Raw genomic sequence first — 72089 nt, forward strand, 5'->3', positions numbered from 1 at the left:
CCAAACTTAGTAAATTCTTTCCCATTTGCAGCTGAAAGGATGAATTTTTTTTTTCTTGCAACTAAGAAAACATTTCCATTTACTAATGAAGTCGGTCTTTTTAAGAAAAGGAGGAATTTTCTGTGTCCACGTATGCTTCTTACAGGGCTCTGTGTAAATACGTGTACGTGTTGTATTTCACGCCGGTAATGAGGCCACACCTTTTTTAAGCCAATTCTCTTTGCGAAAAGACTGAAGCACTGATCACCCCAGGGCACTGTGACTTCAAAGGTGAAGCGCAATGGTTCTCCACGACTGGCGGGGCTGTGGAAACTGGTGGAGGGTTTTCAGAAGACGACTCTTGAGTTACGAGACACCACAATGGACAGACCACCCACGACGGAGCTGTGAGCTCAGTGATGGGCACACCTGCTGCCAGGGCTGCATCCCTGCCCGGTCCTTCCCTGCCTTGCGCATGCCTTGATGAAAGATCTGTATCATGACACCCTGGGTTGACACGCGGTCAAGGTAGATGACAGTAAACCTTGAGTGCTGCTCCAAACCACACGCTGGGCTCTGGCTTAACTGCGCTGTGCTAAGTGTGCGTGAGTCGTATCTCAGTCTTGGTCTCTGTGTACATCTGATGAACAAAGAGGTGTTGAGGCACAAAACATGATGTAAACGGGGCCTCAAAATCCTACCTTTTTTAACACCATGGAAATTATAGCATAGTTTTTAAAAGAAAAGACAAAATGAGGGAGTAAAAGCTGTAATGTAACTGGAGTGGGGTTCTTGACAGAAACAGAACTAGAAGGAGGGAGGGAGGAAGAGAGGGAGGAAGGGAGGGAGGGGAGGACAGAGAGAAGGAGGGAGGGATTATAAATAATTGGCTCATGTGATCATGGAGGCTGACAGTCCCAAGACCTTCAGATGAGTCAGCAAGCTGGAGCCCTAGGAGGCCCAGGTATAGTTATAGTTCAAGTCCAAAGATCAGAAACCTGGGAGAGTGGATGGTATAGTTTTATTCCAAAGGCCAGTACACTCAAGACCAGGAAGAGCCAATGTTTTAGTTCAAGTGCAAAGACAGGAAAAGCCAATGTCCCAGCTCAAAATACAGCAGACAGGAGAAGTTCTCTCTCAGGTGTTTTGTTGTATCCAGGCCTTCCCCTGATCAGACGAGGCCCACCCACGTTGGGGAGAGCAATCTGCTTTACGCAGTCCATGGATTTAAGTGTTACTCTTGTACAGAAACATTTTTGGTGAAACAACTAGAAGAATGTTTGACCTGACATTTAGGAACCCGTGAGCCAAACTGACACATACAATAAACCATCACAATAACCTTGTCACGATAACCAAATAACATTTTTTCCTTTTGTTTGTCTTCATACAAGTGCTAATATAACTTTGTTCATCCCTTTTTTGTGTGATGATCTTTTGCATCCATTGGGTTTAGAAGAAATAAATATTTCTTCTGCACTTCAACAAGCAGGCCTGAGACAGGCAGAAAGACTGTACTGAAAACTCATTTCCCCTCCAGCCAAAGCAAGCTCAAGGAACATTTATTTAATAAAACAGAGAATCAATAAAATTATAATTTTAAGAAGTCAGAGTCAATGCCAAGTTGTCCTGTAAAGAAATCTGATAGAAATCCATGCCCTTCCTTTTCTTGGTTAGGAAAAATAATATTAAAAGTAGAATTAATTCAATGATCGTCATCCTGGTGGGTGTAGCAGTCAGAATTGTGACTATGAAACATGCATCTGGCTTCTGTCCCTTTGAAACTGCATCTAGTAGACCCCTCTGCTCAAAGGGGGTTCCATCAACAAGCAGCATCAGCATCACTTGGGAGTTTGTTTAAAATGCAGCTTCTGGGCCAGCCAGTGTGGCTCAGTGGTTGAACACCAAGGGGTTGCTGGTTCGGTTTCAGGTCAGGGCACATGCCCTGGTTGTGGGCCCAATCCTCAATGGGGGGCATGCAGGAGGCGACCAATCAATGTTCTCTCTCATCGATGTTTCTCTCTCTCTCTCTCTCCCTCTCACTTCCTCTCCTCTAACATCAATAAAGAAAAAAAAATTTTTTGCATGCCCCCCACTGGGGATCAGGCCCACAGCTTGGGCATGTGCCCTGACCGAGACTCAAACTGGTGACCTCTTGGTCCATGGGTCAGTGCTCAACCACTGAGCCACACCGGCCGGGCAAGAAAAGAAAATTTTTTTAAAGGCAGATTCTGGTCCCTGCCCCAGGCCTAGTAAATCAGAACATCTAGGTGCGGGGCCTGAGGTCTGTGTTTAAGGAGCTCTCCCGGTGAGTTCCACGCGTGCTAAAATTTGAGCATCTTCACATTAAACAGTGCTTCGTCCGGATCACAGGATCACATATGCTACAGGTCAAACTTCAACTGGAGGGACTTGACACCATCACCCAGCGAGAACCTAAGTCATCAACCGCGTGGGCACACACTCCAATTCAACTGTGGATGATTTTGTGTTGACCTGTGTTAACTCATTCCCTCCAAATATTGAAGAATTCCATTCATTTTGACAAAGTTAGTGATACTACATAATACCAAGATAGCGTAATATTAAAATTTCATTTTAAATTTAATATTACAATATTTATTTGCTTTGCATTTATTCTACCGTCTTGACATAAATACACAGCTCTCAGAAAACACTGCACGAAGATTCTAGCCCATTTATAATCTTCATCAGCCCAGGTCCTCTCTGCAACAAGAACACTACGAGGCCAAACTCTGAAGTTGTGGCGTTTTCCCAGCCTGAGCTCCCGGTGTCTTCTTCGTGCTCACACCACACCGTGGAAATGTCCCTTCAGCACAGGCGCCGCCCGCACGTTGGCCTCTGCTGTCTGGGAAGTACCTCTCCAGGGGTGGCCTCCCCCACCAGCCTCGCTAACCGAGCCCTGCTCTCCAGAACTTTCCCCTCCTTCCAAATAACAGTACTATTCCCTCTCCGATTGTCAAGGCCTGATGCCAATGGCCTATCTGTTCCAAGTCTGTCTGATGCCGTGCCCTTTGGGTTCGTAATAATGACGACGAGCAGTAATTTAGCGCCGGGTCCGCTGACGCCCTGGCACACAGGCACTCGGAGCCGTAACACCAGAGTTCGAGACCTAGCTGCGGCCGCGTAGCCTAGGAGAGCTTTTGCCCTCAGAGAAGTCGTAATCGAATAAGGTAGACAGAAAGTTAAACAAAAATGCGGTAGACTGGCAAGCACCAGCAAAAAGCAGAACACACGGGGGGATCGAGAACAGGGGAGGCGCTCACACCCAGCTGGGGTTCTCAGAGGAGGCCCCCCGGTTCACAGGAAACTCGCCCATCTCCGAAGTCACACGTAAAACAGAATCGACGTGGAATCAAAAGAATCATCTAAATGAGCCAACAAAGCAGAAACAGACTCGTCGACACAGAGAGCAAACCAGCGGTGGCGGCAGCAAGAGGCCCGGGGACGCTGGGAAAGCTGAGGGCTGAGACGCACAGACTGGTGGCTACAGAACAGCCACGGAGACGTGAAGGACAGCACGGGGGGTACGGTCACTAGCACTGCAGCAACGAGGCAACATGCCAGTCAGGGCCTGGAAATCTCGGAAATACTTTGTAAAATACACGACTGTCTAACCACTACGCTACATACTTGAAAATAACACAAAATAAAATTGAATGTAAACGATAATCTTAAAACTTTAAAAACAAAAACAAAAAAACAAAACAGAATAGGCCCAGCCAGTGTGGCTCAGTGGTTGTGCGTTGACCCATGCACCAAGAGGTCACCAGTTCGAATCCTGGTCAGGGCACATGCCCAGGTTGTGAGCCCGATCCCCAGCGGGGGGCATGCAGGAGGCAGCCAATGGATGTTCTCTCTTATCATCAATGTTTCTGTCTCTCTCTCCCTCTTCCTTCCTCTCTCTCTAAAATCAATAAAGAAAAAAAACAACAGAATAGATGTACCCAAAACGTCTCCATCCACAAATGAGCATGCATCTGTGAGAACACATCATGTTGGTTTTTCCCTTGGCTCTGGGCAGCGAGGCTCATGCTACTGGAGTCGTCTGAGCTAGTCTGGCACTGCAAGGCGTGTGAGGGGTGCAAGCTTGTGTGCGGACGGGGACGAGTGTGCACGTAGGAGCACACGTGATTCTTGCCTCCAGCTAACTAGATAGCTTTTCTGTCTACCAGTAAATAAGGACATACCCCGTATTTCTAGCCGACCAAGCTGCACGCTGAAATAGTCCCTGCCCTCCAGGAGCTTAGAGCCCAGATGGTCATGGAGACATTAGAAAGTGTAAGAGTAAAGTCTGCACAGCTGCTGTATAAGTGCCTGCCTTCTAGTCTCCAGCGCCAGGGGCTCCTGTTGCAATGAGGAAGGTCATGGCCCTTCTCACACTGAGCTGCTTCCCATCGCCTCAGCACGGAGTCCTTGCTGCGCCCTGGAACCCCCGGCTACGCAGTGTCCCGTGCGGGGAGCACCGCCATCGCCCGGCGGGTGGCCTGCAGACACCTGGCCTCCCCCAGGAAGGCTGACTCAGGGGTCTACGCTGAGATGGGTTATGCTGTATTCGAGAAACCCACCTGAGTGATGCTCAGCAAACAAGTCATGGGAACTGCCCTGGGAACCCTGTAACCTAGAGGTAAATGAATAAAAACTCCGATTTTCTTATCCAGACAAATTAAAAACATAATTGATATGCTACAGTCACTTCAGAATGGCCCAAACATGCACAACTATTCACATTTTATACCTTCTTGTGCCTCCAAGAGAGATTAAGAGGCGAACTGTTCTGAACACAGAAGTTCATAGTCCTTAGATTTGAACTCTTTATAAGGAGCTGTTTTAGTATCTAACTTCAATACATACCCCAGGTTAACAAAAAAGGGTATTCATTTATCATTCAGCTCTTTAAAAATATTCATTGGCATCTTCTAGGCAGCATGAATAAATACCTAACTGCAAGAAATATGATAAATCAAAAGCTAAATACTGCCAACAATTTATGATAGGAATAAAATCAGCTTTAAAATCTGAGCAAAACCACAGATAAAACAGAGGTTTTTTTATTGTGACCTTCAAATCAACTCTTTGGTTTTCTTTTGCCATTTTTAAATAACAGACAACTTGAAAAAAATAACCGTATTTTCGCTAAATCTAATTTTTCTCTTTCACATAATATTGATTCAAAACCAATGTTATCAATAGTCACAAGTGAAAGAAAACAGACTTCCAAAGCCATAAACATCTCTGAATAAGATGCCCAGCTTGTGAGTAACATCAGCAAATGACTTTAGGAAAAGACATCCAGTTTTGAGACGGACCCAACGACATGAAATCAGAAGGACAGGAAGGATGAGCAGGAAAAGGAAAAATGTATTCTCCCAAATTCCACTGAGGTTTTTGTTTTTTTGTTTTTATCCTCACCCGAGGACATTTTTCCTTTTTTTTTGTTGTTGTTGTTTTGTTCAGATAGTGTGGGAGGGAGAGAGGGAAAAACATCGACGTGAAAGGGACACATCGAGTGGCTGCCACCCACACGACCCAACCAGGGCCAGAGACCAACTGCAACCGAGGCACATGCCCTTAGCGGGAACCGAACCCGGGTCTCTCCAGACCACAGGCCAACACTCTAACCGCTGAGTCAAACCGGCCAGGGCTGAGGTTTTTGTTTTTTAATTCAGCAAAGAGAAACTTTATGTAAAAGCTTTGCAAAGAAATAAATATTAAAACAGCTCAACAGTGTGACCAGCATTGAAAGACTTAAATATCGGAGATGGATGGATGGATGGATGGATGGATGGATGGATGGATGGGAGAGAGAGAGAGAGAGAGAGAGAGAGAAAGAACAATAATTGAATCATCCCTTCCCTCACTGAACTGTTACCGTGCAAATGCCCTGAGGCCTGATACAGAGACTGTGTTAGGGACACAGGTTAAACACGGGGTCATGTCTCTAAGACACTCACTGCTCAGGCTGCAAAGTAACAGACCTCTCTCTACAACTCGGCCTGACAGAGCAAGACATGTGCTGCACCAGCGCTATGAAGCTGGTTCAGGAACAGCGAGGAGGGTGTGATAAATTCCTCCCGGGGACGGTGATCAGGATGGCCTCACAGAGGCGGTGGGTGTTTGCAGACTTTGGGGCTTAGCAAGTCTCCGAGTGAAGGCATCGCTAGCACAGGACAGTCACCTGCTTAATCGGTGTGGTCCTCTGCATGGGTCTCATTATACACTCTTCCGGGTGAGCCCCTTGCGTACACATGTCTGGCTACCATCTATGTGCTCATGACTCCCAGAACTGCACCTTGACATCAAAACCTCCTGCCTGGGTTTTAGAACCGTGGCCAAATGCTGGACTATTTGCCTGCCTCCGACTGACTGTGCGAAGCTTGAGGGCTAGAATGCTTTGCGCACCTTACATCTCTTGTGCCTTCCACAAAACTTGTCACCTCAGAACCCAGCTGCTTGTGGATTCGCTTCATGAGCCAAATGCCATGCACGGAGCGCCGCAGATGCTGCCATTCACAGATGGAGAACTGAAAACGCAGAACACGTGTGACCCTTTGACAGCCTTCACTCCTCGGAAATAAGCTACCAGTAATAAAAAACCTGCCTTCTCAAGTTATACGACTATCCTATAAAGCAACTGGTGGACTTGGAAAATGTGGGTCAACCAGTTGTTTTTTCCTACACTGCACCAAATAACTGAACGGAGAGTTGTTTAGACCATTACTCGGGGGTAGGCAAAAGGAGGTGTACGGTTTTGAGTGTGAGAAACGCAGATTCTTGTATTATTATTTGTTAATTATTGTATTGTTTATGTGTAGTACAGTGTATTACAAACCTACTTTGGCCCATCCTGTGTTATCTGATACTTCCGAGGAGACCCGGTCCATACACAGCTGACCCGGAGTCGTGCGGGTTTGACCGGGTGTAGCGCTGGCAGAACCCGGAGCTTGACACGGACGCTCTAGCAATGTTTCTCCATGTGTCGCCCACAGTGCGCCTCCACCTAAGTCCCTGAGGGTCTGCTAAAATTTCAGAGTCTTACACCCCGCCCAAGATGTCCTGAACCAGCCCTCGAGGGCGTGACCTGGGTGTCTGCATTTGGAGAAGGTCCACCCCCGGCTAGTTATTCAAACTGAAGTCTGGGAGCCACTGGCCCACACTTGGGAGAGACCCACAGAAGGCGTAGGGAAGGGGTGGGGGAGTGGAGGAGTGAGGGAGTGGGTCAAGCGGGAAGAGAGGGCGGTTAGGGTACAGGGATGGCTGCTGTGACAAGGGGACCCAGTAGAGTAGTGGTCCAAACAAAGAGTGTATTCCTGTTTCACATAATGACCTGGGCACAGGCGTCCGGACCGGTTGGGGGTCAGCAAGAGTCAGGGACGCAGGATTCGTCTCCCTTGTTCCCTGTCATCCTCGGCATCTTTCTCCCATCTGCACGGTCGAAGGTGGTTTGTAACCTCGCCTCGTTTGCACCAAGGAGAGAAGGGGAGAGTGCTTCTTGCTAAAGGCACAGGACAGAAGGTGCGCTCGTCACCCCTGTTCATTCTAGAGCTCACTCCTGCAGCTTCAGCCAACTGCAAGAGAGACAGAGAAACGCAGTGGGGTGAGGAAGAAGCCCGTGCACCCCACTAAAAACGGGGGTTCTATAACAACTGAGAAAGGGGAAAACAGACCATGGGAATCCACTTACAGTGTTTGTCGTCAGGAAGAAAGAGGAAGGGGGGAAAGGGGAGAGGGGGAGGGGGAGAATGAAAAGAAACGAGTCAGTTGTCAGTTCTTCAAAACAGCCTCCGCCCCCAGCCCCCACTCCGATACTTCTACACTCATACCCGTCAGCCTTGGCCTCGGACATCGCCTCTGATTGGAAAGTAATCTGCTGCCAATGTTCCCAGTACCTCTGGGCTGCAGGCACCAGCTGTTTCTCCAAGTTCTCTGCTTTACATTAAAAGTCAAGGGCTGGAGGATGCATTTGGAACAGCGGTTTCCTCACGCGTGGGTAGAGGTGGCGCTGTTTGACCAGCCCTGCCGCAGCGCACTTGCTACGTGAGCAGGGCCCCTGGCAGGGGCGAGCCGTGCCCTGTGCTTGGTGAACTGAATTTCCACGTGAAGAATCACCCTTATGTTCCCAGTCTGGCTGCTGGAGAAAGTCGAAAACCTAAAGGGACAGGGAGGCTTACTGCTTTTCCCGCACCCGGGCTACCTTCTGCGGAGCAAGAACTGCCGTGGCCTCGCGCCCAGAATGCGGATCTGTGAAGAGCAACCCCCTCCGGCCTCGCGTGGGCCTAAGATGAACCGAGTGACAGTCATCCCACAGACCAGACATCAGGTCAGAGCTTATTGTTTTTGGACAACAGCCATCATGTGATTTACGGGGCAAAGAATAGGTACAATACAATCCTCAGAGTCCGTTACGAAGTTAGAGGGTATTTCTAAGCATGAAAATATGCAACATTTCAAAGGGAATGTCATAAAAAGAGGCATCAGACCAATAGATCACTGTCTCCATTCAACGGTAATCTCTAAAAATAACTTCAGCGTTCATTTCTCAAGAGGAGAGAAACTTTAGAAGTTGCATTCATGTTTTTAGGAGCCCATATGTAATCTAACTTTCCCCAAACTGAACTTGAAGATAATCTAGTTAGAATTACATCCCCCAAGGACATTTCAGTACAGATTCAGACTCACAAAGCAAAGTGACAGATAACATGGTTTCATTCCAAAGCACAGGCTTAAACACATGGCAACAACTCATCACTGCCCATGTTCCCCGTCTCTTCATTTACTCCCAGGAGCTGAGCAGCTTCTCGAAGAAAACGACATGCGGTCAGAAATTACAGGAGGCCCAGTTCTTAGGAGAAATGAGCCCTCCATCCGATAATTTGCTAAATGCTTACACTTTCTACTCATCACTTTTTCCTTCTTGGTTAGTGCATCACGCAAATTGTGACAAGAGATAAAGAAACGGAAACGCGACCAGAAAAAAACAAATAAATAAATAACAGACAAGATGACGACAAGAAAATAAGATACAAAATGTCTTTTAAAATAAGCTTAATGTTGCCCTGGCTGGTTTGGCTCAGCGGTTAGAGCCTCAGACCAAGAGTCACGGGTTTGATTCCCAGTCAAGGGCGTGTACCTGGGTTGCAGGTTTGATCCCAGCCCCGGATGGGGTCATGCAGGAGGCAACCAATTGATGTGTCTCTCTCACATCGGTGTTTCTCCCTCCCTTCCACTCTCTCTAAAAATCAAAGAAAAAAATATCCTTGAGTGAGGATTAACAAAATAATAAAATGAGCCTATTTTTTTTAATTCCTTTTATGGAAATGCTAGCAGAGAAATTGAAATACTCATATAGCCCCACAGACACTGGTTTTCAGATGGTGATGCCGTATCCCCCATCTCTGACACTGGTACCATGCCAGTGGCCACTGAGGAGGTCCGGGGGCGACTCCAGACGGACCTCTGGCTGAGGGTAGTCCACCTGCTGGCTCCCCTGGTCGGTTTGTACTCTGACAACCGCGTTTCGTTGGTCATCGCCAGGACCTGCAGCGGCGGCGGACACCAAGGAGCAGGTCCACATCATTACTTGTTGCTGTGCCCGCTGACACGAGGCCATGAAAACAGGAAACTGACAGCCGAGGCGACCTTCCCTGGGAAAGGCCAGAGGAGCGTAGGAACGTCCTCGTGTGCCCGGGAAACGGGCCGATCCCAATGCGTGCAAAGTGCCCAGACCGCGTGACCCGCAGCTGTGAAAATCAGGCAGGTGTAACGTGATACCACAGCAAGGATTTCAAACATGTCAGCTCCTTTTGGCGTGATTTAATACGTCTTACTGAAATCCATACGAACGTTTCCAGCTGTTGGCTCTCATTTCCCATGACGGCTCACGACACGGGGCTCCCCGAGTACTGAACGCTTCTGACTGTCTCAGAAAAGGGCTGGTTGGAATTTCTACTCTCTCTTCTTCTCTTCTTAACTCAGTGTTCCTAATTTTCGGGCTTCACCAGCCACGCGGGATGGGGAAAAAAGGCATTTACAATGCATGACTTCTAAAAACCTTTTATACCAATTTCAACATGTTAGGAAAATAACTGTATGATACTCCAAAAGGAACAGAAAGCAGAAGACTTCTTCAAAGATGCCTGTCTGCTCGTGCCCTGTGTACTTCCTGCCTTGGACAAGAATTTCCATTCTTCCCGTGAAACCAATTAGGTACTAAAGCTGGAAAGTCAAGCAGACACTGTGGGGTTTTCTGTTTTGTTTTGTTTTAAATCTTAACAATTGCAGCTTCTCCTTGAATGGGCAGAATACTGCAGTCTGATACAAACATGAAGTACATTTTAAGTCTAACTGATTCTCAGTGTATCTCTCTTCCACAGGTGTCTAAGAACATTGTACCAGAAACGAAACGTCTAAGGTAACTTTCAATACCAATACAGACGTTGTGTTTTAAGGGATTTCTCTCAAAACAGAAGAGGGAGAAAACCGGAATTCTTAGGGAAGAAGAGAGAACGCACAGACATGCTGACTCTGGGCTGTGTGAGCAGAAGGGTGGGCCTGGGAGCTATTCAGTGCAGCAGCTCACCACCCGGAACATTAGCTGCCTGACAACATTTCTCCTTCATGGCAAGTGACTCTTTCCAATGAGTAATTTATAGTTTTTCTGCCACTCCCTATACTCAAGGATCTACAGGATTCTTCTTAAAGGTACAAATCCAGCCCTGACCGGTTTGGCTCAGTGGTTAGAGCGTCGGCCTGGGGACCAATGACTCCCGGGTTCAATTCTGGTCAAGGTCACGTATCTTGTTTGCAATTCGTCCTGGCCCTGATCGGGTTGTGCGGGAGGCAACCCATCAATGGTCCCTCTCACATTGATGTTTCTCTCTCCCTCTCTCCCACTCTCTCTAAAGAGAAATGGAAAAATAGCCTCAGGTTAAGGATTAAAAAAAAAAAAAAAAGGTACAAATCCATGGTTTTTACTCAAGAGTTTTCTAGTGCAACTTTTCTTTTTCTAAATAGTGGCTTTTGCTTGCATACCACAAAGTGAATGTTCTCATGAACACAAAAGTCCCTTTCGTAACGGATCCCGAGGGCCACAAAGTCAGACAGACGTGTGCATCCACCTGCTCTGCTTCTCGCCTGCTGTTGTTCGGCATGTTGCTTAACTTCTCTGAGCCTCCTTGTCCCCACCTGTGAAGTATTATAACACATATTTCACAGGACTATCTATGAAATAGATGAAATAGGTTAAATGAAATAATATGCATAAAACAGCAAGATACTTCATAATAATAGTCTACTTATGATGACTACTTTATTAGTATCCATATCACTACTATCTAAATGAAACTTTATAATCATCCTATAGCATGCCTTATATGGGAAATACTGTTGGATATATAACTAAGAAGTTTTCTTGCTCATAAACTACATAAACTGGGTTTTTGTACTGTATACCATAGAAAAAGCTCCCTTAGTGTTTATAATGTCCAAGGATAAATAAGTACTAAAATATGTAATTTCTCAGATGCAATTTCCCCAGAGTTTCCTTTTTCTTTGATCCTCACCAGAAGACATTTTTCCATTTATCTTTAGACAGATTAGGAGGGAGGGAGAGAGAGAAACGTTAATGTGAGAGAGACACATCGACTGGTTGCCTCCCACACAACCCTGAACCGCAACCAAGGTACGTGCCCTTGGCTGGAGTTGAATCCGGGTCTCATTGGTCTGTAGGCCGACGCTCTAACCACTGAGCGACCGGCCAGGGCTTAAGTAGTATATAGAGAGAGAGACTCAAAGTCGGCAGGGACCACAAAACACAACGGAGACAGCGGTGTACATCCACACGCATCCTCACTGCGACAGTGCGGGACTGACCATGACCTTGGAGGAGGGGAGACCAGACTGGATACTCTTCTAGAAGTCACGTCTCTACCTTTCACCTTGGGTTGAAAGAATACACGCAAGCTTAAGAGGCTCAGCGAAGACTCCTCTACCTCAGGCACTGTGGCCCCCGCCCCACCCCCAAGAACGTGAGAAGAGACCTGGGCAGCAGACACAGGGTAGAACTACATTCACGAAGAGCATGTGAGAAAGGCAGCGCCAAACACTTGAAAAGGAAAAGACAGTCGCGTGCTTAGGCCATTACTCTCTGTTAAATAATGCGACGACAGGGTCTGGACTCATCTAAGATCACCGAGAAATGGCCATCGTCTCCTTCTGCGGTCCTCTCCCCGAGGCCCCACCGGCCAGACAGCGAGCGTGGTCCCTGGTTGCTCAGCGTTCTCAGTGGGTCTAACCCTGAGCGTTCCCGCATGTGTCTCATGTCTCCCCTTCTGCGTCCCGTTCCGGTGAACAGCTATGTCCTTTTGGGTGTCCCATGAAGACCGTCAACAAACATAAGCAAACCCTATGTATTCACCCACATTTTTAATTAAATTAAATCTGAATCACGTGTAACCTAGAAACCAGTCCACAATTTGTTTTCTGATTCAACATTGGTCGGCTGAATTAACCGCGTCCTTCTTATTAATTCAGCAGTGTTGAAACTCCCTGAAACTCATAATTGTGCCATCTGGGCGCGTCTTCAACTCTTCCTCATCCGCAGGGATGGCAGGTGGAGGTGGGGGGAAGGGAGCAGTCTGCTTCCTCGGCAGTCCCCAAGCTCAAAGAGGCTGTGACAGGGCCCGAGCGCTCCCTGCAGAGGCCCTTAGAATGGATCAAGGAGGGGAGAGGGCCCAGAGGGAAGCCACTGACCAGCCCTCGAACCACGCCATCTGCATCCCACGCTTTGCAGGCATAAGGATCGATTCATTCCATCTCAGCTCAGAAACTTTAACTGAGCAACGACAAGCACCCATCACTGCTTTGCTTTCAATGATGCAAAGTGGGAAACAAGACTAGCAGGTGCCTGACCTCAGGGAGCTTACATTCTAGAGTGATGGGCTTCTTGGTAGGGAGAACGGGAGTCTGAACAGCGAGCCTTACAGTCCGTGTACGGTATCTCTTGCAGTCCTTCTAAAAGTTCTTCATTGTCTGCAGTCTAACTCCTGAGCCAGATTTCATTCCCTCGGTGCAGAATGGCCCGGCCTCCCCGTCCGTCGGGGGCCAGAGGAGGCTCGCTGCTCCAGAATTACATGGCAAAACATGTGCAGCGATTTTCATCAGTTCTCTCAGCCAATTTTAAAGGTATTCATCACAAAGGATCCCAGTCTTGCTAAAACAGTCCTTCACATACAAGGAGTGCTTTGTGCCTAAGCCTCCCGGAAACTCAGCGAGCACCCAGACTCTGCGCCTGTTTTGTAAGTTAAAGCGAAAAAACGCAGCACCGAACGTCCTAGGGATATCTCCTCAGAAGAGAAATTCATCAGCAAGGTAATAATTCCCAGTAGCTGCACAAAGAAACCACAGTCTTCAGAAAAACCACATAACAGAGAACGGAATACTGGGAGCAGCCCACATAATTACTCATGATAGATAACTGTATTAAAAATTAAATATAAATTATTGTGGGCATTACAGTTTTGGCACAGGATGAAAAAAAAGCGCTTTATGTTACTTAAAAGTTTCAATAACTGCCTTAAATTTGGCTCCGTCAAAAGTAAGCCGATCCTGAGTAAATACACGTAAAGCATTTATATTTGAAGTATTGCTTTCGATACAATTGTAAGTTAAAAAAAAATCTCCTGAATTTTCTAGAGGTTGCTATGTGGCATTGATCTTTTTATAAAGATGAGTACAAAGAGGTGAATTTTAAACAGGGCCTTAAGGAAGATTAGTATATGGAACTCAACAAAACACAAAAATCAATTCCAGATGATTTTTTAATCTAAATATGAGAAGGGAAAAAAAATAAATTTTTTAAAAATGTAAGAGAGCGTCTTCATGACACTGGAGTAGGCAGAGTCCTTAAATAACACAAAATACACTAACCTTAAAAGAAAAAAGATGAATTAGATTACATTAAAATTACAAATTTCTTGTCATCACTATTAACAGAGTGAAAACACAACCCACAGGGTAGAAAAGATGCTTGTGATACAAACACCAACAAAGAACTGATACTCAGTGAGAAAAAGAAAGACAACTCAATTTTTAAAAATGAGCCAAAAGCCCTGGCCGGGTAGCTCAGTTGGTTAGAGCGCCATCCTGCGGCACCAAGGTTGTGACTTCAGTCCCGGACAAGGACACATACAAGAATCAACAAATGAATGTGTAAATAAATAGAACAGCAAATAGATGTCTCTCTCGCTCCCTCCCTCCCCTCCTTCCCCTCTCCATCCCTCCCTTCTTCTCTCCCTCTCTCTCAAAAAAATCCATTTTTAAAAAGCATTTATTTAAAAAAAAAAAAAATGAGCAAAAGACTTTAATAGACATTTCACATAAAAAGGTCATGGCTGCTGTTTAAAGGAGGAGGCTAATACCACATAGGGCCCTTCCTTGGTCTTTCGCACACGGCTGGTGGGAGTGTAAGTTGGTAAAAACACTTTGGAAAACTGCTCAGTAGTGTCTGCTAAGCAGATGTTTTCCAAGTGTAGGTCCTGGTCCAGCAGCATTACCTGGAACTTGCCAGAAGGGCAAATTCTTGGGCCCCACCCCAGACCCACTGAATCAGACACTGTCTAGGTGTGTCCAGGGATCTGAAGTTTAACAAGCCCTCGCGGTGATTCTGATGCATGTGCAATCTTGCAAACCACTGTGCTATGCAAAGCACAGGCACCCCTGCAGCAGAAGTTGCACTCTTAGACAGAGGTAACAGAAATGTGTACAAATAGTCATCGCAAAGCATCACAAGGATGTTCACAGCAGCACCACGTTGAATATCCCAAAACTGGAAACTAACTAAATGCCCGTCATCGATAGAGGGACAAACGCACTGTGATCTGGTCAGCTAGGAGAAATCCATGCGGCGATGGGGATGAGCAGCCTACACTCTCATGCAGCGGTGTAGGTGGACCTCACATCCGTGATGTGGAACAAGAGAGGCCAACACAGAGCAGTACGTTCTGGATAACCGCATTCAGGGAAAGCACAAAAACAGAAAGAAACGAACCTGCTGTTGAAAGTCAGGACAGTCATTATGCCTGGGGAGGCCGGTGGTGGAAATCGAACAGGGGCTTCAGGAGGGTGTGTGGATGCGATTGAGGTTCTTCTCGACTACCAGTCATTATATGAAAATTCACTGATCTTAAAATACTCATTGTAGATTTGTAATATAGATACTTGCCTACGCCTACACTCTACTTCAATAAAAAGTTCAGAAAAAACTCGATGAAAAAAAGTATTTTCAAGTTGCATAGGTAAGAATTACTTTAGGTTAAAAAAAAACAAAACTTGCATTAAAAATGTTTAGAACAATGAAGAACATCAAAAATGATACACCACCCTGGGAAGCTGTTGTCAAAGTGGCAGCGCAGTTGGGGAGGGAGCCTACAGGATCATACACCAAGAAGAGCTTCCCTACCACTGTATCTAGGTAGTAAAACTGTCCCTGGGGTCTGACTGGGCAGTAGAAGCTCACCCGTGGGCGTAGCTCACTGGTAAAGCTAAGCTTTAATAATTTAAATGTAAGTACATGTCTCTATATCCTCGAACTCCCCTGAAATTCTCAGTGGTTGTATCGCATCAATTTGATCACCAGTCAGGTTAAAGCCAACAAGCGAAGCGGAAATTGTCAAACTCTCGAACTAGCTGGTGTTTGCTTCGGATGGGAGTTTGTTCATTTTTCTGCCAGCAGTCACTGGATTGAAAAATGATGATGAATTCTGTCTCCTCTCCGTTAGCAGCCAAGCCTTGAACTCCCTTTGCAGTAGCTTCTGGGCTCTGGTTGAGATGTGAGTTCTGTCTGGTGTTCACCCCCAAGGATGTTGACCTTGGCCAGTTACATCACTCGGGTGACTCCATGTGAAAAGACACCTCCATTTGTTTTTCTTTTAGAAAACATTCTCTATTCTAGTTTTCACTCCTTGCAATGATGTTAGAAACTCAAAAAGTATAAAGGATTTTATATAAAAATGTCGCCCTCCTCATCCGGTACCCCAGTCATTCTGCATGCACCCATCCCTGCAGGCAACCAAGGTGACCAATTTCCTATGCAACTTTCCAGAGACTGAATATTAATTGCAAAAACTTTGCGGCTGTATCTAAATGTCCCATCTGCCCGTCTCTCCTTTTCATGTCAACAAAAGCACACCACACTGTTGTGCATTTAACATCTCACCCTTCCAGCGGCCATCACTGCTCAGCCGTCATTGTGTGAGTGGCCAACGTGCCCAACTGAAACGCTCCCACGCTGCCAAACATTTATGTCCGTTAACCTTCACTGCAGAGAGTGTTGCCATGGAGATGGTCCCACATCTATGTCTGTAGACCTGTGCATACCTGAGGATAAATTCCTTGTTACTTCTCAAGTCCTTATTAAACCCTTCAGATTACAAAATCCAGACGTACAGAAAAACTGCAAGACTATTACATTGAACTACTCATAAAATAATATGCAACCCACTGACCATTTTATAGAGAGAGAGAGACCGCTTTCTACTGAATCCTAAGAAAGCAAGATAACCTGGGCATTTGAAGGCAGTTTTAAAAAAAAATAAAATAATTTTTGAGAGGCAGCCCCAAGGAAGGCAAGAAAGGCAGAATGAGGTGCTAAGAGCCCCAGCAACCTCCAACCTTGCGTGGCTGTCCCTGTGTGAATGTGGTCTCTCAATCTGACACCCAAGGACGGGGCAGCAAGCTTTCCCTATACAGGGCCAGACAGTGAATATTTTGGACTTGAAAGTCTCAGCCCTGGTTGTCCAACTGCACCGTGGTAGCATGCAGTCACCATGAGTGATGCCTACATGAATGAGGGAGGCTGTGTGCTACCACCATTTCCAGAGCCATCTCCAACAGCAGTGTGCCAACCTCTGCTCCTAAGGTGGTGTGAAATCACTGCTTTGGAAGGACATCAGCCTCTAGCCTCTGCTCAAGTATGACACACCTGCTCAGCTCTCCAAGGCAACAGCAGCACGACTGCTGGCCCCTGGCTTCTCAGCGTTCAGCGGAGCTCACTGTTCGCCCTCGAGAATCTCAGGTTCGCACCGAGAAAAGTGTCACCGCAAGATGCTGCCTCTGCACGGTCCTGAATGTACCCACACAGGTGAGCAGGACCCGGAGCCCACCGGAGGCAGGCACCCACTCAGCCTACAGGCCTGGGAAGGCGTGTGCACAGGCATGAAGACACGTGATCTCGTTCGAGAGAGAAAACGTTCTTCTCACGTTGGGACTTGCACACAGCAGACAGGGTAGCTGAGGCTGCTGTGGTCTCTATGAGTTAAAATACAAAAACTGTCTTCCACCCAGTTCCATGAAGGAAAGCTTTGTGGCTGATTTCTTTCAAGCCATGTCATTTTCCCTCTTGAATCAGGCTTTATTTCGCTGGGTTATTATTTCCCTGGAGGGCAGGGGCTCTGGCAGAACATCCCTACCAACGAGGAAGCTGGGCCTCCAGTGCTCTGGGAATGTGTGACAATAACCATCAGCGCGGTGCCAGCCAGGTCACGCGGGAATCCCGACTTCACGCCGTCTGGTCAGCTTCAATGCCCGTGTTCTCTGTTGCTGTCCCCTTTGCTCTTGTGTCAACTCAACCGAAGAAAAATTAATGAAAGGAAGTAGAGGTCAGGAAGACTTTCCTATTGAAAGATCATTTAATGCCCTGCCAGTGTGGCTCCGTGGACTGAGTGTGGTCTCATGGACTCAGAGGTGCTGGTTCGATTCCTGGTCAGGCCACATGCCTGGGTTGCAGACTTGATCCCCAGCAGGGGCATGCAAGAGGCAGCCGATCAGTGTTTCTCTCTCACATCGATATTTCTCTCTCTCTCTCTCTAAAAAAAAAAAAATCAATAAAAAATATTTTTTTAAAAAGAAAGAAAATCATTTAAGATGGTGTCTTTCCCATAGCCTTCTGAGACAGCTCTCCGAGAGCAAGAACATATGTCTGGTATATTACAGATCAGAAACACTTAGCCCACAATACCAATTTACAGCATCTATACCTCCAGTGCTTTTTACACTTTAATCTCAGAAGCTTCTTTAATCGATAGCTGTTCTTGGTTTAATACCAATGTCAACTAAAAGCAGCATATTATAACCATTATGCAATCAGACAGGAATTTTTTAAAAGGCACTAGTATATAGGTCTGACATAAAACCTATATATACAAATTTGATCATATAATAATAAATATATTTGTTAAGAGGCTGACCAAAAAAAAAAAACCACCAACGCTTTATGGATAAGGTCCTTTAATCCTTCTGTCTATTCCTGTATTAAAAATATAAAAACCAAAATAAAAAGACAATACACTAAGTATAAAAATGAGAAAGCAGAGTGGCCCCTTGACACATAATACCAGAACATTCTCTCAGACCTACACCTGTTTCCTCCTGTGTCAAACGGAATCACAGTGCTCACCTGCTAGAGCAGAGAAGGGCAAGTGAGCAACACCGTGGGAAATCACCTTGAAACAGCCAGGCACCCTGCAACCATCAGCCATCATCACTGAGACGGCAGGAGGAGTGAAATCCGTGCATTTGAAAATCTCTCTCTCCAAATGCCCCCATGTTACCTGCGTAATCCAGAAGACGAATTTATCAAATCAGCATTTTAAATTGTGCTCATGGGTAAAAATAATCACGTACACAGTCAGATCCCATAGCAGATTACCCATACTTTTTTTGTTGTTTTAAATCTGGGATGAGGTTTTGTTTTGTTACTGGACATGAAAAATGCATCATCCCTTCATTCACTTGTTAACTCTTAGAGAGCTAGAACTTTTTTTTGTCCGAGGAACCTCTTTTCCACACAGCCAAATGGTGGCAAACAGAGGAACCTGAGATGTGAGGAACCGTCCATCAACTAACGTGAAGTCTCACAAGGTGTAGTCCTTGGGCTGACAGGTGCCAGCAGGGGCACAAGCTAGGGGCATTACCACCACAGAACTCAGTTCCCTCCTTGCCCACTGTCTATCTCACGCCCTCGCCCGGCGGCCCCGAAACGCCATTCTGCAGTACCGGCATCCTGCCAAGAGCCTTCCATATTGGGTGTCTCACAAAGAGCCAGAAGGGGTCGAATGAATGACAGTTTACAGTAGTTCATGTACCCTGGAGCCAACAGCCCTGGGCTCCAACCCCTGGGCACCATTTAGTGTTCTGAGACCCCTGGATGGTACTCAACATCCATGAACTGCACTTTCTGTAGTTTCTCCCTTGTAGTCCTACTCCCCCTAGGAATAAGCCAGCAACTCGGTTTCCCAGCTTTCCTTGCGGCAAAGGTAGAGAGATCCTTTGAAGGTAATATGTCTTTCTTCTCTAGCTGTTCTCAAGATTTTACCTTTTACTTTGGTCTTCAGCAGTTCTACGTTGATGTGCCTGTGTATGGCTTTCTTTGTATTTCCACTGCTCAGGACTCCCTGAGTTTCTTGACCTAAGGATTCAGTTTGATGAAATTCTCAGCCATTATCATTTTGAAAATATGTTCTTCCTCCATTCATTCTGGGAATTAAGTTATGTGTATATCAGACCGTTTATTGTATTCCACATGGGTCTTCCATAACTATCTTTTTATAAATCTGCACTTCAATACTATTGACTTGCCTTCCAGTTCACTAGTCCTATGTTCTGCTATTTCCAATCAACTTCTGAGCTCAATATATATTTAATTTCAGACATTGTACAGGGTTGGGCAAAAGTAGGTTTACAGGTGTTCATATGGAAAATAATACAATTATGAATTAATAATAATATAAGAATAAACACTGTGTTTTGCATACTCATAAGTGTAAACCAACCTTTTCCCCACCCTATATTTTCCTATTTTAGAACATTTGATTTTTTATAGATTTCAATTACTTGATAAAATTATCCATCCTTTTATCTCTTTTATCCATTTTTTCTCTATTTTGCACATATTAATCATGCATAATTTTAACTCCTTGGCTGCTAATTCCAACAACTGATCATCTGTGGGTCTTCTTCTGTTATATGTTGTTTTCCTTGATTTATCAGATGCATGGTCTTCCCTCTTTTTGCATGTCTTATAATTTTTTATTGTGTACTAGACATTAAAAAACTGCACTGACTCCAGGTGATTTCATCTTCCATCAAAGGGAATTTCTCTTTCCTCTCTTAGGTAGAGAGTGTGAAAGATGAATCATTTCAATTTAATAAGGGGTGAAGATGGTAATGGGCTAGGTTTAGTACAGTTCATAATCCTTCTGCTGCTTCTTTATTTCTGTGGCATGGACATCGAGGCTCGTCTCCTTAGCCCTGAAAGATCTGAGAGTTCCAGTTTGCCCTTCAGAGGTTCTCAAATTAGCTCTCTGTCCTTCCACACAATGCAGCCTCAAAACTAAAACTTATTGATGGGGACACTGGTCAAGTGTTTGGGACAAGCTCTCTCCTCCTGGGAAGGGGCCTCACCATACATCCAGAACTGGGAAATGACCAGAGGGCTGGGGAGTAGCTGACCAGTCAGATAAACCTGGAAAGTCTCTCTCCTTGGAAGTTTCGTTTTATCTCATCCTCACTGCTCCCTAGCATTCTGATGCCTGTGAAAATAGGCTTTTTGTAAATTGATAAATTCATAGGTTTTTTTTCTAAGTATTGTAGTGAGAGCCCTGGCCGGTTTGGCTCAGCAGTTACAGCGTTGGCCTGTGGTCCAGAGAGACCCGGGTTCGGTTCCCGCTAAGGGCACGTACCTCGGTTGCAGTTTGTCCCTGGCCCTGGATGGGTCGTGTGGGTGGCAACCACTCGATGTGTCCCTTTCACATTGATGTTTCTCTCTCTCTTCCTCTCTCTCCCTCCCACTCTATCTGAACAAAAAATGGAAAAATATGCTCGGGTGAGGATTAAAAAATAAAAATATTGTAACAAGAGTTTTGGCCATGACCTTCTACATCCTTCCTAGCCAAGAGAAGAAGTCCCCCTTCCCTCCTTTGAAACAAATGATATAATTGGTGACTTGATGCTCATTACAAGCCTCCAAATTTTTCATTACTAATAGAAGAAACTGGAATAGAAGAAAAGCACAAACAGCTTGATTACTGGATTTTATGGAACTTTTAAATGTTGTTTATTTCACTCTCAGGCCCAAAGAACATTTCACTTTGTACAAGAACCACTTCTTATGGGTAGACCAAGTTGACAGAATTGAAATGACAATTTCTAGTTTAAATTCAGTTTCATCCCACCACGTACATAAACCACAAGTCAAAATAAAGCCATTGTGACAGAAGAGAACCATTTTGCCTATCCGTTTCATCTTATGATTAAGACATGCGTGTAATAAATTATTTGATTTTTGCTAGAGAATAAGTCACAATCCCCCACTTCCAATCAAAATAAGCTTCACACTGACACAACAGGAAAAGAACCGACTGTAAAAAAAAAAAAAAAAAAACTGGAAAGCAGCCAGATTTATAATAGATTGTCCTATTTACAAAAAGGTGCTCGATAGGATTATTGCAAAAATTTCCTCCCAGCAACTCCATGCACCAGCTGCTGCCCTGAGGACGGTGGACAGACGGACATCAGAGCACTGCCTGTTGTGCGCAGGCCCAGGCTGGGGTGGAGGAATGCGCGTGCTGGGATCCACTCAGCCCTGTGGAGAAGACTGACGTCCTCCGTGGTCCTGCCAGCCCGGTGTTCTTAGCACGATGGCTCTGGGAGAGCTCATCAGTGGCTCTTCTGGTTTAAAATGTGCGACGGCCTTGTCATGTGTACGTCATGAACTAGGTGACATTTATCTTAATTTCCAACTCCTTCCCACCTCCATGGCCACTTGCCCTTTATGGAACCCTCCACGACCACCTAACTGATGCCCTCGTTTGCCACAGAACACCAAGGCCCTCTTTCAGGCCTATCTCTTTAAAGGTTGCTACCTTCACCTTCCCGGATTCATCCTGCCCTGTGCTCCCACCACACCCCTGTGTTAATGCACCTTCATTTGTAGACACGTGCAAGGGTGTTAGAATGAAAATGTGGAAGTGAGGCATAGTACGGCCCTTCTATCTTGACAAGGAGGCGCATCCACTCCCACAATGCGCAGGGCCGCCCCGGCCAGGGGAATGGAGGAAATGGATGTTCTTGGAGGATGGGCTGGGAGAACGGCGTCATTAATTGTTCACCATTTCCAGCCCCGTCTTCGGATGTGTCCTCTCTGTCCTGTCGCAGCCAGTGAAGATTTTAAAGGCCACTTTTAGTTTTCCAATCAACAGCTAAATATGATCCGACAAAAAGGCGAGTCCTTTAATGGACAAGTAACGCGCTGGGAGTTGAGGTCTGGGGCCTCACACCTGGCACGTGAACAGGTCATCTCTTTCCTGAAACAACGCTTCCCTTCCCATCAAAGGGTATGAATTATTCGTCCACACAATCTCCCACTCTGGACGTAGCACAAAAGCTCTGCTGCTGTTGGAAGTTGGGTGGGGCCCACCAAATCTAAGGCTCTATAGTTCGGGGGGGCGATCAGGCGCCTAATGTGATGAGAGATCAAGTGAAACCCAAACACGCTACCTTGCCAAGCATTTCTAACAGCCAAATACCAGTCTAGATGGAGCAGGATGGCGTAGACTTAAGGTCAAAGAAGTGTTGCTTAAACATCTTTCAATATTGTGCCTTCAACAAATGGCCTGCTTCCTTATACTTTCATCAAGCAGAGGTTTTTCTTATGTTTCAAGGGCTTAAAATGTGTGAATAGTTTCTTCAATATTTTTTTTTAAATCCTCACCCAAGGATATTTTTCCATTTATCTTCAGTCAGAGTGGGAGGGAGGGTGGGAGAGAGAGAGAGAGAAACATTGATGTGAGAAAGACACATCAACTGGTTGCCTCCCACATGACCCCGATCAGGGCCGGGGACCGAACTGCAACTGAGGTACGTGTCTTTGACCGAAATCGAACCCGCAACTCTTTGGTCCACAGGCCAGCGCTCTAACCGCTGAGCCAAACTGGCCAGGGCAGTTTCTTTACTATTTCATTATGACAGAAATATACGTATGACATATTAGTAGACAGTCCATTTTCTTCAAAACACATTCTCTGTACTCCATTAGTACATCTTTGCTCGTGCAAGTGAATGCCCAGACCACTGACATGATGACTGAATGACTGCCCACTTGCGTTGGCATGTCCATCTCCAGCCAGGCACCCACCGCCTCCCAGGTGCCCGGCTGAATCTCAACAAAGAAGTCAACTGAACCAAGAATGTTTTATCTCTCGGTCATTCAGCATGGAAGTGCTTGTCCCTCGTTCCAACCTTTAGCTATATCCAAAAACCTGATCCACATTTTGAGCCAGTCACCTTTAAAAACACCTAAAATGTGCACTCTCCCGCCAGTTCTCAGCGTTAACATCCTTACCCCTGGCTGCTTCAACTTGTTGACTTGTGTGTCTCTGACTCAGGAATACATGGATTCAGAGAGACTGTGAGTCACATCAGGCCCCCGCCTACCCAAACACAGAAAAACCCTGCGTGAGAGTCTCTAAGGTGGGTGTTAGTTTTGGCTCCCTACTCTGGCTCCGAAAAAAAATCTACCACAAAATAACAATGGCCAACCTTGCAGATCACCACAATTTTATAAAGTACTTTCACAACCATTATCTCGTTTGATCCTCCCAAGAACTTTATGAAGTTGACAAAGCAGGCATTATCCTTATTTTAAAGATTATGAAATGAGGACCCGGAGAGGTTAATTAACCTTCCCAACAGCCCCGCACGGGCAAGCGTCAGAGCTGCCGTGTGTGATGATTCCAGCCCACGGCACCGCCTCGGAGAGCCCTGATTAATTCCGCCTTAGCACAAAGCACGGGACTTATTAGAGCGTTATTATCAGCTATCGCCAGGATAAATATCTCTTGAAATTAAGCCTTCTGAGCGTGATGCCAAGTTATGACAAAGCTCTGGCTTCTTCAGACGGTGTTTCCCTTTGTTGTGCTTAAACAGTCCTCTCTCCTTCCACAAGTTCACTCGTCTCCTCTCCATTCATTCGCTGCTGCACGTTTTAAATATTACAAGTGTCTGATCATCTCAAGACGGTGGGAGCCCCACCTTAACACTCAGTTACCGACGTGGGATGATCCCGACGGTAGGAACTTCTCCGCCGGGTCAGTCCTGCGACTGCACAGTTCCCCCCACTCGCCCCATTAGGTCCTGTTTTGACTTTAGTTTCTCCTATTTTATTCACCGCAGATCTTTATGATTGAAAAGTGTGCGCTGCGGTGTCTTGGTCACTGAGTTTGTTTGGTGCCCCCTTAAATTCTGTGCCTGGGCAACAATTTTGTAGGTGAATCCTCATTCGGTGAATTGTCGGAAGTATTGGAGAAGATACAGAGACAGGACAAAACACATCATAGAAATAATTTGTATGCTCATATTCGTTGCAGCATTATAATAGCCAAAAGGTGGAGATACCCGAAGTGTCCATTGATGGATGAATGGATAAACAAACTGTGCCTCACACAAGCCCGCTGATTTGAAATCCTTGTTTTCTGGTGAAGAGCGGGCGGGTACTCGGGGTCCCACCCATCCGACCGCCAGGCTGCCCAGCCCTCGGGAACCCACGAGGGGGACACAGAGCCTCGGTCAGGCTACTCAGCTGCTCCAACCCTTCATCACTCATCATAATTTTGGACTCACAAGAGTATTTAACTCATAAGACTGTTTAAAACATTTTCATAAAGTACCTGGCATATAGTAAATATAAAATAAATGATGCCATTGATAAAACTATTACGATTTTACTTGCTAATTTTTAATTGTGGTAGGATACTGGTAACATACAGTTTGCCATCTCAACCCTCTGTATGTGTACAGGTCAGCAGCGTTGGACTCAACCCATCTCCGGAATTCTTTTCATCTTGAAGAACTGAAACTCTGTCCATTAATTAACTCCCCACTCACCCTCCCCCAGCGCCAGCAACCACCCTTTCACTTTCTGTCTCTACGAATTTGACTACTGTAGGTACCTCACATAAGTGGAATTGTATACCTGTCCCTTTGTGTCTGTGTGTCTGGCTTCTTTCTTTTTTTTTAAACAGATTTTATTTATATATTTTTTTTTATCCTCACCTGAGGACATTTTTCCATTTTTTGTTCAGGTAGAGTGGGAGGGAGAGAGAGGAACAGAGAGAGAGAGAAAAAAACATCGATGTGAAAGGAACACATCGAGTGACTGCCACCCGCACAACCTACCAGGGCCGGGGACAAACTGCAACCGAGGTACATGCCCTTAGCGTGAACAGAACCCGGGTCTCTCCGGACCGCAGGCCGACGCTCTAACCGCTGAACCAAACCGGCCAGGGCGTGTCTGGCTTCTTTCACTCAGCATAGTGTCTTTAGGGTTCACCCATGTAACAGGTGTCAGAGTTTCCCTCCATTTTCAGGCTGAATAATATTCCATTTATGCACATACCACAGTTTGTTTATCCATTCATCCATCAATGGACACTTCGGGTATCTCCACCTTTGGCTATTATAATGCTGCAATGAATATGAGCATACAAATTATTTCTATGATGTGTTTTGTCCTGTCTCTGTATCTTCTCCAATACTTCCAACAATTCACCGAATGAGGATTCACCTACAAAATGAACGACAAGACCATGCTCACATCGTTCTGACATTAACACCTTGGTGCCAGTTGAGCTTCCGAGGGGTACAGTCTGCAGGACTCAAAATATTAACTTCTCGTCCTTCATTGGCTGAGCCTGAAGGTGTGGCAAACGTAGTTCTGAACGGATCCAACCAATGAGTGGAGAACACAGAACAAACCAGGGCTTAAAAGTCCTCTGGTCAAATGGAGAAGAATCCATCAGGAATTTCACTTATCTGTTGGCCAACATTTGTTAGTTACTTTCTCAAAAACTGTGTTCTAAAAAACTTTGCCAAGCCCTGGCCAGTTTGGCTCTGCAGTTGGAGCGTTGGCCTGCAGACCAGAGAGTCCCGGGTTCGGTTCCCACTAGGGGCACATACAAAAAAAAAAAAAAAAAAAAAAACTTTGCCAAGATATTTTGCATTGTATTAATAATACCTAAAAGCCTTCTGGATAATGAGTGAATTCTAGAGAATAAAATTCATTATATCATCATCAAAGAGTAGATTCTTCCATGAATGGTAGAAGGGCATTAACAGATGACAGGACTTAGAGTTCTCGTTTTCTTTCTTTCGATAGTATGTTCTCAAAGATACTGAGCCCCTAGGAAGAACCAGGCATGAGGCCAGGTGCCGAGGAACCAAGTGGGCCGATCACAGCCTCCTGAGAGACACACGCAGAGAGATCACTTGGACAGCTTGGTGCGCCCATCTGGGCCAGTCTCCGGGCCTGCTCAGGAGAAAGTCTCTGCTTCAGGGAACTTGCAGAGCATCTCAGGAGCTTGTCCTAATTAGTCCTAGGCATTTTCTTGCCTCTGATCTGCACCAAGTTTTAGAGTCATTTCTTCTGCTTGCCACCTGGAGATGGGTCAGTTTTACGGGGGGCATGTCAGTCAGGGATCTCCAGAGGAACAGAACGACGTATTTTAGGAAACTGGCTGATGCGACTGTGGGGCTGACAAGTCCATAATCTGCGGGGCAGGGTGGCAGGGTGGAGATCCAGGGAAGAGATCGCATTGCAGTGTAGGTCTAAAATCTGCAGGGGAAGCAAGCAAGACGGAAGCTCGGGCAGAATGTCCACATTGCGTTATGAGGGAGGCAGAATTCCTTCTTCTTCGGGAAACCTGAGGCTGTGCCCCAAGGCCCTCACCCGAGTGGATCGAGCAGCCCGCCCACACTATGGAGAATAATCTGCAGTCGTCAAAGTCTACTGAACTAAATGTCACATCTAAAAGAGACCTGCACGGCGATGTCTAGACTGGTGTTTGGCCAAATAACTGCACAATAACCCAGGCAAGATGGCACATAGAATTCATCAGCATGGTATGTGAAAGATAGCTCACATTTTTTAAAAATTCAGTAATTAGAAAACAAACTATTCAATTTTTTTCTTAATGACCAAAAGATTTGAACAGTTAATTCACCAAAAATATATATAAACAGATGGCAAAGAATCACATGAAAAGATGCCTAACAATTAGGCAAATGAAAGTTAAAAAGCATTTTTAAATACTGTTTTTAAAAATCCCACTTCATCCTGGACGGTGTGGCTCAGTGGTTGAGCGTCGACCCTGCACCAAGAGGTCGCCGGTTCGATTCCCAGTCAGGGCACATGGCCAGGTGCAGGCTCGATCCCCAGTGGGGGGGCATGCAGGCGGCGACCAATCAATGTTGATGTTTCTCTCTCATGAATGTTTCTATCTCTCTTTCCCTCTCCCTTCCTCTCAAAACTCAATAAAAATATTTTTTTAAAAAGTACATAGCTAAATGCCTGACTTGTAATGGATGCTCAAAAATGTTTCAGAAGAAATCATTGTTCTTTTAGAAGTGTAGTTCCCATTTGCTGAAACCCTAGTATGCACCATGCTGGGAGGCTTAGCTTATGTTCTCATTTATAATTCTTACACTAGCCCTGTGAGATATGGGGACTTGTCAGTCTCACCCACGTTACAGATAGGGAACTTCAGCCTCAGGAGGTTCCGTAACTGTCCAAGGGCCACAGTGAGGACTGGTCACTCTGTGTCACTCACCCAGTCAGGGTCTCGTTGCCAGGATGCCGACCGCACCAGGGTCGTCAGAGGGGACAGCAGTTGCCGCTGCTGGAAAGCATTCTCCACGGCGTTGGTGACATACATGCCCCACACTAGGGTCCATTCCTGCACACTCAGCTTCCTAAGGTCCTACACGACTGCGTTCCACAAAGACGCAGGTACCTAGAACGGACACATGCAGGGTGGACATGGGGCTGTGCTGCCCTCTCAGATCCTCCTTCAAAGAAGGCTTGTGGCCCCAGCCGTCAACTCCTCCCAGGTGCCTGAGCTACCACAAGCCCGCCCAAGGTCAGGGCCCTCCAGGGCCCGTCTCCCCACGCAAGGACGAGCCAGAGGGCCAGCCGGTCCGGCCACAGCCCTCTCCTGCAACATCACTCACTCCCGAGCCCTCCCCGCAGGCTGGAAGCGCTGTTTTCAGGCCTGGGCCACGGTGGGGTCTCCCACCCAAACCTATTTCTCCTGCGTTCCTTCTACAAGTGTTTCTGAAAAATATGCTACACACTGAACCGCCTCCGCATGCACGCCAGAGAACCCGCGGGCTTCGCGTCGGCCGACAAGGAGAGACGCTGCCCAGACACGAAGCCGACCGTTTCCAGGGAAAGGAAAGGCCCCGATGGCCACGCACTTGGACCTGGAGTCGGAGGAAACGCAGTAAGGTACGGACAGATGCCTTAAGTGTACGTGAAATAGCTCCATCCCGGTGACACACAGAGCTGGGGTCCCAGGGACTGACAACGCAGAGAAGGAACCTCCGTCAGATAACACTCAAGGGTAAGAGTTCACCTCCCGGGAGGGATCGGAGCGTCTCCCTGGTTGGCTGAGGCTTCGAACCCGCAAGGCCAAGTAAATGTGTTTTTAAAGGAATGCGTGATAAGAACACTGAAACTCGATATTTCACATCAGAAGGATCAATTTTACAAAACATACATGCCTGGCTGAGGAAAGCTCATCTAAATAGCACTTTAGACTCTTACAGTCATAAAAAGATACAGAAAGTCTGGTGATAGGTGCAGAAATTTCCTCAGCGATTGATAATTGTTTCACATGTTTCATATATATATATATATTTTTTTTTTTTTTTTCTCATTTCCACTTAAGGTCAAGGTCAAAAGAAGCTAAGTAAAGGGTGGGGGGTGGAAGGAGTAAATTGTTCCATGAAAAATTTTGAGCTGATTAAAAATTTACAGAGAGCAGAATCCATTGCAAGCGGAGTCATGCCGCCCTATCTCCTGCATAAAGGGAGCCTGGTTACTTAGCTCTAAACCCTGCTTTCCAGGCTATCTGATTACCCCTTATCAGGGGCCATTAGTGTCTGATAATAGCAACCAATCCCTTGTCAGTCAGCCCTAATTTCCTTAAAGAAAAATCTCCTCCTTTGGCAACTCTCCTCGCTCACCCCATGGAGCGATGCAAGGAGCATAAACACACTTTGAGACCAGGCCCCCACAGGCAAGGTGGCTCCCTGCCTGTCCACAGACACACCTCTCCACATTCCTTGCGCAGGGCAGCATTGTCTTCTTGCCCTGGGCTCGGCCGAGCTGCAGAGGGCTGAACTGGCATGCAGCATTTGTCACGGTCACTGCAAACCGTGTGGAGCGCCAGAGTCCGCAGGACTGCAGAAATGTCCCAGCCCAGCCTCTTCCCTCTATAGGTCAGGAAACAGAAGCCCACACTCTCACAGGGCCGTAGAATCAAGGTTAGATTTCTGACCCCCAAACCAGGCTAATTTCCATCATGACAAGTCACCCGCACATCACACCGCGTTGTCCACAGTATGACTTCGGAAGAAAACTGAAACCATTCCGCCTGGTTTGTCCCGGGAATGTCATCTCCCCTTTGCCACTGTGTGCCTTGTAGCACTTACAGATGTCCTAGAGAGAACTGTACTAACTGAGATCCACCAAAAGGATGACGGCTGGAGAGGGGAGATGTCTCCACTTTGAAATAAAGTCCCATGGACACAAGCCCCTGGTTTGAACAGCATTCTCTCCCTAGGCTCCATGAATGAGAGAAAAGATACAGGGCAACAGGGACGTCCGCAAGAAGAGCGAAACTGCGATTGGCAGGCAGATCAGAGACCACCAAAGGAGATGCCACGGGTCCTAGAATCAAACCAACAGCTGCCCCTCGAGCTCAGACTCTCATCCTGCCTCGACACAGAGACTGAGGTCTGAAAGCAACAGAGAACAGCTCAGCCAGCCCACCGCCGTGCACGCACAGGTTTTCATGGTCATAATCCCTTTGGAGCCTTACTTCTAAGAAGAAGGAAACTAAGTAAACAACTTCAAGGACAAAGAAAGCTAACAAAGAGGGTGTGTGCCCCTGTGTCCACTGCATCTTTATTTACAACGGCCAGTCTACAGAAGCAACCCAAATGCCCATTAATAGATGAGTGGATAGAAAAGCTGTGGTACATACATAGATACAGTGGAATATTACTTGGCCATAAAAAAGAATAAAATCTTACCATTTACAACAGCATGGATGGACGTAGAGGGTATTACGCTAAGTAAAATAAGTCAGCCAGAGAAAACAAATACTGCATGATTTCACTTATATGTGGAAACTAAAGAACAAAATAAACAAACAAACAAAATAGAAACAGACTCATAGATACAGAGAACTGACCGGTGGTAGCCAGACGGGAGGAAGGTTGGGAAGCTGGGTGAAAGTGATGAAAGGATTGAGAAGTGCAGAGGGGTAGTTACAGAACAGTCACAGGGATGCAAAGTACAGCACAAGGAATAGAGTCAATAATACTGCACTAACTACGTGTGGTGCCAGGAGGCTACTGAAAATATCAGGGTGAACACCTGGTAAAGTCTATGATTGTCTAACCGCTATGCTGCACACCTGAAACTAAAAATGAGATTGAATGTAAACTGTAATTGAAAAGACGTTTTTAATGTTAGAGAGAGAGAAAGAGAGAGAGGGTGCACGGCATGCCAGGAGGGGCAAGAGTTTCAGTAGGAGGAGATGTCGGGGTGGGGGGGTCACACCTTCTCCTTTTTTCATATTTTCTCAGTTCAGAGCATCAGGAAAGCAAGTGGTAAAGAGAGGATCCTGCTCAGCAAAGACCTGGGAGAAAGAGCCACAGGGTAGGGTGCAAATTAAGGGGATGATATTTATTTATTTATTTGTTTATTGATTTATTTATTTATTTTTATCCTCACCAGAGGACATTTTTGCATTTATCTCCAGATAGAGTGAGAGGAGGTGGGGGAGAGAGAAAAACATCGATGTGAGAGAGACACATCAAGTGGTCGCCACCCACACAACCCCAAGTGGGGCCGGGGACAAACTGCAACCAAGGTACGTGCCCTTAGTGGGAACCAAACCCGGGTCTCTCTGGCCCGCGGGCCGCCGCTCTGGCCGCTGACCCAGACTGGCCAGGGCAAGGTGATACTTACAGGGTCACTGGTGAGCCCAGGAAGAATGGCAAGACAGGAGCATTCGCCCTCTTATTAAATATCCACTTCATACCCGTAGAAAGCAGGCTTGATGGCGTAGAGAACGGAGCCCACGACCCGGAGGAAGAGGAGGGTGCAGGACAAGGGAGTGACGAGGAGATGCAAACGCAGAGCGAGAAGACAGACCCCAGCACCGACAGCGCCAGCTGCGACGCCACCAACTCTTTGGGAGACGCCAGAGAGGCTGAAAAGAAAGCTTTGACTTAAACTAATTTACAAAAACGTTAGACAGTTCAAAGGACACTGGAGTATGTGGAGGAAAAGGATTCACTCGCCACGTGCCAACCTAAACTGATGAGAGGCCCCCTGGGGACATGCTCCGACCGCTCACATCTTAGACGAGGAAGGGGCGCCCAGCACGGAGGCGGAGGGGAGCAGGAGAGGTGACCGAACCAGAACGAACCCGAAGCAGCCGCAGACGTCCCTCCCTGTCATACTACTGGAAACAAAACCCCCAAAAGGCAACTACAGTTTTGCCTACATTTAAACTGGGGGGGGGGGGATTATTAAGAGACATAAACCAAATGATCAAGAGAGGACGTAAAGAACAAAAAGATTCTGTGATCTGAAAGGGCTGGCGGTGAACACTGAGGTTCATTAAAGATGCTCTACACAAGGGCGACTAAACGCTGGCCAAGGTCAATGTAAATGCCTCGTCATACCTCTTAAAAATAGAGAATCATGGATGATCATTCGATATTAATAATCAGAAACTAAAGACACGTTATATGTGTAAGTCTTATACATGGGGAAGGGAAGTAAAAACGCATCCCTTGATATAGGAAGCTTTTTTAAAAAATGATCTCATTCTTAATTTTTATTATTATAAAAATATACATTTTAAAGCTTTTTTAAAGAGCCACTAATAAAATTAAAACTAGAGTACATTGGCTCAGAACCACAGAAGAGTGTAAAGGTTTTAAAAATAAATACACACACACACAAACAAAGAGAAAACATCAGAAAGAGAAAGGAAACTTTTTTAAAAAACCAAGAATAAACTTCATTGCAAAAATAAATTGAAACATTAAATTGGATTTTATCTTTTTTTTTTATTGATTTTTTTAGAGAGAGAGAGAAAAACACTGATGTGACAGAAACATCGATCACCTGACTTCTGCACGCCCCCCACTGGGGATCGAGCCCGCAACCCGGGAATGTGCCCTGACTGGGAATGGATCGGGGACCTCTCAGTCTATGGGACAACGCTCAATCCACTGAGCCACACCAGCTGGGCCACGGCATAGAAATTAATAAGCATTCTCTTAAGTAACCTGTGAATAAAATTTAAAAATTACAACAAAGAAGTCGATTTTTTTAAATGACCAATTATTTTAAAACTATCAAAACTTCTGAAGTAGATCAAATAGTTCTCATAGGAAGGTTCACATTTAAATTCTCTCACTATTGAAAAGAACAAAATTAAATGCACTAAGCCTTTTATGCAAAAACCAAGCAAATCTATAGGAGGTAAAGAATATTTTTGTAGCCCTGGCCGGTTTGGCTCAGCGGTTGGAGCGTCGGCCTGCGGTACAGAGAGACCCGGGTTCGGTTCCCACTAGGGGCACGTACTTCGGTTGCGGTTTGTCCCCAGCCCTGGTTGGTCGTGCGGGTGGCAGCCACTCGATGTGTCCCTTCACGTCGATGTTTCTCTCTCTCTCTCTTCCTCTCTCTCCCTCCCTCTCTATCTGAACAAAAAATGGAAAAATGTCCTCGGGTGAGGATTAAAAAAAAAAAAAGAATATTTTTGTAGCCCTGGCCGGTTTGGCTCAGCGGTTAGAGCGTCGGCCTGCAGTCCGGAGAGACCCAGGTTCGGTTCCCGCTAAGGGCACGTACTTCGGTTGCGGTTTGTCCCCGGCCCTGGTTGGTCGTGCAGGTGGCAGCCACTCGATGTGTCCCTTTCACATCGATGTTTCTCTCTCTCTATCTCTTCCTCTCTCTCCCTCCCACTCTATCTGTACAAAAAATGGAAAAATGTCCTCAAGTGAGGATAAAAAAAAAGAATATTTTTGTAATTAGTGTTGTTTGATGAAGTGTAGACTTAATATATAAGTCCTAGAGCTGATACTTTGGAAATCATATATACAAAAACACCGCTGTAGCCACTCAAATTGAAAAAATAAAATCAGAAGATAGCAATATACCGATGTACATGAAAATGTAGAAATGACAACAAATACAAAAAGATTTAAAATTATAAAAGCATATTTTGTATAGATCCGTGCTAATACCACTGAGAATCTCTAAGAAACAACAGATTCTTGTAAGAAACTGTTCATTATATAAACAAAACCAAGAACATCTCACTTGGATAAACCAAAACTATGAAAAAATTGGGAAAGTTATCCAAAATTTACCTTGGGCGGTTCTACACCGTAGCTGACTTTTTAGATAAGGTTTTAAATAAGGAGTAGATTATTTTTATAACATGTTAATCACTTCAGAGCATAGAAAATATAGAAAGCCTGTCAACACCTTTTATATAACTGGTCTAACCCTGAAGCTAACATCAGAAAGAAAGAAAAAAGAGAGAGAACCAAAAAGAAAGAATAAACACAAACCTACAGACAAAGCTCATAACTGGAGTCCAGAAACACTAAATCAAGTGCCACAAAGTGAATTCCGTAGTGTTTTAGAGCCACCGATCTAACTAGAGTGGCACGAGAAACCCTCGGCCATTCGCTATGAGGCGCTGCGTCACTGTCACAGTGCACGAGGGCCCAGGAGAAAAGCAGTGTGACACTCAACTCATCCGATTTCTCAGGTCAGCTGTTCACACGCTGTCTAGGTACTGGAGGGTAAAAATTAATTTCCAGATATCCAGATAATTCATTAAGAAAAAGATCAAAGTCTGAATTATTCAGATATCCGTAATTAAATATTTATTAATTCAAATAAAATATTCTCTGAGAAAGAGAAATATTATGCTACAAGCCATTTCTTCATTATCACGAGCAATAGGAACTCCCCGTTCCGACCAAGGAAGCCTCCAGAGCCTCCACCGGATGTGGGTCATCACAGTCACTGCTCTTCCGCGAGGTCACCCACTGCTTGTCCATCTCACTTCATGACTCGGCTCAGGTCCCACTACCCCTGGTCACGCGTCCACACCATCTCCTCTTCCTCCCCTCCAGGAAGTTACAAGTAACACCCTCTTCTCTTCCTTCCCTCCTGGCCCCAGGCAAAGTTCTACCAGAACTCTCCAGCCTGATTATTTCGCTGTCTTCCCAGAGACCCCTGGGGCCCGAGGTTGTGGCATGGAATTCCCTTACCCCAGCACTCGACACAGAGTGAGCCCTCGATCCACTTTGATTCTGTAATTAACCGATCCAAAAATTTGCCAGTACGTATCTGTAGTGGTTCCTATGCAGCAAAACAATTGTAAATTATTGAGTCACAATTTCCTCCAACCAATTGGCCCCAAACGCTCATGCACGCATGCGGAGACATACACACCTGGGAAGGTTTAAGGCATTTCCTCATTCCACCTATTGCCCTTGGAGTGTTCAGATTTGCACATGCACTCAGCTGTCATCTTCTTCCTCCTTGGTCTCCACCTGTGTAGACAGTGACAGAACATGACCAAGCTGATCTGGGTGTCCCACTGCAACTACCTGCCGTCAGGCGGTGACCCTCCGATGCCACTAACCCAGGGAGTTTACCTTCCTCGGCCGATGGTCCTACTCTCCCTTGGCCAAACTCAAGTAAATTAGCATCTCTTTTAAGAGGCAACTTCCTATTTTTTTCACATGTCCTACACCAAATCATACTAACCAAGACCGTACAAGCATAGCCGGGTTCCCCCATGAACCAATGTACCGGTCCGTCTTCATGCAAAGAGGAACAGTTCTGGGGACCAAACATCCAAACTGTTGCGCATATCAGTTGGGAGTAAGAAGGACTGTTCTGCTGCAGATGTCCCACACTGAAACTATGACATAGACGAAGCCCCTGGAATCCACCAAAGAATTGGCTAAAATAAATACTCAAGAAAATGGTTCGTTTTTCGTGTGCCTTGTTGAATATTGGGCCTGGGGTTCTAAAGAGTTTGTCATGCTGACCTGTCCCTGGCTTTTCAAACGGATTGTTTTTAAAGAATCAAGCCACTTAACAGTTCAATGAACTGGAAGGGGCAGACGCAGCGTAAGAGGGTCCCCGTGAACGGCCAGGGGAAAGGGTGCAGCAGACAGACAGGGCGGCAGTCACAGCAGGACCACGTGTGCCTCGAACACACGGAAGAGGGAGGTGGGCCCTGCCTCAGGAAACCTGAGCTCCGAGGCCAGCAAATCCAAATTACTCAGTGCAAATCCCATTTTCAAAGGGTGGGCCAGGTCCGTAAACATATCCACAAGCCTGTCCGCTAAATGCAGAGTCTCCTGACTAAATAGTTTAGACGCAGGAAGTAGACCATCTATCTACTGAGTTAAAAAGCAATTTTTACCCATCTTTTTGTATCACAAGGCAATTATTGCTCACTCACCACTTAAATTTGTTCTGACAACCTAATGTCAGATAACACCAAAGAAAACAAATGAAAAATAGAAAGAATAGTTAGTCTCCTATATGATATATGTTTGTGCCAAAAAAGATTAGTTAAAAATCCATCTTCCTCCACCTGAATTCAGAGAATGTTTAAGGGAACTGTCAGTAAAATCATTACTAATGAAGTAGCGGAGTATGCAAAACAATGGTTAGAAAGGAAATTTAAAAGATAAATGCAACTGCAGATGTCACAAATTTTTCATTAGTGAATGAAGATTCTGGGGAAGGTCACGTTTTTTGGAGAGCCTGTGAGCATAAGTATCCAGAGCATCGAATTCCATCTAATCTCGTGTTCTCATCAGACTCTCAACCGTCTCCCTGTGCCCAAACTCCTGCCACTACATTTTAACACACAGCTTTTTCTATAAAAACTGGAAAGGAAACTATTGCAATCCTCCACCCCAACCACCAAATCTAAACCTACTTTCTTGGCTAGCATTGCCCGTGGCATTTACAATAGAGCACACATCTTTACACTGCAAACCGTTGCTCTGGTCGGTTTGGCTCAGCAGTTGGAGTGTCAGCCTGCGGATCAAAGAATCTTGGGTTCAATTCCAGTCAAGGGCACGTACCTCGGTGTGGTTCAGTCCCTGGCCCTGGCTGGGTCATGTGGGAGGCAACCAATCAATGTGTCTCTCTCACATCGATGTTTCTCTGGACGCCCCCCCTCCCTCCTTCTCCCACTCTATCTGAGGATAAATGGGAAAATATTCTTGGGTGAGGATTAAATAAATAAATAAAAAATAAACTACAAACCATCATCACTCACCCAAAATCCCACCCAGGGGCCCCAAGAAGACGGCTCTGCTTGTGGCAGGGATGGGGCTTGGTCTAGAGACATACACCCAGCTGTGACTCGGGACACCGGCTTCGGGAGTGAAAACCGCGACGAGGGCATGGAAGAGTCAAGGAGCGGGAGTGAGGCTGGTGTTGACAGTCTGCAGAGTGGGTTTCAAATGATCAGCGTCTGCAAACAGACATTCCCGCCCATGCCCTGCATCTAGTAACTTCACCTTTTGCACTGGGGAAAGAGCTTGATTCTTCTTCCAAGGAATACTGGGGAGGTATCTCAGAGAGAACCAAAGACCAAGAAGTCACTGTCCCCTGGACTTCTCCTACAACATTTTAATCTGTGTGTGTGTGTGTGTGTGTGTGTGTGTGTGTGTGTTTACTGCCCACATCGACCAGATAAACCAGCCAAATGCCTAGTGGCTCAGTCCACCCTAGACTCTCCCTTCTCCTGAAGTCTAGGCCAGCGTCGTGACCCTTACCCATCTGCTTGGTGCCGATGGAAGGAGCAATTCTATCTCACGCTTAGACTGACGAATGAGAAATGCAAAGTATGTTTAAAAAAATCAACCAAGAAGTTAATGGAACCCTTCATGGTAACGTGCTCTAAACCTGTAAACCAGCTCAAAGCCTCCGATTTCCCTTTCAAAGCTGCACCAAATGCCAAGAACCAGCATCACAACTGTGTGCGGTTGCTTAGAGCGGTCCCAAAGATGCACCAACCCGAGGCGCGGACTTCGCCTCCAAATCCACGTGAACAACATTCCTAATGTATGGAGTCTATTTTCAATAAAGAGTAGCACAGTTATGTCAATGACGTTACAATTAAGTTAATTTGGCTTGGAGCAAAACCCATAAAGCTAAAAAGTCAACTCACTTATGCAGAGGGACAGGAACTACAGAGTCCAAACTGGGACAGAAATCCGGACCTAGACGTGGGTGCCCAGAGAGCCCAGGCTTTGACGGTGCATTCCTCCGGGATCCAGCCCGTTTCAGTGCCAGAGGGCCCAAGAACCTGTGCAGAAAGAAGGATGCAAGACTCAGGGTGACAAAATCCTCACCTAGCCGGGGGCGGGTCAGGCTCGAACCCCAGTGGGAAATCAGGTGCACACCAGGAGAAGTCTGACGAGGGAGTCTCATCAACTCACTCGTCCCCAAAGCTCTCAGGAGGGACAGGAGGGTAAGTAAGGCTACAGTAAGTAGGCTCGCAGGAAGGCAGGTCTGAGGCTCACCAGACAGGCCGGAAGACCAAGGGCGACCCTGCAGGAAGATGGGCTTCAGCAAACACAGCCGGGCCCGGCTGAGACGGGCACCGTCGTGATGAGGTGGGAACACAGAAGCACGGTGGGCAGCGGCCCAGGAAGGCAACATGCGCTCGTGTGGTCCATTTCGAACTCGACCAGGAGGCTCTGCGGCCAAGTGCCCGGAGCAGCACGTTCATCACCAGAGCTGCCAGTGGCTGAGTCACCCAGTGAATGATGCCTGTTCCATCCGACAGGGGCCATCTCGCGGCCTGAAATGGAGTCACCCAGAAGCACATCCTCCCTTCCATTCCTCAGACACTTACTGACCTCGTGCATCTGAAGACGAGCAGGTGGTCGAGCCCCACGGCGTGTTAGGGGACCACAGAAAGTGTGAGGCCCTGAGCGTTACCTTCTTTATACGTAGCAAGGGAATCTCCGCTTGAGAGTCAAAGTTTACACGCACAACGGCCTTTCCAGGGAGTCCTCCATTTCTTTTCTTACCGGGTCTTATCCTCCGGCTCCCCTTTAGAATGCGTTTCTGCTTGATTCACTTTCATGTAGTTTTTTTTACCCAGGGGATTTTATAACGTATTTAATACAAATTGTGTTCAGTCCAGGGAAGTCTGTGAGATCGAACTGCAGTCTGAGAAATGGCTTAGTTGTGATACTGACGTGGCTGCAGGCCCACAGGAGGCCCGAAGCAGTCGCCCTATTTGTCCATCTCTCTGCAGGCTTAGCCTCCGTATTTCTACCCGAAGACAACACTTACTAAACGTTTATCTTGTTATCCTCAAAAATAAAAGGCTGTGTATTGTACGATCCCACGTATAGGAAATGTCCAGAACAGGCAAACCCACAGGGACAGAAAGACGACCGGTGGTTTGCAGGAGCAGGGGGTAAGGACTCAGGTGACTGCGAGTGTGGCTGCCGATGACCAGGTTTCCTTCTGGAATAAAAATGTTCTAAAACTGGCTGTGGTGATAGTTGAAAAACTCTATGAATATACTAAAAACCACCGAACCTGTACACGTCAATGGGGTGGGTTGTACACGGTGTGAATTATATCTCAATGAAGCGGCTACCAAAATTTTAATGGCCAGAAAAAAAGACACACAGAGGTTTCAGGATGTGATACTGTTTCTACGTTAGCACTTTGGGAACTATAGAGTTAATAGGTCGCTTTTACTTAACCCTTGGTGCTGTTTCCACGTAGGTGACACACCTGTGCAGCCACGAAGGACGCCCCCTGCTTTTCCTTGCTCTGAGACAGAGAGCGGCGACACCCCATCAAGTGAGCAAGACACGGACGCTTTCTACAGGCAAAGTCCCACACTCAGCATCTGGTGCTCCTCCCACCCCGCGTGCACATTGAGTATGTGAGGGTGGACTGGGACTTCTACTCCTGGGGGGATTTCTGTTCAGCACCAAACGCACTAGATCCCGAGTGGTTTACATTACAATGTTTCTTAAATATAAAGCCACCAAAGGCTGGGAATAGGTTCCCTCTGCTTAGAGTACTTCTGTAATTTAAAATAAATATAACGAGCCCTGGCTGGTTTGGCTCAGTGGTTAGAATGTTGGTCCAGGGACTGAAGGATCTCGGGTTCAATTCCCGGTCAAGGGCATGTACCTGGGAAGCAGGTCTGATCCCCACCCCCAGTCGGGGTCATGCAGGGGGCAACCAATGGATGTGTCTCTCTCACATTGATGTTTCTCTCTCTCTCTCTCTCCCTCCCTACCTCCCATACTATCTAAAAATCAGTGGAAGAATATCCTCGGGTGAGGATTAACCAAAAATAATTAATTAAAATAAATATAACAAAAATGACTTTTTTAAAAAAGCCACAAAATCTAAAATTAATAAATTCATTTGAACATGGCAGGTGATGGCGAGACTGTTAAAGTGACTTCTAAGGAAGCTGTGGCCTGGGTCTGGCCCATGGCAATGCTGTGTGTGCCACAAGCTGTGTGATTGTCCCAACACTTGTCTACAGGTTACAGAAGGCTTTGCTTGTACGGCACTAGGTGACAGTCGTGGTCCTTCACGTGGAGAGGAACCTCGATGCCTACGTCCTAGGTCCACCTGTTTCTGCACTGACGTGTGGCAGTTAATGTGAAAGTCTCCACTGCTCTGCTCACCCAGGATTTGTTTGCCGCAGACGGACCACGGGTGCCTGCCATCTAATTATCTAATCAGCTTCACCGGGGAGCAGTGCCCTGCTGTCTCTGACTTCAGCCCTTCTACTGGAGGCAGGTGCTGAATGAAACACCTCCCAACGTCAGCCTTTGAGTTGTAGTCCAGATTGTGCTAGATCCCGACCACCTACGTGGAGTTTATGTTCTAAAATCAGCACCGAAGGCAAAAATTAAAATCTGAACTACCCCTGAAATTGTGTTGAACTGCAAATGGAGCGTGAGGTCCGCGGCATCAGCTGTATGGTCCTGGGCAGTCATTCTCACGCCCACTGAAGTCTGAGCACCACTGACACAGACTCAGGGAAAGAACGGAAGGGAAGCCCTCCGCAGAAGTGGGGGCATCCAAACCACCCCACGTGTCAGACAACGGCCGTCCCCAGGGATGACCCGGAGACCAGTGGGGAATTCGGAAGTGTCCTTGTTTGCCAGGAGAAGTTACTCCATTTCTTCTTTTCTTATATGGAGCTTCTAAACCTAATGTGTTGGTGGGTTTGGTCACACTGAGGGACCTAAACAAGACAGCGGGCCTTCATGCAATGCCGTGATCCAGTGCGCCGTGGGTTGTCTCTTCTCGTTTATCCCGTCGTTGACTCGTGCAAAACCTAGTTCTCTAAAAGCTGCTGTTTGCACAACGTTAACTTTGTTGAAATGTACAATTCTGTATGTATTTACTGGAGAACAAAAATGAATCTTATTAAAGAGCAAGGATTGTATATTGTGCCCAAGGAATCAGACTGTCATCGGCTGAGAAGAATCAGGAGATACAGTGCACACAGAGGCACCATGGACCAAGGCGGGAAGGATGGCTGGCTATCAAGAAGGGAAGGTTGAAATCTAGCAAATCTATGGACCTTAATCAAACCAAACCAACCATCAGAATATTTGGTCTGCACAATTTTCCAAGAGACATTTTAGCATCACGCATTTGGGTCCTCTCAAAGCAACACGGGCCTTATACATAGCCAATCCTAAGAACCAAAAGGAGTGATTCTGTCCAGTGTTGCCCTGGTTCCGCCCACTCGGCTCTGGCCTCCTAGCCTCAAGAGGAACTTTTTCTTCTCTCGACTGCCTTTGCTCCTTCTCAACCACTCGGCTCTGATCATCGCACTTATCCAAGGCCGGTCTTCCTGCGGCTGCCATCGCGTCAACAGAGAGGCCCCGCCGCTCCAGTTGTCCACTTAGAAATCTGGAAATCTGTCCCTTACCTCCGCTTCCATGCAAGCACCCAGACTGGTCTCTCTTGGCCACAGTACCCCTTCCTGCTCCAGGCCGGCAACATCCCCTACCCGAACTATCAGAATACCCTCCTGACTGCTGCCCCTCTTGCTCCCTAGGGAACGTTCTCTGCACAGCAGCAGAATGATCTGAGGATGCAAATCAATCATGTCAGCTACTTGCCTCTTTTACTTACTGCCCTTCCTCCCAGCATCACGATGGAATCAATGCCCTGCCTGCCAGGCGTGTTCCTTGTGATCTGGCCCCTGCACCCTCCGGCTTCAGAAAGGGCCACTTCCCCCGCCAGGCCTCTCTGGGACTCCTGAGGTCCCAGCTCTGTGTCTCTGCAGGGACTTCACACTTCCTCAGGCCTCAGTGTGGGGTGCCTGACCCTCCCAGGAAGTCTGAGCAATATCCCCACCCCCAGACTGCTCCCCTTGTTACACCTCCTACAGTGTGGTCAGTAGAATAATGCCCCCTCAAAGATATCCACACCCTAATCTTTGGAATCTGTGAGTATTTTACCTTATATGGCAAGAAGTAACATAAAATCCCTAACTGAAAGTGAGTCATCCCGGCCTAACCCTGTAGCTTCCTTGATAAATGTCAATCTTTACCTTAAGTGAGCTTGTCCGTTGTCATTTTGCATATAAGATAACGGGCCCCTGGAATGTCAGAGTAAACCCCCTTTCCAGACCTCTCAGGGTAGTACAACCTCCCCCCAGAGCACGAGACCATATTACCCCTCACTGTTATCTTGTTCCCACATAGCATCTCTGTGCTGTAAATGTTAACTATTAACTATTCTGTACCCGCCAAAGTAGAAGAAGCATGTGTTTCTCTCTTTTACTTTTTATTCAGTCTCAGAGATTTCTCTGATGTGCTTTCTCCCCACCCCCCCGATCTACCACCAGTGGATTTCATGTAACCCCTTTACGTCTCCTCCTTTGATTGTAATGTATAAAATAATCTGTAAAACTGCCATTCTCCCGAGCATTTTCTCAATCCATTGAGATTTAGCTTCCCTCAATAGTCATCATTTGGCTCAGATAAACTCATAAAAATTCTCTTTAAAAAAAAAAAAAAAAATCCTGAGATGGGGAAATTGCTTTGGATGATCCAGATGGGCCTGATGTAATCACATGAGTCCTTAAAGGTAGGGGAAGTTCCTCGCTTGTGGTCACAGAGGCACATGAGGACAGAGGACTGTCAGAGGGCAGCCAACTTGCTGGCTGTGAAGCTGGAGGAAGGGGCAAAGTCAAGGGGTGCGGGGCCCCTGCCCAGCAAGGACACGGAATTCCCCCCGAGCAGCGACTTTCACCCCGCGTGCTGAGGCCGAACCTACCAAACATGCAATGCCTGACTCTTCAGTCAGGGGCACGGGCCTCTTTTCCCTTAGGACTATCAGATAAAAACATGACAACAGCCAATACAACGATAGACATCCAGGGTGAAGGAAATCCAAATTATACTTATTTCTTGTCCGATCAGCAAAAACAGTTGCTGGTGCGCTTCAGAAATGTAGTCATTAGTTTCTGTGTGCCGTGAGGTGAAAGAGGTTGAAAACCGCTGTCTTAGAGCCTCCAGAAGGAATGAGGTCCTGCCCACAACTTGGTGTAGCCAGGTGAGACCCATGTTGCACTTCCAACCTACAGATCTTGGAGATAATAAATATGTGTTGTTATAAAAGCACTGTGTGTGTGCTACTTTGTTATAGCACCACGGGAAACTAACACACAACCATTTGGGGTACGTGTCATCCCTCTAATATCAGTAATTATTTCTATCATGTGGTGGTTGAAAAACACAAACTCTGGTGTCCAACCCAGTCAAGCTCCTGCTCCCCCACTCACCAGCCAGGTAGCTTTGGATAAGTCAACCTAACAGACCTGCTAAGCTCCCATCGACCCCCTGATCTGTGAGAAGGGGGTAACGCTCACCTCCAAGGGCGTAACGGCCATTCAATAAGACAATGTGGAAAGGTACTTCGCACAACGACTGGCACAGCAAGCCTCCAATAGCTGGAAGCCATGGCAAGTACTCGTTAGTTGTGCAAGTATTTCTTTTCCCCACAGGTTACTGTGTCTGCAGAGACGGTCACCGTGGCTGTATTGCTCATTTCTGTATTTCCAGGGACAAGCACAGAGCTGAACAGAGGAGGTAGTCAACAAAGAGAGAGTGGATGAATGGATGAATGGGGTTCTGCGGGCCCTATTTTAGGTACCAAGAGTTACAGAGGCATAATTCACCCAGGTGGCTCAACACTGTGCACTGAGCAGTTGCCTACGTGCTGGGCATTAAGTGCTGACGAGTGGAAAAGGAAACACAGATACTGTCTGCGAGCTTACAGCAGGCCCGGGTTCCCAACAGGTACAGAGTGTGACAGCATTAGACAGTATGGACTTCTGAAAGGTATAGAAGAGGAAACTGTGGCATCTACCCCTGGGTGATCTGGGACGCTTTCCTGGAGGTGCTGAGATGGAATGGGTCTGTGAGTCTAGGCAACGTTTCACTGGACAAGAGCAAACAAGGAGAATCATTCTGGGGACTGGTAAATGGCATTAGTAATGGTACTGAGACAGGCAGACTGAAGACGTACTTGGGGGTAACTTTGACTCTGGTCAAGAATTAATGTTGGGAAGTAGGGGACATAGGTCTGGAAGAGTAACTTTGGGCCTGTTTCTAGATGGTTCTCAACACAGCTAAAGACTGTGGACTGCCCCATGAAGCAAAGGGAGGGTCAGTGAAGATTTCTGATCCAGGAACAATGCAATGAGACAGTGTGTAGGACAACAGGAGGATTGAGCTGGACAGACAGCTGCACCGATACACAGTGTGGGGCTTCAAGTCCCAGCTGTAAAATATGGCAGGAAAACTAGATGGTAATACATCAGGAAGTTCCTTATCTAAGCTTTCAAAACCACTTTGGAATTTGTTGTTTTCAGAGTACGGTCTGGATTCTTGCCTTGACAGTCTCGGTAGTCAGTGTGCTTTGTTCACTAGCCTGGTTAGCAATCACTGTGCCGCCCTGGGCCCTGGGCTGGGCAGCTCTTCTGTTAGAGGCCCTCCCGTGAACTTATTCTAAGCCTCTCCAGAGGTGTTAGCATTGGAATCGTGAGCTCTCTGCAGTGCGTCATCTCGTGGAGGTTATCTCAGGGTTTTGAGAGTGAAATGTAGAGTAAGCTGGGTCCTCAGTAGTCCTTGCCAAGAACCCCAAAATCTTAGTCTGTGGGTGATACCTTCCCCACCTGGACAAAGATTGACCTCCCTAAAAAAAAGTGAGTTTTGTCCCATCAGAGGCTAGCACAGACATGGGGACCAAACCCAGCCCTATCCTGGGAATCTCAGCTCACAAACAGGCAGGTGTAGAAGGCCTATCTCCACCCCGGGTTTATGATGCCAAACTCTATTATAAAACATTCACTCAGGAAAAGTATCAAACTGTATTTACTACCATTACAAATGGCACCCAAATATTTCCCAAGTGGTTCCTGAGATCAGTCGTGTGCACTTCTTAAAAGTCTTAAATGCTTCCAAACTCTTTTGGAATTTGTAGTGACTGACACAGGTTTTTAAAATTAGTATTACTGCTCATGTCACATTTTCGCCTGATTTCCAATCTTTTGTGGTATCCTTGATTAGTAAGGAACTCGATTTTATCTTCTACTGAGGGCCTTTGAATGTAGCAAAATGTTGAAATGATTCATTAATCATAATAAAAGACTTCAAAGGGTTCCAGTTAAACTTCAGGTTTCGGGAAGAGCATACTAGACAGTCAACTTCTTCTATTTCAACTTCAGGACAATGAGCCTAGTGGAGAATTTTGCTAAAAATGCCTCATGAATACGTTAGTCACATCTAAAAATCATCTGTTATCCACATGTTCACATTATATATTGTATTTCATCCAACATCCATTTATTATGTAGGAAGATAGAGTTTAGGCTGTTCATTTCTACTGATCCATTCCCTGAACTGTAAAAGAAAAATAAAGTGAACTCCTCAGGGCCGGCGCCTGACCAAAACCAGAGAAACTGGCTTATGGCCGGGATTCAAGCTTCGTCTACATGGGCTCTGGTTTGAAACATAAAAAGTTGAAATTCATCCAATGATTCTTTTGTTTGTGTGTTTTGTTGTTTTGTAGTGGAGGATTTAGGGTTCCTTTATTGAAAGGTAAGGAGAGTGGAAACTGTTACTTTAAAACTCAATCACCAATGGCTTACAGTTGGGGAATTTTAAAAGCAAAAATCAGCCCTGGCTGGTTTGGCTCAGCGGTTAGAGTGTCAGCCCGCAGACGGGCAAGTCCAGGGTTTGGTTCCAGCTAGGGGCGTGCAGTTTGTCCAGGCCCCACTTGGGGTTGTGTGGGTGACAACCAGTGATGTGTCTCTCTTACATCGATGTTTCTCTCTCTCTTCCCCCTCTCCCTCCTGCTCTATCTGAAGATAAATGCAAAAAGTGTCCTCGGGTGAGGATAAAAATAAATAAATAAAAGCAAAAAAGCATGAGTAAGGGGTTCAGGATCTTGGGCTGTTGATTGGTCAGCTCTTATTTGAGCTTCAGCAATTTTTTTTATCCTCATGGGGGGATATTTTTCCATTTACTTTTTAATAGAGTAGGAGGGAGGAAGGGAGGGAAAGAGAAATCTATGAAAAAGATTCATATTGATTGGCTGCCTCTCAGGGGACAACCTGCAACCCAGGTAGGTGCCCTTGAGGAGAAATCAACCCCACAACCCTTAGGGTCCGCGAGCCATCGCTCTAACCACTGAACAACACTGAGCAGGGCAACGTCAGCAATTTTCTTAATCTCATTTATTTAGTTATTAATGGCATCTTGTCCAGGGTCTTTGCGACTGTGGCCAGGTGGGTGTTTCTGCTTACAGATTTCTGCAGGACATCTTGAGACTTCCACACCGCCAGGACCCTGCTTCCCCACCGGCCTCTCCCTCCGTCACTTTCCCGTCCTCTTCGACGGCTCGATGCCTCTGCAGTTTGGCAATCAGTTCTTTCGCTGGATTGAAGACGCCACTGGTCTGCTGGTCACAGACGTAGCAGCGCGGGGTGGTGCGGAAATGCTGCAGGGCGCAGTTCTCGCAGAAATAATGCCTGCACTTGGTGACCACCGGGTTTTGGAAGGTCTGGCGACAGATGAAACAACTGAGTGGTACCTCCTGCCCTTGGCCTCCCACCTCATAGTTCTCGTGCTCGGAGACGCCATAGCGCCCCTCGCCAAGCTCCCGCTCGATCTGCCAGCCGTGCTTGTAGTCGGAGCGGTCGTGCAGGAACTTGCAGCTGTCCCCGAAGCCGCAGAAGCCCGTCTCCTTGTAGTCCTTACAGATGTCGGGCTGGTAATCCCAGCGCACGGTGGCACGCAGGTGCTCGGGCGCTCGGACGGGGCCCTTGCGCGCCGCGCCGCAGGGCGCAGCGCCGGCGCCCGGGGCCGTGGGCTTGGCGTAGCCCCGGTAGCTGCGCATCCCCCGGTAGATCTCGTCATCCTCCCGGCCCCTCGGCTGCGCCTGGGTCCGGGGGCCGCGCTCGGCGAGGGCCTGCGCGCCCCGCTCCTTCTCTGGGTCCAGCTCGTAGACCGCAGTGGCCCCCATGTCCTCAGGCCCCACGGGTTTCGCGGAGCGGGTGGACTTGTAGACCACGCGGGGAGTCTCGGGCTCGTTCTCCTCCTCCTCCTCGCGACTCGGGTCGCAGGAGGCCTTCCGGTGGCCGCAGCCCCGGGTCTTCTGGATCATGGGGTCGTGGGTCGGCCGCTTGGGCTCGCGGCGAACCACCGGGCTGCCTTCGTCGCCGTCACCGCCGCTGCCGCCTCCGGGCTCGGGCTCGGGCTCGCTGACCCGGCGCCTCCTGCGGCCCGCGGCCCCTCTCCGCTTCTTGAACAGGAAGGGGCACACCTGGCCCGTCGCCCTGTCTGGGGGACACTGCTCGGCCATCTTCCAGGCCCCAACCGTCTCGCTCCGTTCATGCGCGCTGGGTCCCACGGGCGTCGGTCACGTGACAGAGGGGGGCGGTCAGGGGGCGGGGGAGGGGAAGGGAAGGGGGAGGGGAGGGGAGGGGAAAGGGGGAGGGAAGAGGAGAGCAAGGGAAGGGAAGGGGGAGGGAAGGGAAGGGGGAGGGGTGGGGAGGGGAGGGGAAGGGGACAGGGAGGGAGGAGGGAGGGGGAAAGGGGAAGGGTGAGGGAAGGGAAGGAAGGGGGAAGGGAGGAGGGAAGTGGATGGAGGGGAAGGGAAGGGGGAGGGGAGAAGGGAAGGGACGGGAAGGGGGCGGGTCAAGGAAGGGGAGGGGGGGGAAGGGAAGGGAAGGGAAGGGGGAGGGAGGGAAGGGGGAGGGAGATGGAAGCGGAAGGGAAGGGGGGTAGGGAGAAGGGAAGGGGGAGGGTGAAGGGGGGAGGGAAGGGAAGGAGGGAAGGGACGGAAGGACGGGAAGGAAGGGAAGGGAAGGGAAGGGAAGGGGACGGGAAGGGGGAGGGAGGGAAGGGAGGAGGGAAGGCAAGGGAAGGGAAGGGAGAGGGAAGGAAGGGAAGGGGGAGGGGAGGGAAGGGAAGAGAAGGGAAGGGAAGGGAAGGGGTAGGGAAGGGAAGGCGGAGGGAAGGGAAGGGGGCGGGAAGGGAGGGGAAGGGAAGGGGAGGAAAGGGAAGGGGGAGGGGAGGGAAAGGGAGGAAAGGGGAGGGGAGGGGAGGGGAAGGGGCAGGTGCTCAACAGAGACTGGGGCAAGGCCTGCTGGGAAGAGGACTGACACAGAGTGCGCTCAAAGGATTGTTTTCAATTTTTTAAAGATACGCAGCTGCGTGTTTTTCTTGCATGAACATTGCCATGGCCCCTGTGGAGCTGGCCTTCAGTGTGCTTGCTGCTTTCACAGTGTGTCAGTATCTGTAGAAACTGTCTGGGAATGGTTCGAGAAATGTTTGCACGCCCTCCCAAAAGGCCTCAGCGCCTCCGTTTTCCAACCAATCCAATGAGTGCTTTTAAACCAGCCATCCAGAAACACTATTCGTCATCCTTCCGTGAGCTGACCCTATGAAGCTGACCCTATGTGTGCAAAGTAACTAAGTGTTTGACCGGACTAAGTGTTCAGCAAGACAAAAGGTTGTGTGTATTCAGTTTTAATGATTTCAGGAACAATAAGAGCAAAGATTAAAAGATGAGCACACAGTGAAAAACAAAGAACTCTCCTGAAACACACATTGAAAGTCCAGGTCTTCGTTCCTTGCAGGGAATTCAGGGAGGGGCTGCTCGGGGGTGAGGTGAGGCGCACAGACGTCTGTGAGCACCCCGAGGCATCCCTGGGGGCAGAAGGACACAGATGTCCCGGTTCCCGTGAGAGGAAGTCCCAGTCAGGACTGGCATGGCCACAGGCCCAAAGCACAGGACACCGCTCTGAGGCAGCTGGTAATCTGGGGGACACTGGAAGTGGGGGGCTGTGGGGGCAGAGGGGGTGTGACAGCATCAGCCATGACAGTGGTGCCTCGCATCAGGCAGTAAGGGCTGCAATGCGGTGCTGGGGAGCAGGACGTTTCTCTGCCAACAAGGAGGACAGGGAAGGTTGGAACAAAGAAGTGCTTTAGAGACATCAGTCTGAGGATAAGCCAGAGGACAGGGCGCAGCTAGGAGGGAAGATCTGCCCGGGACCAGGGCACTGGCCTACAAGCAAGTCAGGTGGCTGCAACCTGAAAGGCGACGGTGGAGCCACGAGGAGACAGGGTAAACCCAGCAGTCAGTCCACATCTGGTAACTGATACCATCTCGGCACAAAATGACTCAAAACCTCCTGACTGAGAGGTGGAGAAGCAGGGATCAAGTTCAGGAAGCTAGAGAACACACGAGAAAATGCGGGTTTTGAAAACAACGAAGTGATTGATGGTGGGTGGGTTTGTTTTTCAAGTGATGCCTGGTTTGTCTTAAAAGTTTTTAAGGTTCCTTAGTTAGAAAAAGAGAAAAGGGGGACACTGTCTAGCAGGAGGAGACAACACGAGCAGCACCACAGAGGTGAGGGCTCAGCTGCCGTCAGCGCAGGCAGGGAGGGTGGCTGGGGGCGGAAACAGGCCACCGTAGCAGGGACGGTGAGGGGAGGATGGGAGGAATATTTAGGAGGCAAAATCAATAACATCTGATGATGCTGTGATAAGGGAGACAGGGGTTCAAGAAAGTATCTCAGGTTTCAAGCTTAATTGACCCCTGGGATTCTGTTCCCACATTTGACATGGAGCACGGACATGGAGGAGGAGACAAATCAGGGGCAGATGACTGATGCCACTTTGACCATGCTGAGTGGGAGGTGTCCGGGAGACGTGGGGGCCACTTCCAGCACAGCTGGAGGCGCAGAGCGGAGCTCGGGGAAATGAAGAGCCAGCATGTTAATGGAGACGTACGTGGTGCTACTGTGTAGGCAGTAAATAAGCCACGCGTGTAGGGGCGTCAGTTTGAGAGACCCAAGGTGCACACGTGTCTCGCTCCCTGCAGACCGAAGAACCAAAGATTGAGTGAGCACCTCTCAGATCAGAAGAAAAGAAATCATCTGAGAGCGGTGTCATAAGGAGGCATCAACAAACCCACAAACAGAACCCGAGGAACCACTCACTAGCACCCCACCTACAATTCCACGGAATCGTTTGAGCAAACACGTTGCCTGTCTCTAGTTCCTGCTGAAGAGCAGAAACGCCTTTTAATAAGCAGCAGCAGGCCTGGAGCGATGCCTCTTGCTTCTGGCCCAGGTTCGGGTTAACCAGTCCTTCCCACTTGGGACATCCCAACAGGGGACAGCGACCTGAGGGCGACGGTCGAAGAGCAGACTACTCTCTGAAGATGAAAGGGCACTGCATCCGGGAAGCCTATGCATAAACGTGTAAGACTTCAGGTGTTGGTTATTAGCAAAGACCTTACCTTTGAAAAACGAAAAACATCTATTCAACGGAGCAGTGAAATAGCACCAGGCTAACCTCTTCCGAGATTCTCCGCCTGAGCGACCCACAGAGCTCTTTTCGCCACCTCCGTAAATGTAGCGAGTGAATGACATCACCTGAAATGGGCGCTCTGGACAAGCTGACACCACGTTTAACAGAAGCCCGAGAAACGCAGCAGCTCCATCAGCTCAAATAGGCATGGCAGCGAATATGATCTGCCAGGCAGTCTCCCTCCTGAGCTCTATAAAATAATGAGCGTCTAGAACTTTTTGGTCTTCAATTATTTAATGGAGCAACTTATGTAACCAAAGTCAAATAACTTCACAGGCCTGCTGACCACCCTTCACCATAGAAATACCCCATGGTGCACCAAGTTAACGCTGATCCAGGGCTGGAGAGGTGGGGAAGGGAAGCAGGGTCTCGGGCTACCTTTAACCTCTAACTACAGGAGCCAGTGGCTCATTCATGGCCTCCCTCCCCGAGAGTTTCGGCTCCCCCGCCCTCGCTGCCCGCCTGCCAGCCCCCCCAGGGAGGTTGTGTCCTTCTTTCATTTCTTGTGTCAGATTTCGGGCTGACACGTGGTAATTGATTCCGTTGCTGGTTAGACGGGTGTTAAGTGGGTGGGATGAAGTTTCACTGAAAACAAATAGCACTTCATGGGTCTGACCTTTCCTCTCCGGAGCTTCTGTTGTGGTCGGCTCTGGGATGCTCAGATCAAAAAGTGTGTGAGCCCGCTGCGTCTGTGTCTGCAGTCCTCCCGATTCACCTTCAGCAGCTCCCGGCGTGCCGATGACAGCTAGAGTGGCTCTGTGTCACTGCTGGCTTGATGACAGCGCGGCGGCGGGTGGGGGCTCAGACGCACCCCCGAGATTTGGTGTCCGGGAGGCGGAGATGGCGGAGCATGGCCTGAGTCCTCTAGGACAGCATGTGTTCGTGGGAAAGACTGACACCCAGAAGGTAACACAAAGAAACGTTTTCGTGAGAGCACGTCTGGTCCAAAGCTGTGTCCAGTCTGCGGCACGGCTTCAGCACTGGGCTCCGTCCACAGAAAGGAGACATCAGCAGTAAACCTGGTCCCATATGAAGCTCCAAGTGGCCCCAATGCAATGAATACTTTTGGGTTACTGTCACAGACTGTCCATGCATTCTCGAGACCCCGCTTTAGGACTGAAGGGTATGTTTCCCCAGGGCGGGGAGGAAGTGCAGCCCTTGGCCGACGGGAGTCATCCTTTCCTGCAACAGCTGGCAGCCAGTGGCCGATGGACAGGGCAGGACATGACAGCCTGACCTTGCTGCCCCAACTCGGCATGATCTGAAGTCCACACCAGCTCCCACAGGTGACGCAGCATGTCCCACCGCTCCTCAGCTCGCCCCTGTTCCTTCCTCCTGGGTCACAGGAGTGCCCCGAACAAACATCCAGCAAGCTCATGTCCCGCTCAGAATCCTTCCCAGGGACCCACCCTCGTGCCCAGCAGAGATTCAAGAACAGCGAGGCTCATCGATAGGACCTTTAAGGCTGGATCATCCCCTTCCCAGCCAGCAATGAAGACCCCATCACATAGCCCCTGGCTCAAAGTAGCAGTGAAGTGGCCAAAACTTTCAGCAGAGTGAACTGGGGGGCATATATCCAGTAGGAAATGCAGAGCCAGGGCTAAGGCTCAGCTGTTTGAGAAACATCTGGGAGATTATTATGAGATGTGAGACTGGATGGCTGTTGCTGAGGGCAGCTGGTGCCCCGGGGGGGTAGCAGTGGAAGCTGGAGGGCGTTGGCCATTGACTGCACTCTGAATGTGATAGCGGGGGGCTCAAGGCCAGCTCGCGCACGGGCTCCCCACTGTACTCAAACCACAGAGAAAGCCAAGGAGGCGCCCAGGACTCAGCCTGAGAGAGCACGGCTCCGGAGGGCGTTGGCCATCGACTGCACTCTGAACGTGATAGCCGAGGCTTCATGGCCAGCTCGCGCACGGGCTCCGCACTGCACTCAAACCGCAGAGAAATCTAAGGAGGCGCCCAGGACTCAGCCTGAGAGAGCACGGCTCCGGAGGGCGTTGGCCATGGACTGCACTCTGAACGTGATAGCCGAGGCTTCATGGCCAGCTCGCGCACGGGCTCCGCACTGCACTCAAACCACAGAGAAAGCCAAGGAGGCGCCCAGGACTCAGCCTGAGAGAGCACAGCTCCGCAGACCCTTCAGCCCCAACCGGGCAGCTCTGCTATGGCAAACCTCAGAGCCCCCACTGGAAGAAGTAACACCCTGATGCCGGCAGGGCCACCCGAGTGCTGCTTCTCATCTGAAATCCTTAGAGCCTCTGAACTCTCCGAGGAGCCGGAAAGGGCCGTGTCTCCCTGCTGCGGGGGGCGCCTCTGCTTCGCGGCAAGACGCTCGCACATGCTCGCACACACATGCACGCGCTTGCACATGCTTGTACATGTGAGACCTGTCCCCTCCTCCCCTTTGGCCCATAGGCCAATAACTACCCTGAGTCACAACATAATGAGCCAGGGAAATACTGGCCTTTCTAAGCGAGAAGAGGGACAGGACAGACCCTGAAGGATCTGCCAGCCCGAGTCAACACGTACGGGCAGGAGCCGGGAGAGCATGAAGGGGCTGGACCCTCTGCTCGGGACGGGGACAGAACACAAAGTTGGATAAGGGAGAGTCGATCCACACGGGAACATCCTCCTGTGATAAGGGAGCACCTGTATCAGCCTGCGCTGGCTGCCGTAACGGAGCACCACAGACTGGGGGCTTAAACAACAGAAACGTGTTTCTCACAGTCCTGGAGGCCAGGAGTCCACCCTAATGACCTCGTTTTCATTCGCCTCTACAAAAGTGGGTGCAAACACAATCACATTCAGAGGAACTGGGGTTAGGACTTCAACGTGGGGTTTGCGGCAGAGCACAGTTCAGCTCATGACACTCCAACAAGACACCCAAGAGGCTCTTGACGGTGCTGCCGGGCGGCTCTCGTAAGCCTAGAGCAAGCGATGGCCACACTGAGTGGGGCAGACATGCCAGAACACCCCGCGGGTGGAGCTGTCAGCATCACAGTGGGGGCCCTCTCCGCAGCCAGAGCTGATGGGGGACACACCAGCACAGAAGTCAGCCCGCTGGGAGCAACTGGGGTGAGAGAACCCAAAATGTTAGACGCCAGGCGGCCACACTCAGCCATCAGAAGCCAGACGGGTAATTATCCTAATGAGCGGGAAGGTCAGAGTGCGTCTTCTGGGGTCAACCAGACAGAGGTAAGAGAGGACTGCTGCAGGACAGCGCCCCGTGCAGGCCAGGAGAGTAGCCCACCACGGTCATCTCAGCCTGTCCCTTCAGAAGAATCAACGTTGGGTGGCCAGGAGGTTGGGTGAGGGAACACGTCTCGCAGCCACCGCCCTCGTTCCAGCGTGTAAGGGGGACAGGCACAGTGGACAGTTACAGACCCCCGCACGGAAAAGAGCATTCATCCTGGGGAAGTCGATGGGAAGTTCTAGAACCGCCCCCTACCCCGGCCAAGGCAGTAAATCAAAAACAACATCATATCCTAGGTTTGGATTTTAAAGCTTTAAGGTTTTAAAACTACCCCTAAAACCTACAGGATGCAGGTGTGGCCTGCCCATCACATGACCATTTCATGAATCAGTCTGGTCCCTGCAGAAACCAGACGGGGCTGGAGGGCGACAGGCTCCCTCAAATTCAGGCAAGCAGCCCACGGCTGGCCCCGAAGCCGTGTGGTCAGACAGTGTATCTTTACTCGAGCAGGGGCTCGGAAACCTGGCGTACAGCCTGGGATCTGGGGGACTCTGTCCTTTCCACCCCATCCAAAAGGAGGATCTGAAGCAGTTCCCGTTCACTCAGAAAAACAACAGTACTCACTGCAGTGTGCCCCACGGCCACGAACTCCTCCTCTGTGTCATAATATAATCTGAGCGAACCTGGACCCGCTGGCCATCTGCGGAACATCACCCTGGTGACGACATCACGTAAATCACACCTGATGAATACAAGGCGCATGGGCCTTCGGAGTCCGACACATGCAGTTGAGACAACAGGAGATAACCCCTGTGAAGACCGGAGGCCGGCCACAGCCCTGCGCCTGAACCAGGGTCTGGGACGTGCTGGAGCATCGCAGTCGAAGGAAAGAACAAATTACTGTATCTCCCCCTCCTGAAACCAAGGAGGCAGTAGGATGGCCCGGGCGCCTCTTTGGGGTTCTGGAGACACTGACCCCGCAGGTGGGAGTACTGTCCATACCCCGATAACGAGAAACAAGTTTCGAAGGGCAGCCGAAGCGGGGACCGGCTCCGCCAGGGTTCCGGCTGTGGGCGCGGCCCCCACGCGAGCCTGCGGCCAGCGGGCCGTAGCATTGGAAGTGCTGGTGCCGGAAGAGGCGCCGGGGAGCTCCGGCGGTCCCCGCTCAGAAACCGCAGCTCGGGCGCCTAGTGCTCTGGGCAAGGCCTTGTCCCCACAGCAAACAACTTCAGAAAAGTGCTCCTGACGTGCTCTTGGGCCCTGGAAGAGGTGAAGTTCCCAACAATGGGACACTGAGCAACGTACGAGCCAGGACAAGCTGGGCTCCGCCACACCCGTTGAGCCCCACGGCTGGGCGGGCCCCTTCACAGTGAGACGAGAGTGTCCATCCAGACCAAGGCCCTCAGCCAGCTGCACGAGCAGGCGGCCCTGTGGCACCAGTGCCTCCCTTAGGTCTCTTATGACCAGCTGATGATGGAGGACAAAGCCCAAGCTGGATTCCCCCGTGGGCCAGCTGAATGTGGGGGTACAAACCAAAAGCAGCCGTTGGCCGCAGTGCAGCCTCATTCGGGGGGTAGCCGTGAGAGAGTGCTGGGGGCCACCCAATGGGCAGAGCTCTGGAGGGCACGCGCGGTGCTGAAGGGGACCGGACACTGCCCATGTGCAGACAGCATCAGCCTCTTGCCCCACCACTGGACTTGGGTAGACAGAACAAGCCTGGGTAGCCCATGGCACTGGTCCCCAAATCCAGCTGACCATCAGAAGAACCTGAAAAGCTTTTAAAGGAGATAGATCCCTAAGCCCTATCTCAAAAAGTATTGAAATAGGCGCCCTGGCCGGTTTGCTCAGTGATTAGAGCATCGGCCTGCGGTCCAGAGAGACCCGGGTTCGGTTCCCGCTAAGGGCGTGTACCTCGGTTGCAGTTTGTCCCTGGCCCTGGTTGGGTTGTGCAGGTGGCAGCCACTCAATGTGTCCTTTTCACGTCAATGTTTCTCTTTCTCTCTCTCTCTCTCTCTTCCTCTCTCTCCCTCCCACTCTATCTGGACAAAAAAATGCAAAAATGTCCTCAGGTGAGGATAAAAAAAAAAAAAGTATTGAAACAGGTGCTCTAGAGACAAGGCTCATGAATCTGTATTTCAAATAAGACGCTTAAGTGGCTGATATTGCTCGTCCGTGAAGGTAGTTGGGAAGCATTTGTCTAAAGCAGTGATTTTCAACCAGTGGGCTGCAAGACCGTTGGAAACATGCAGGGCCTGACGCGGGCCAGGGGTCGTGCCCTCTTTCCCTTCGACTGGCTAATAAAACAGTGACAACAGGCAACACAACAGCAGCCGTCCAGTGGGAAGGAATCAAAATTATACCTATTTTTTTTTTTTTTTGTCAGATGGGCAAAAGATGTATGTTTTGGTGTGCCGCAGAATTTGAGTCATTAGTCTCTGTGTGCCATGAGGTGAAAAGGTTACAACCGCTGCTCTAGGTGACTAGCGATGCCACAGTGAAAACAAAGACACCGGTAACAAATGCAAACACATAACTAACCCCAGTCTGTGTCGCTTTGCACGACATATGTGACCAAAGCATCATGCTGTACACCTCACAATCACGTAATGTTAAGTGTCAGCTATCTCATAAGGCTGGGGACGGGGGGGTTTTAAAAAAGCTAACATGGCCCTGGCTGGTTTGGCTCCGCAGTGAGAACGCCGGCCTGCGGACAAGAGTCACGGGTTTGATTTCGGCACGTACCTGGGTTGCAGTTCGTCCCCGGCCCTGGTCAGGTTGTGCAGAAGGCAACCAGTCGATGTGGCTCTAACATGCCGATGCTTCTCTCTCCCTCTCCCCCTCATACTCTATCTGAAGATAAATGGAAAAATATCCTCTGGTATGGATTTAAAAAATAAACAAATAAAAAGAAATAAGCTAACACGCCCTGACTGGTTTGACTCAGGTTGGTTACAGGGTCGGCCTGCGGACCCAACCGAAGAGTTGCAGGCTCAATCCCCAGCCCCAGTCGGGGTCATTCAGGAGGCAACCAATCAACGTGTCTCTCTCACATCGATTCCTCTCTCTTTGTCTCTCTCTCTCCCTCCTCCCCTCCCTTCCACTCTATCTAAAAACCAATGGAAAAATAGCCTCGAGTGAGGATTAAATAATAATAATTAATAAAAAAAGCAAACACATATAACACCATGTGCTTTAATGTATATTAACTTTTTATTCTCACGACCACTCTGTGAGGTATGTTACCATTAACTCCATTTTATCGATGAGAACACTGAAGTTACGTGACTCAAGGTTCTACAGCGAGTGACAAGGTGTATTTGAACTTAGCCTGACTCTGCAGTCCCTGTGCTTAATCACAATAACGTAATGAAAAAGGCGGGGGGGGGGGGGGGGGGAGAGAATAATCCACAAAGCACATACAGTTTTTAGGACCAATTCCTGTATTTACCTTAAATGAAGACAAATTGTTTTTCCCAATAGTTTAACTTGAATATCAGAATGCATTTACAACAGCATATGAGCGCCACCTAGTGGCTAGGAGGGCTGTTTGAAGAGTTACTGCTCTGTTAAACAAGACCATTTCAGAAGAACAAGAAAAAAACTATTCAAGTTCAGTAGATACAAGTTCCCAATTCCAGAATGAATGAATTCCAATTCCAGAGGGATGAATTCTTTAACTTCCAGATAAAGTTGTAAAATATATAATGAGGATATAAAAATGAGGGAAAACTGAAAACAGGTCAAGTCTGTAACAGCCATAAGGAATGTCAGACTGGGTTTTTAAAAGAAGGAAAAGACAATAGTAATAAAACATAAAAGAGAAAAAGCAATATGGCAAATCATTTTTAAGTTTATATCCATATTATGAATCTACTACAGGCACGCATAAAAACTTCACATGACCTTTTCCAAGAGCTCTCTTAATTCAGTATCCTCTTCCTTCAGACACTATCTGCTACTTCGCAAGAAGAAAAGTACTAAAAGCTTAGAAACCTGCCACCTTTATCCCCGATATCTGTGGGATGCGTTTTCTCTCAAGATCCTCTGAACCCAGATACACAGGGGCAAGGCAGGGGATACCGAATTCACGTGGTGGGGATCAGCTAACTGTGTGAGAAGCAGGGCCAGAAGGCAGGTAGCAAGGGCCCCAGAAGGCATCACTCAGGGCCAGAGCCAGGGTGCAACAGAGTCAGAAGACAGAGGGTGGTTCCGTGAGCAGAGTCTGGCCTCTGATGGTCTTTTCTGGGGCTCACCAGCACCAGGTTCATCCCACAGGTTCTTTCAAAATATTTTTTTATATTTATTTATCTATTTGAGAGAGGAAGGGAGACATAGAAACATCTATGTGAAAGAGAAACATCAATCAGCTGCCTCCTGCACAACCCCTACTGGTCAAGCCCACAACCTGTACCCTAACTGGGAATCGAACTGGGACCTCTCAGTCCATGGGACAACGCTCAATTCACTGAGCCACACTGGTGGGGCCATCCCACAGGTTCTTAAACTCCTTCTCTATTTCAAACATAAGCTCTCCAGCATGGTTTATTTGGGGGAGAAATGGCCTCCTAATATGAATGAACCTTAAAAACAGGATGCTCAGTGAAAACAGTTGGGACACACGAGGCCACATTTTGCACGAATCCACCCATATCCAGAATAGATCGATCCATAGAGACAGAAAGCAAATTGGTGGTTGCCAGGGGCTAGAAAGAGATAAAAATGTTTATATATTCTTTTCCTTCTGTGGCCAAGCCCAGAAATATGACAAATAAAAATACTCTCTGTTTTGTCTTAAGGATTTTAGACCAGAGTATCTATGCAGTGAGAATTGCTCATAAGATCTACTCAGGGTCTCGGGCCACCCTCCGGAGGCGGAAGGTTACCACAAGCCTTCTGTGTGCACAGGGTTTGATGGTGAGAGGGGAAGAAAAGCAGATGATGCCTGGGCCCCTGGGTAGGGAAGAGCCAGCTCACCTTTAGCAGCCAGGGGGTTCTAACAAGAAGCGAGAACACACGCTAGTCCGACTTTAGAGCTGTGCTTTGTGCCAGGTTCAGTGTGCAGATGGTGGGGTAGGCTTCCGGACAAGAATCAAGGAGGTTTGGCCCCCATCTCTGGGAAGCTCCCAGCTCCCCGATCCAGGGACACGGAACACTTGGAGTCTGGAAGAACCCAGCGCCTCATCTGCAAAGTTCTTGCTCGGGCAGCATCCAAGGGCAATCAGCAACTGGCTGACAAGCACAAATTCCAAACACACACCCCGTTAATGGAAACCACACACACAAACTGGAGACGTTCTCTACCTGCCAGTGACAGTCTGGCGTGGGAGCGCAGACGGAAAACAGCCACGGGGGCTCTAGTCCGAATTCTCTACATCTAAGGGGGAATTGAGTTTCTTGAAAATAAAGCCTTTCTGTTTACAAACATAGTGTTTTTGCCAAAAATTCTTTATTTTAGGTGCTTTGGGAAAACTGCAGAGTGCTCGGGTTTGGGGCCAAAGACGCCCAAATGTTGCAATCCTGAGCCTTCGGTGGTGACCGGAGATGTTTGCAAGTGGAAAGTTTCGGTGTGGGGCTTTTCATGTTGTTTGGTTTCCGCGTGTGTTTGCTTGCTGGCTTCGTGCCGAAGGGTTTCCTCTGCGTCCCCCTGGAGCCAGGAAGTGGGGGTCAACACTCCATTTGGGACATTGGCCCCGAATCACCTATACACCAACTTGTACATCCCATACGGCTGGGGAAGCAAAAAAAGAAAAAAGACATGCAGCCAGCAAGCCTGGAGAGCCACCCTTTCCGTACCTTCATTCCGCCCGTGGCCCACGGGGCCTTGGATGTGGGTTTCACGGCGTTGAGCGGTCTCTGCATTTGTCTCGGATGGACTCGGTTTGCCTGCTTGCTCCATCTCACCCGGGCAGACCACGCTTCTGTCTCTGTCTACCTTTCTGTGGCTACCTGGGCTGACATAACAGTCTGATACATTCACTCTGACTCCTGGCTATTCAAACTGGATGTTCGGAGAAGACCCATGCAGTAGGGTGTAGAGACAAAAGTGTATTCCCAGATAGTTCTTTACATTTTAACAGAACAGGGACAATAGTCTTGAAAACCAAGACTTTGATTTGCAAGACTCGGGTACTTTGAAACTCACAGGCTAAGCCTGGTCCCTGGGTAGGAGCCACTGCCAAGGGAACAGAGGAGGGTCCAGGTGTCCCCCCCAGACACTGGGCAAGCGCAGGCCGAGGGCGCAGGGCCGAGAGGACTGGCGTGGAGAGGGCTGGAGTCAGAGCTCCAGGGCCACCTGTCACCAGCCCCAGGTGGGTAGCGGAGAGGGCACAGGACTGGCTCCCCCACTCAGCTGTGGATGTCCCACAGAGCTCTGAGCTCAAGGGGCCACCTACCCTGGACTTCACCAGGCAGGACTGCTCCTCCAGCTGCTACACCGCACCCATCACCGCCCACGTCGCCCCCTCCCGCCTCTGCGTCCCGTGTGTCCAAGCACGTCCCACTCATCTGACCCCTCCTTCGTCTCCTGCTCAGCCTGCTCCAGCCCAGCCCTCCCTCCCTCCCAGCGAGCCTTTCGTGATACCCGCGTCTTCTGAGTCACTGACCCACGTTCCTGGCATCAGCTTCGCTGTCTCCATCTCCCCCCCGGCTCGCCTGTTGCCAAATACCGTGGGCTCTACCTCCCTGGTGTCTCTTCCCTCCATCCCTGGTTTTCATTACCATGGCCACCGCCTGGTTCAGGAATTCAGCGTGTCTCCATCGGACCAACTTAATCTTCTCCTACTCAATACCCCCACCTCCATCCCCCACCACCACGTTGAATCCTTGCAAACTTCTGTACTGTTTCTCATCTGACTCCTGTTTCTGGCCTCCCCCACTATGCCCCCTCCTTTCTCCCTGTCTCTGCATAGATACTGCCACCTCCATACGGTCCAGACAGTATCCAGACAGGGTCTCCAACACAGTCATTTCCCTTCAAAACCATCACAGAATCGGTTCCCTCTGCCAAGAACACAATCCCCTTTCCTCCCATCTAACTCCTCCTCATCTTTCAGACATCCTGGGAGTCACCTCCTCCAGGGAGGCCTGCCATGCTTTCACCAGTGGGTGACAAACACTGATTTCCACTGGGTGGCACAGTCAGGTCCTGTCATCTGCAGGGGACTCGCAGCAAGGGCACAGTTCAGGGGCGCCGAGCCATCCCTAGGACTCCGGCTCAGTCCCGCTGTTTCTCCGCCGGCCCTGGTGTTGGCTTCGCCTCCAGCAGACGCGTGCCGGGTCCAGACACCACGTCCAGACGGGCCTGTCCAGGGGAAGCGGGGAGCTTCTCTTTCTGTACTTTTCCTCAGGTGTGAGGAGACATTTCCAGAAGTGTTCTCTCCTTCCTTACATTTCATTGGTCAAGACTACTTCATGTGTCCACTGCGCAGCCAATCACTGGGGAGCAGCATTACCGGTGTCACCTGCTGCGCCACCTCCCACACCTAGACGTAGGGTCAGCCTCCCCGGAGCACAGGACCGTGCCAGAGAGAGTATGCCTCCCTGACCAAACCCAGGCTCCGGCTGGCAGGAAGTAGGAAGCAGCAGGCACCCGGAGTTCCTGCCTCTCACACCTGGTCCCATCCCCTTGGACAGCTGTCTGTCTGGGCGTCTGTAACAGAATCACAGACCGGGTGCCTTACGAACAACAGAGATTTATTTCTCACAGCTCTGGAAGCTGAACGTTCCAAGTTCAAGTCTGGTGAACCCACTTCCTGGTTCACAGACAGATGTCTCCTCCCTGTGTCCCCACGTGGTGGAAGGGACCAGGGCGCTCGCTGGGATCTATTATGTAAGGATACTAATCTCAGTCTTGAGGGCTCTGTGTTCATGACCTAATCACCTCCCAAAGCCCCACCTCCTAACTCACTGGGAATCAGGATTTCAACACATGAATTTGGTTGGGGGGACATCAGCATTAAATCCACTGCATCTACCCCTGGGCCCCAAAAATTCATGCCCTTTTCACATGCAAAATACATTCGTGCCATCCCACAACCCCAAAAGTCTTAAATCGTTTCAGCAGCAACTCCAAGTCCAAGATCCAAATTCTCATCTAAATCAGGTATGAGTGAGACTTATCCTAAAACCAGTATGATCTCATCCTGAGATCCCAAACTTGATGACATCTACACAGACTCTACTTCCAAATAAGTCCCACTCACAGGCGCCAGGGAACAGGATACAACACAGCTTTTAGGGGGACCCATGCCCCCGCTACAAGCTCTAGCACTGTGACATTCTATCAGTTACTCTAGCCTGACCAGATATCATATAAAAAACACAAACTAAGAGCTACTGAAGGCTGAAATATCTTTTTGTTTTCTTTATTGATATTAGGAGAGGAAGGGAGAGGGAGAGAGAGAAACATCAACGAGAGAGAACATCGATTGGCTACCTCCTGCATGCCCCGCACCGGGGATCAGGCCCACAGCCTGCACATGTGCCCTAACTGGGAATCAAACTGGTGACCTCTTGGTTCATGGGTCCACGCTCAACCACTGAGCCACACCGGCCAACCTCAAATATTTTTTTTTAAATCACATGTAGATCCACATTATGGATTATCCAAACCAACCATAATTTGAAGGTTGAGCGATTCTTAACACTTTTTTCTCTTTTTCATTTCCCTTGGTTTTTTAATTGAATTTATTGGGGTGACACTGGTTCACAAAACGTACAGGTTTCAAGTGCATAACTCAAGACATCACTTGCACCCCACATCCTGTGCCCATCGCCCCCAGCAAAGCGCCCTTCTGCCCACATTCCCTAAACAAACTGCAGACACTGACCCTGACCCTCCGTGCTCCAGGACTGTCTGTCTGGGCGTCTGGTCCCCGCCCCAGCCAGCAGTCCCCAAGAGCGTTGTCGTGGAGGGGCCTATGGGCCCCGGCTGCCCCTTCACTTCCCAATGCTTTAAAACCCCTGACGACGGGGGCGAGGGCCCTTGGGGAGCCACAGGGAGGACCCCGTGTGGCTGCACCCCTGGCCTGCTCCGACAGAAGCGGCCCAGGCTCGCAGGGCTGTGACGTCGCGGGGAATGCCCCACCACACCATCGGGCCCCATCGTTGAACCGCGTCCGCAGTGGGGAAAGACCGCTCTGATACTTCTGGATCGAGTTGCGCTGAATGATGTCATTGATGGACGAGGTGATTCAGAACAAAAGCCAATCTCGGTTCCCTTCGCGAGTGGATCGCTGCAGGCCTGTGGCTGGCAAAAACCCGCCCTCCTCCCGGGCTCCACGGGGAACAGGGCTGAGCTGCTGCTGGTCCCCGCCACGTCGGTGTTAGAAGTTGACTTTGGCAGGGCTGCGGATCACTCACACAATATATCTACTCCCAGAAAAGATGGGGGGGAGACTCAAACACTGAATTTTCTGTAAATTCTCATTGGAAGCCAACGCGTTGGCTTTAAAAGGGGAGTCTAATCCTTGCTTCAGTGATGATGAACTAGTTGGAACGAATCACAAAGAAAATATGAGAGCTATAAATAATTTATCTTTAAAGAGCCATGTGCTCAAGAATCTCCGAGCAGCAAGTTCTAAGGAATGCAGATCCCCAGATTGCTCCTCTTGGAGGCAGTGTTTCCAGAACCCTTGGAATGTGTCTAAGTAATGAAAGAAACTCAACAATCGTTCAAAGAGTCCCTGTGAAAAGATACGAGGGGCAAACAGGACCAAGGCCTCGTGCTGCGCCTTGGGTGGGGGGAAGGGGAGGAACCCTCGATCTTCTGCCATGTGGCCGCTCCCCACGCGGCTGTGGGGCCAGTAATCAGAACCGTCCCTACCCAGCGCCGACCTTCTCCCTTAGTGATACACGAATACCAACGGCTCGTCCTAAGGGGACCTTCACCACCCTGTCTAGTTCCTGCCTCTGTCCTACTGCAAAACACCTTCACCCCCTGCAACGTCCCCTTTCCCGAGGCCCTAGAGCCGTGGTTCTCAACCTTCCTGACGCCGCGACCCTTTCGTACAGGTCCTCACGTTGTGGTGGCCCCAACCATAAAATTATGATTGTTGCTACTTCATAACTGTAATTTTGCTACTGTTATGTCTTAGTCGACCCCACAGGTTGAGAACCGCTGCTCTAGAACAAAACGACACAATGAAACTTGATGAATTTTATGAAATACAACCTTACAAAACCTGTGAAGGAGTTTCAACAGTATATTTTATTTTTATTTTATTTTATTTTTCATCCTCACCCGAGGACATTTTTGCATTTATCTTCGGCTAGAGCGAGAGGGAGGAGGAGAGAGAGAGAGAGAAACATCGACATGAGAGGGACACATCGAGTGGCTGCCACCCACACGACCCCAACCGGGGCCGGGGACAAACTGCAACCGAGGTACGTGCCCTTAGCGAGAACCGAACCCGGGACTCTCCGGTCCACAGGCCGACGCTCTAACCACTGAGCAAACAGGCCAGGGCTCAACAGTATATTTTAAAACGAGTAACATTAATGTGTCCGTGCAGAAGAGTCCCATAACTGGGTCACCAGATAAATAAAAGACACAGCTGTAATAGGAAACATTCTGAAAAAGGAAATTCATGCTGCAGAAGCCCCAGCTGATCACAAAGCACGTGCACGTGGGAGGACACACGGAGACTGGACTGCACCAGCTGGACACTCAGACGCTGGGGAGCCCTGGGTGTTTCTGAGGGCTCCATCCCGCCATCGCAAGTCGCTCAGGCGCTCGGGAGAGGACCCGCCCTGAGACCCGCACCCTGCTCTCCAGGCGGCTGCTCCGGCGAGCTCACTGGAGGGACTCGAAGGCTGGGGAGTGGAGCCTGCGCGGCCGTGGAGTTGTGTCCATGAAATGCGTATGGAGCGTGCGCCTGGGAGACGCACAGGACTTCCAGCGAGGCTGGAAAGAGGAGGAGGTGATGAAGGACTTAGCACATTTTCAGGTTTTGCCCTCACAGCTTGTGAGAGAACGCAGACGGCCTCGGGCTGCGGAAGAAAGCTCCGGTGGCTGCTATCCAGGGAGCCTGGCAAAGCTCAGGCGAGGAGGGCAGGCCTGGGTGAGCTGCCTCCTGGACAGGAAGGTGGTGACAGCGGCAGGTCACACAGCATCTGAGCCCAGAGGACACGCTCTGGCAGCCGCCTGGGCAGGCCTGTGCCTTCTCTTCAGAAGTGAAGATGAGGGCGCCTGGTCACCTCAGGTGAGGCGGCACCTCAGGGTGAAGCTGTAAACTGTCAACTCAGCTAATGAGGGCCAGACACCAGCGTATTTGCAGAGCTGGGGGCAGAGGGAGCAGGGGGGCCTGCAGAGCTGGGGGCGGGAGGACCACTGCCCCCTCAAACCACCACGGCCAGGGGGGCCTGCAGAGCTGGGGGCAGAGGGAGCAGGGGGGCCTGCAGAGCTGGGGGCAGGAGGACCACTGGCCCCCTCAAACCACCACGGCCAGGGGGGCCTGCAGAGCTGGGGGCGGGAGGACCACTGGCCCCCTCAAACCACCACGGCCAGGGGGGCCTACAGAGCTGGGGGCAGAGGGAGCAGGGGGGCCTGCAGAGCTGGGGGCAGGAGGACCACTGGCCCCCTCAAACCACCACGGCCAGGGGGACCTGCAGAGCTGGGGGCGGGAGGACCACTGGCCCCTCAAAGCACCACAGCCAGGGGGGCCTGCAGAGCTGGGGGCAGGAGGACCACTGGCCCCTCAAACCACCACAGCCAGGGGGGCCTGCAGAGCTGGGGGCAGAGGGAGGGCATGTGCCCGGGACCTGCTGCTCATAGGCAGACTTAGAGGCACAAATTCACACTGGGGACTTGTGCCCTGGGTCACCGCTTGGCCCTCTGCCCAGAACAGCACATGGAACCTGTGGGAAAGGTGCTGCGGCCCCTCCGTGGCCCAGCCCTGAGGGCATGAGGCTGGGCACCACAGGAGTACCACTGGCTCCAAGTCACACCGCCTCCGGGCATGTGTTCCCTGCCCAGAGCCCGTCGCTAAGAAACGGGGAGACGCCATCCCGGGCACCTGGGACCCACTGGGGCCACCCCTGGGGCCGGCACCTGCAGAGGGGCGTCCGGCAGAGCTCCGTCCACCCCCATGACACAGAGCGCAGCGCCCCAGGGCGAGGTCAGCTTTCGGTTCGTCTGGCATCTTCAGTAGACGTGAAGCCAGCGAGTGGGATGGTCCAGGTGGGTCTGTGAGTTTCCACAGCGGTCTTGCGGCCTCTGAGGAAAGTCTGACCCACTGCTGAAACGTGTGGCTGTTGGTTTTCTCCCTTGGGGGCAGGGGGGCCTGTAACCACACACAGCCGTGCGCCAGGGGACTCCCTCGTCCTCCCCACAAGCACAGCCTGCTGGTTACAGCGGAGAGAGGACGGGACTCCCCCAGGAACCCAGGGTCACTGCAGTGGGCGGGACTGTGCCTCCCACCCCGCACAGCCGCCCCCAATCCCTGTGCTGAAACCCTAACCCGCAGGACCACAGACCGGAAATAGCGTCACCGCGCAGGCACTTCAGTGAAAATGAGGTCACGCTGGCCTAGTCGGTGAGCCCTAACCCAGTACGACTGGTGCTCCGCATGAAAAGGATGCTGGGATGGACCCTTCCCCCACAGCCTCAGCAGAAACCAACCCCGCTGACACCTGGACCTTGAGCTTCTGGCCCCAGACCCCTGCGGGAGCCACCCAGGCTGTGGTACCTGGTTACAGAGCCCTCGGACACCGATGTGGTCACACACAGTTCTCAGGGCCCCTCCCTCCACACACAAACGTTCAAAGTCATTGTGCGACTGTGTTGGTATAAAGACAAATAAAATCCAGGCCGGGTCACTTTTTCTTCTGATTTTAAAAGAAATGAGCCTGGCCGGCTAGCACGTCGGTCCTCGGACCAAAGCGTCGTGGGTTCGATTCCGGTCAAGGGCACGTACCTCGGTTGCGGTTCAGTCCTCAGCCCTGGTCTGGGTCATGCAGGAGACGACCAACCGATGTGTCTCTCTCCCATGCTGTCTGAAAATGGATGGAAAAATGTCCTCAGGTGAGGATTAAAAAAATAAAAATTAAAAAATAAAAGCACTTTCGTGGGCCCTAAAAGGCTCACAGGCCCTCGGCACTATGCTCCTGGCCTCATGGAGAAGTACGCCGTGAAGGAGAGTCACTGGTGTCCCAGACGCCGTGAGGGCCTCCCTGTGCCTCCTGTCTTGGCACCATAGTGAAACCACCTGTCACTGTGTCTAGGCCCCTCCCCCAGCCCCTGGCTAGAATACACCCCAGAGAGAAGTCTGTCTTACTTTGTCCCCCCAGCACGGCCTGGCACACAGTAAGTGCTCAATACGGAACTGCTGACCGACGGGACCGAAGAGATAAGGATCTGGGGCCTTTCAAAGCCGTGACTAAAGCACGAAGCAAGGACAGAGTGAAGGCGGGGGGCCCGGAGCCTGCAGAGCCCTGAGCCCACACCTGGCAGCAGGCCGGGGACCCGCAGCTCCTTCCAGGAAACTTCTGAAACTGAAAATAAAACGAATGGTTTGTAGCTATCCATTCTGTTCCCTTTTCCTTGTTTGTTTGTTTTTGCTCCTCATCTTTACATTTGTTTTTCATTCTCCAGGGCTTGGAGCTATTTGCCTTTCTTTGAATGGGGGTTTCTCACATTCCCACTTCTCCACTGAGCCTCCCCGAAGGGAGGTTTGGCTTTGTAGACCCACCCTCGCTCACGGCTCATGACAACTTTGAGCTCCCAGGTGCTCCTGTCTCTGGAGTTTCCACTCTCCTGCCGACCACGCTTCATGGCCACCGTGTCTCAGCACGAAGACAGTCCCTTCCTTCACCAGGAGCCCCTCGCGCGAACGAGCAAACCCACCTCAGCCCTTCTGCCAGGACGTAAAGTTAATAGAAGAAAAAGAAGAAATGAACATTCCACTGGGAAGATAAACGTACTTTAAATCTCTAATAGTGTGTCATAAACTTCCTAGAAGAGCGCACGCCAGTGAGCGTTCAAGTGACGCTGATCATGTCCCGCCGATGACAGGCTCCCAGGACGTGCATTGGGGAGGCCCAGGATTAAAAAGCTGACCCGGCATCTAATGCAGAGTCTGTCCGACCTCGCTGTGCGAGGGGCCAGCGGAACCTCCGTGAGGCAGATGCGACCCGACATCTCACTGACTAACCACAGGCTCGCCCACGGGGAGGGAGCGCAGGGAGGAGGAGGTCCCAGGACATGTTCCAGGAAATCTCTGGCCTCGCAGGGCACGTCCAGTTTCAACGCAGAGACGCGGGGACTGTCTGCACAAGGGTTCCCTGGGGCTGGCGGGGGTAGTGCTTCTGAAGAGGAGTCAGACTAACATCACTGCTCAGAACAGAGGGCCTGAGCACATAGGAGAAATGTCCCCGCCGTGTCCACACAGCACCAGGGAACTGCTGGGAAGGAAGCTGGGAAGTAGTGAGCACCTCGTCCGGGGAGAAAGCACAGGCCTTGGGTGCTGGACGAGGTAACCGAATTAGGCTCCAATAAAGAAAATGGCACCTGCTGTCCCTCGGCATGGAGAAAAGGGGGGTGCCGATGAGCAGGGGGTGACCTTGGCATGTAGTGAACCACGGTAGTCCAGGGGCACGAGCCTGGGCACGCTGCCAAACTCAAATCCCACAGTCGGTGCTGCCGTGACTTCGGACGAGCAGCTCAGCCTCCCAGGGACTCAGGGTCCTCCTCTGAAATACGGGGCCCTGAGGCTCTGGTCCCTGAGCACCCCAGCACCCAGAGCCAGCAGGGTGAAGGGGCTATTCTCCCACTGTGACCTCAACAGAGACGGTTTCAGCCGCCCATCCTCTCCCCAGTTACCCCGTCTGGGCAGCTGGACAGCCCGACACAGCTGCTTGTGCCCTCCTGGCAAGGAGTAGGGAACCAAGAGGCTCCAGTTCTGGGGAATCAAGGGACATTATTGGGGGGGCACAAGGGCCAAACAATTGCAAGGGTTGTCTGAGTACAGGCAAGCTCATCATCACGCCCTCCTGACTCCTAAAGATGAAACCCAGCAGGTGGGTGTTTTCTAGTCCCCAGCTACTCCCTGCACCTCTGAGCATCAGTGAACAGCTCCCGAGTGTGCAAATGAAGAAATCTGTAACAGCTTCCCCGGTCGCCGAGTGGACTGGATGGCTTGGGTTATACCGAACACGGAGCCCGTGCCTGCCTGAGTGACAAGTCCATTCATTCCCACTCTGCAGTCTTGTGTGTGGCTGGAACCTCATTCTTTTCCCAGATGCATCGCTGACGAGCCCCCTCCACCTGGCTCGCCCCAGCGCTCCCTGTCTGCAGGCGGGACCCCCACACTCGGGGCCTCCTTCAGGCCAGTGCTTCGAGGGACAAGAGCAGGGCAGGTCCACCCGGGACGCTCAGACTTGTGCTTACAACTGACCCAACGACTTTGGAGTAATTTTATTTTCCAGTATTAGTATGATTCTTACTTACCAGAATGAAATATGGTTTTTTAAAAATGTTCCCAAAAAAATGAAATATATGTATTTGGGGGAGTTTAAAATAAAAGCCTAATATGTCATAAAATATGAACTAGTGCCTAGTAACCCCGGCTGTTTTAAAAACGACTTCCCATCAACGGCTCCGGGACTCGTTGTAAAGTTGATCGACGCCACAGTGTATCTGCTTCACTCCCAGCTCCTGGCCGACCTCTTAGTTAATTAATTAATTGGGTAACATGGGTCAATAAATCAGAAGGCACCTTTATTTTTATGAACTCTACTACCAGCACATTAATTCATGACACGTGTTTCATAAATTGGGAGAACGGCTAAAATATAAGGATAGATTTTTGCATGGTCTGTAGTTCTCGGAGTCGGGTGCTGTGGGTCATTCATTCATTCATTCATTCATTCATCAGGCAGTGTTCACTAAGTGCTGTCTAAGAACCGGACAAATTCTAAGCACTGGAGGTGACCATGAATCCAGTCAAGGAGAGGCACTAGCCGTGCAAACACATCCTCACACCGACGTACGAGCGAGGTGTGCACGGGGGGGGGGGGGGGGGAGGCTGGTGCACCGCGGGTGGCCCCACACCTGCTGGAGGGTCCACCAAGGTTTCAGTAGGGCAGAGGTGTGCCTGAGAGGAGGATGAGGGAGAACTGGACAGATGGACGAGGAGAGACGATACAGTGACAGACAGACATTCCAGGTGGTAGAAATGTCCTCTGAAGAGGCCTCCAGGCAAGGGGAGCAGGGTGACCCGGAATGGCTAGAACGGAGGTCCGGGGTCGGGGGCAGTGATGAGCAGGGGCTGCGTGGAGGAACGGCGAGCTCAGAAAGCCGCGAGGGGAGCCCCGAGGAGTCTGGCTTCACCCAAAGGCAGTGCAGAACTTCTGACGGGTGTCAAGCAACAGGGGCAGTGTGGTCAGAAGTTTACAAGCTCACTCTGGAGGGCCCTGGCTGGTGGCTCGGTGGGTTGGAGCACCGTCCCGCACCCTAAAAGCTTGCAGGTTCGATTACAAGTCAGGGCACGTACCTAGGTTGCAGGTCGGAGCATGTACTGCAGGCAATGGATCAATGTGTCTCTCTCACATCAATGTTTCTCTCTCACTCTCTCTCCCTAAAATAAATAAATAAAAATAAACAATACATATCTTGGAGTAAGGATTAAATTTTTTTAAAAGATCACTCTGGAGACAAGTGGGCTGACGAATTGGGGAGGGTGGGAGAGACTGATGGAAAGGAGGGAGCATCAAGGCCAGATAAGAGATGACGCAGGTCTGGGGTGAGCCCATGGCACTGGGGAGAGAAAGCAGAGAGCAACTTGTAGGTGTCTCTTTCTCCCTGGTTGCACTGAGCTATAACTGACTCGGGTATAGCACCAGCTCGAATCAGCAGGGTTTGCTCAGGGCTGGAGGTGAAGGGAAAGGGGAGTCTGGGTGGTACTGGATGACTGGCGGCACCATCAACTGGAGCTGGGGAGACAGTGGGCACCAGGAGCTCCCTTCAGCCATGGGGATCTGAGGGGGTTTGTGGGACGTCCCAAATGCAGGGACTCAACAGCTGTTGTATAGATGGGTCTGCAGCTGGGAAATGAATTAGGGCTGCTGAAAGACAGTTGGGAAGCATGACTGTTACAATGGGAACCAAGAGAGGCATGTGATTGCCCAGGAGGGGCCGGTAGAGGGAGGAGTCCAGGAAAGAGATGGGCCCGAGATGGCGCAGAGATGGGGTCCGCACACACAGCTCTTACAGGCGCCGAGTGCCACCAAGGGGAGGAACGTGCGTGATGCGCGTCACTGTTGGCAGATCCCAGAATCCCTGAGTCCGACACATGCCCTACGGATCTACCAGAGCAGGGAGGTGCTGTCGACATAAAGAGAGAATCCCCAATGGCTCTCCAACTGTGTGTGCACCGGAGTAAATGCAGACTCTGAGGCCCCACCCTCGCAGATTTTGATGCCATTGGTCTGTGGGAGGTCCCAGGAGTCAGCATTTGTTTTTTGTTGTTGTTGTTAATTATCACCTGAGGGTATTTTCCCATTCTTTTTTTTTTTTTTTTTTTTTAAAGCAAATGGAAGAAAGGGAGGGAGGAAGGGAGGAGAGAGAGAGAGAGAGAGAGAAACATCGATGTGAGAGAGACACATCAATTGGTTGCCTCCCACAGGACCCTGACCGGGGCCAGGGATCAATCCAGCAACCCAGGTACATGCCCTTGACTGGGAATTGAACCCAAGACACTTCAGGCCAGGGGCCGATGCTGTGATCAATGAGCCACACCGGTCAGGGCAGGAGTCTGCATTTCTAACGAGCACCTGAGAGCTTCTAGGAGGACAGAGAATCCGCTCTTAGTCACTGTGAAAGTACCCCCCATTGAGTCAAAATTGGGGACTTCTTTTGCCCTGGCCAGTGTGCTCAATGGTTAGAGCATCAGCCCACAGACTGAAGGGTCACAGGTTCAATTCCTGGCTCTGGTCAGAGTCTTATGGGAGGCAATTAATCGATGTGTCTCTTCCACAATAATGTTTTTCTCCCTCTCTCCCTCCCTCCCTTCCACTCTCTCTCTATCTAAAAATCAATGGAAAAATATCTTCCCATGAGGATTAACAAAACAATAAAAAAAATGAAGGGGGGGGGCCTTTTTAACAGAGTTATTTCCCCAGGGGCCCATAATACCAGTTTCTCTTCCACTCAGAGAGACCCCGGCGGCTTCGGGATTGGTCTAACCTTCCAGGTGACTCTGACCTTGTCGTCCTCAGTGTCCTTGAGGCGAGGCAGCAGCTCTCACAGGCGCCGAGGAAATGCATCTCCCCCCCGGCTCCCCCCGACCTCCTGAGCCCGGCGCCCCAGGTGGAGCCCAGGGACCCGGAACTCCCCAAGTCTCCCCAGAAGGTTCCGTGGAGCAGCCAGGGTCAGCAACAACGGGACAGCTCATCTCTGATCCAACACGGGTCCTCAGGAGTCCGTGGCTTCAGTGAGCATCCGCCTGAGGAATTGTTTTGGCTGCCAAAACGAGGCCTCACAAACCTCCCTTAGGAAGGAAGCTGGGGATTCCTGGTGTGGGCAGCCCCTGTAACGGGACTGCAGCCCAGCTGTGCGCTCTGAGCCAGCACGATGGCAGCAGGGAATTCCAGCTGGCCGTCAACGAGCCCGGAGCACCCTGGCGGATCAAGGTGCCCGAGGAAACATCTGGTTCAGCAGCTAGCACCATCAAGTTCCACAGCCTCCTCAAATCAGTCAGCCAAGATTACCGTTGTTAAAACAAGAGAAAGCTAGAGAGAACAAGTCCCTTCGTTAGCCCTGAATGAGGCATCACCTCACACCTGCCAGAATGGCTGCCATCAGCAAATCCTC

At 49.5% G+C, this 72089-nt stretch overlaps 1 protein-coding gene across 1 annotated transcript; it reads right to left on the minus strand.

Annotated features, from left to right (window-relative positions):
* Positions 1-46009: 46009 nt before the first annotated feature.
* Positions 46010-47071, minus strand: LOC118617614 (E3 ubiquitin-protein ligase RNF113A-like). The gene has a single exon (XM_036243597.1). It carries the CDS (start codon positions 47069-47071, stop codon positions 46010-46012), a length of 1062 nt encoding a protein of 353 aa, XP_036099490.1.
* Positions 47072-72089: the final 25018 nt, after the last annotated feature.

Source organism: Molossus molossus, unplaced genomic scaffold (genome assembly GCF_014108415.1).
Source record: "Molossus molossus isolate mMolMol1 unplaced genomic scaffold, mMolMol1.p scaffold_m16_p_5, whole genome shotgun sequence".
Classification (NCBI taxonomy): Eukaryota; Metazoa; Chordata; class Mammalia; order Chiroptera; family Molossidae; genus Molossus; species Molossus molossus.

Excerpts from the sequence above, each read along its gene's own strand:
- LOC118617614 (XM_036243597.1), bottom strand. The coding sequence starts at position 47,071 with ATGGCCGAGCAGTGTCCCCCAGACAGGGCGACGGGCCAGGTGTGCCCC.